The sequence below is a fragment of the Pistacia vera genome, unplaced genomic scaffold, assembly GCF_008641045.1.
Source record: "Pistacia vera cultivar Batoury unplaced genomic scaffold, PisVer_v2 Contig1111, whole genome shotgun sequence".
NCBI lineage: Eukaryota > Viridiplantae > Streptophyta > Magnoliopsida > Sapindales > Anacardiaceae > Pistacia > Pistacia vera.
This window is the reverse complement of record NW_022195151.1, coordinates 268933-336695: the sequence shown is the minus strand read 5'-3', so window position 1 is coordinate 336695 and position 67763 is coordinate 268933. Positions and strand designations below refer to the sequence as shown.

The window sequence follows — 67763 nt, the reverse complement described above, 5'->3', positions numbered from 1 at the left end:
TGATGACATCAAAGGATTCCAGCATCAAAGGTAGGCAGATCGTGCCAACGGATGAGGACTTCTGTGGAACCATGAAGAAGGGTGTGTACATCCAGGACTTCCGCAGGTTGAACCTGAAGTTCCAGGTCGTTCATAAGAAAGGAGGGCAGAGGTTGAATGGGTACTGAGCTATGCAGGCTGTGCTTCAGTTGGGAAACATGAAAACTGGGATGAATACGGGCTGTAGGGGGAAGTTCCAGCTTATAGGCAACCTGACCGATTTTCTCTAGTACTCGGAAAGGTCCATAAAACTTGGAGCTAAGTTTTTCATTCAACTGTGTGGCGAGGGACTTAAATTTGTAGGGCTGGAGCTTAAGGTAAACATGATCACCTGGAGAAAATTGGATATCCCGTCGATGGCAGTCTGCCTGTTCTTTCATGTGGACTTGTGCCACTTCCAGGTGTGTTTGAGTTCCTGGAGGATGGCATTGCGCTCAAGAATCTGTTGGTTCACGTCGTCCACCTGAGAGGGATAATCGGTGAACTTAAGAAGAGTCGGAGGGTCACAACCGTATAAGGCTTTGAAGTTGACCGATGATATGTCGTGTTATACCAAAACTCAGCCTAAGACAACCAATTTGGCCATTGACGGGGCTGTGAACTACAGAAACAACGGAGGTATGCCTCTAAGTACCTATTCACCACTTCGGATTGGCCATCCGTTTGGGGATGGTGAGCGGAGCTAAATTTCAAAGCTGTCCCCGAAACTTTGAAGATTTCTTGCCAGAATTGGCTCATGAAAAGTCTATCCCTGTCAGAAATGATGGACTTGGGAAAGCCGTGAAGTTTCACAGTCTTCTTCATGAAAACTAAGGCCACCTGACCATATTTAGTAAATCTATCAACTACCACCAGGGTGCTATCGAACCCCTTAGCCCTAGGAAGGCCACGAATGAAGTCCATTGTCAATTCATCGAATGCTTGAGACGGAATAGGAAGTGTTTGAAGTAGCCCTGCAGGTTTCAGAGCTGAATGCTTGTTAACTTGACATATGGAGCAATGTTCAACAAAATTCTGGACATCCTTCTTAATGCGTACCCAATAAACCACATTTGCAACCCTTTTGTATGTTCAAAAGAATCCAGAATGACCCCCTGTTGGACTTGAATGAAATTCAGTTATTAATTTATGAATAAACCGTGAGCCCTTAGGCAAAACCAACCTGTCTTTGTACAATAAACAACCATGGCGGAGTTGTAGTTGGGTCAGTTGTTGGGATCCATAATCAGGTCCTGAATCAAGTGCTTAAGCTTGGGGTCCTGTTGGGCTTCATTTGCCAAGTCCTCATACTTCGCAAACTGGATCACCAATAGAGAGTTCAATTTTGGTTCCTCATCTCTTCTAGATTACGCATTAGCCACCCTATTAGTGGTTCCTGGCCAATAATGGTTGTCAAACGAAAACCCCATTAACTTGGACAACCATTTCTGCTGCTCCGGAGTCTTAATCCACTGATCCTTGAGAAATTGGAGACTTCTCTGATCTGTTCTAATGATAAACTTCCTACCCAACAAGTAAGGACTCCATTTGTGCACGGCAAAGACGATGGCCATTAACTTTCTTTCATAGACTGATTTTTGTTTAGCTTGAGGTGAAAAAGCCTTACTTAAGTAAGCTATGGGTCTTGCTTGTTGAACTAATACGGCCCTCATGCCTTGGCCCGAGGCATCTGTGTGTACCTCAAAAGGAGTGTTGAAATTAGGGGCTACCAAAATCGGAACAGAAGTCATAGCCTCCTTCAATGATTCAAAGGCCTGTTGTGCCTCCATACCCCAACTAAAAGAGTTTTTCTTAAGCAACATCATGAGTGGTTGGGCTATGCTTCCATACCCCTTAACAAACCTGCGGTATTACCCCGTTAGCTCCAAAAATCCGTGTAGGCTTTTCAAATTAGTTGGCGTTGGCCACAAAACCATAGCTGCAACTTTTTGGGGGTCGGCTTTTACCCCGTTAGCCGAAATTAAGTGACCCAAATATTCAAGTTTTTGTTGCCCAAACAAACACTTTTTAAAATTCACTACCAATTCATTATCGTCCAATATCCGAAGAGCTTGCCGAAGATGTATTATGTAGGACTCCAAGTCAGGGCTGTAGATAATAATATCGTAAAAAAAAACCAACACAAACTTCCGCAAGACCGGCTTAAAGATGGTGTTCATTAGTGACTGAAACGTGGAGGGAGCATTGGTCAAGCCGAACGGCATGACAAGGAACTCGTAGTGCCCCTCATGTGTTCGAATAGTTGTTTTGGGAATATCGTCCTCTTTGATCCTGATTTGGTGGTACCCGGACCTAAGGTCCAACTTAGAGAATATGGTTGCCCTCGCCAACTCATCCAACAACTCCTCAATGGTAGGAATGGGAAATTTGTCGGGAATGGTTATTTCGTTGAGGGCCCTGTAGTCTACACAACCTCCAACTTTCGTCTTTTTTCTTGACTAACACCGGACTGGCGTATGGGCTAGTACTAGGCTGGATAATTCGGGCAGCTAACATCTCTTCCACCAACTTTTCAATTTCATTTTCTTGGAAATAAGGGTACTTATAGGGTCTAATGTTTGGGGGTGGGGCATCTTCTTTAAGGGTTATGGCGTGGTCGTGAGTACGGTGTGGAGGAAGTTTGGATGGCTGGTCGAAAAGGTGTATATACTGATCCAAAACTGCTTGAACTCTAGGATTGACATCCTCTCCCTTTGACACTAAACTTCCCTCAATTGAACAACATTCCACCAAAAACCCTCCCCCTGTGTTGTTAATGGATCGTAACATGGATTTTAGGGAAACCATTGACTTCATTAGAGATAGGTCTCCTTGTAAACTAACTCTGACCCTATCCACCTCAAATTTCATTGTCAACTTCTTCCAGTTGGCACACACATCTCCTAAAGAACTCAGCCATGTAACACCGAACACAACATTAGCACCTCTTAACTCAAAAGGAAAAAAATTATGCATAATTCGGATCCCTTGTACCTCCAGAGGAACCCTTTGACACACCCCTTCCCCCGTCACCGTGACTCCATTGCCCACCATCACCCCCAAACAACTTTCCCTTTTCAACCGAAATGCCAAGCCTGCACACCAACTCCTGTGAAATAAAATTATGGGATGCCCCACTGTCGACCAACACCACCACATTTGTGTTCCCAATTTGCCTCTTAACCTTCAAGGTTTTGTTCGAAGTTATACCCACAATGGAATTCATAGACAGGGCTAAAGCATTACCTTCTGGGTTGGAAATTTCTTCACTTTCCAGAGTGGATTCATCCTTCTCAGAGTCATCGTCTTCCCATGCCAACAGAATCTGTAATGATTTACTCTTACAGCGGTGATTGGGGCTAAACTTTTCATCACAACGAAACAAAGTCCCCTTTCCCTCTTATATTGGATATCGGCCTCTGAAAGTCGTAGGAAATTTCCGTCAGTTCCGCCTCTGAAGCTCGAAGCTCCAATCTCCGGTGCTCTCTCTTTCCTTTTTGGTGCGCGAGATGACGCAACGTGAATGGGATCTAGAGGTTTTGTTGAATTGGGCCACCAAGCGGGTCGGGTTGGGTCAGGTTTGGGCTGTTGGACACTCTTGTATAATGTTCTTTTATTCCTTGGGTTTTAAAAAATTTAGGCCGACATTTTTCAAGGACCCAGTTCTTTTCCTCCACCTGATGGGCCTGTTCAATCACATCTTGAAGAGAGTTGGGCCTCAGCAATCTTAGCTTAGCTCTAATCTCCTCTTTAAGCCTATTGATAAAGACTCCTATCAACAATTCTTCCCCCAAATCCTTCAACGGTGCCGTATGAGACTCAAACTCTTCCCTGTATTCAGTCACCGTGGAAGTTTGCTTCAGTGCCACCAGAGCTTCGTGTGCAGAACCTTGGAACGAAGGACGAAAGCTAGCAATTAAAGTTGCCTTAAACTCTTCCCATGACTTGAAAGGTTCTCACACTTCAACCCATTGGTACCAGTTCAATGCCCTTCCCTCCATACACACAGTGGCGACTTCAACCATCTCCAATGATCCATATCTATTAATGGAAAAGTAGCGATCTGCTCGGAATGTCCACCCAAATGGATCCTCTCCATTGAAGATTGGAAGCTCAAGTTTCTTGCCTTTCTTCTCCTTTTTCCCACTATCTCCGCTGTCCTCCGAGAATCATGATTCCCTCATCCTCATTGACTCTCGCATCTCGGTCAGGTATTCTTTAAGGCTACCCACATCAATCTTCACTGAGCTCATGTCCTCCTTCACTGATTTCATTTCTTTTTCCATTTTTCCATTCTGTTCTCCATCTTCGATTTGACCATTCCTCAGCCAAGCTCTGATACCAAACTAATGGAACTCCCCTGAAAAAAAAATCAAACAACAACCGCAACACACACACAATAGCAAATATTTGCACAATCTGAAAAGAACTGAAATAGTATTAATTAGGATTGAACTATCCCTTGACAGAGCAATTCATTCAACAACAGGTTCCTAGTAGTTCGAGGAGCTGGGGGCCTCCCAATCTGTCCTATGAAGATATTCCTTGATAAAAATGACCTGCCTCACACTCTTCTCTCTATATACTAATTATTCTATTTTGTAACCACTGATATCAGCCACGTGTACTTTCCTATAACAAACTCTCCACACTCATAACAAACTCACCACACTCTCCACATTCATTGTCACGTCACCCTCATTGCACCTTAATGCTTATTCCTACTCTTGCCTTTCAATTTATAAACCTTGTGTATGGGTGGTCTAACACTCTCCAATTGTTTTTTTCCCCTTTCCTAGGAAACTAAGATACTCTATTAAAATAAAAAAGTATACAACAATGGATAGTTGTCCACACAAAAAAGGACAAGTTGTCCCTAGAACCCAAACGTTCATAAACTATACAAAATGAAAAACGCATCTCGTATTCCAAAATCATCAATGCTGAAAATCAAAATCCCTAAAATTTGCAAAAAAATCTTGCCAAGCTAGGTAGTTGAAGCTTACCAATTATGTTGAATAAAGTCAAATGAAACATCTTGGAACTCTAAAGGAATAGANTTCGTTAAAAGCATTTCCGTTACCCATGGGTTGGAAACGGAACAACTGCCCGTTGATCTTCTATATGCAGGAATGAATAACGGGCTCCCTCCTCCAACATTCAGTGTGACCAACTATGGCTCTTCTTTGTTTTAATTAAAATATAAACGAAGTTACATATTCTGCTTTCCGTCGGGGTAAGAAAGGAGAAAATAAGGTGATGGATATATATATAGCAAAACTTCTTTATAGTTATAATGGTAGGACTAACTAATTTTATTAGAGAAGGTTATAACTTAATACATGTGTAATTACAAAAAAATTTTATTTCATAATTTTCGTTTTAGTAGTACAATATTAGAATTTTAATTTATGTTTTAATAATATTATGGTTTTAATTTAGCGTTTCAATTGTCTACTTTTAAAACAGATAGAAGATCGTGTTTTGAAACCAATAATGATAATTGTCTTTGATGGAATTGTAAATGCAGTTGTTGCATAGTTAATTGATATAAAGCCACAGACAATTGTCAATTGTTTTAAGTATTATAAAATTAAAACTTCCAATGTTGATGAATTGCAAATTACAATTGAAATGGATGAAGAGAATCAAAGAGTCATTGTAGAATTGAATGATCAGATTAGATAACTTCACTATATTAATCAAATGGATATTAATGTCTTTCTTAATCATCCAAATAAGCAACAAGTCATGTATGCTTTAACAAGAGAATAAATTATTGCTACAATTAAACAAGAAGAGAAAAAAAATAATTATGAGGATGATAGTACGAAAATACAAAAAGTTTCGTACTAAGAAGCTCTACACAGACTTGAGAAGTTAGAAATGTTTTGGTTTCAACAAGAATATGTCCATGCTAACGAAAAATGTACCCACAAGTTAAAAGACGTGGTAACAACTCTAAAGCATAATTTATTGTCCCAAACAACTTTAGATATATTTTATTTCATCTTAAACATTTAATGTGATATTTTTTTACAATATACATATAATTATTACTATGTGAATGCAACTTTCCTTGAGACGGAAATTAGAAAAATTATCACTTATTACAATGTAGAGTTTATTCTTATTTATAACTATCCTAAATTGAGAATAGAATTTTTTATGACTATGTGTAGTTTATTCTTATATCGAATATCACTATAAAGAGATTTTACTTATATATATACAGTAAAACCTCTCTATAGTCATAATGGTGGGATGAACTAATTTTATTACTATGAAGAAGCTTTAACTTAATGAAGATGTAGTTACAAAAATTATTGTTTTGATTTCTTATTTTATAATTTATGTTTTAGTATTACAATAATAGGATTTCAATTCATGTTTTAGTAGTACTAGGATTTCAATTCAACACTTCAATTTTCTACTTTTGAACCGGATAGAAGATCATGTCTTGGAACTAGCAAAAATAATTGTCATTGACGGAACTGTAAATGCAATTGATGCATGCTCAATTGATGTGAAGCCACAGACAATTGTCAATGGTTTTAAACACTACAAAATTAAGACCTCCGATGTTGACGAATTACAAGTTACAAATGAAGTGAATGAGGAGAATAAAAGAGTGATCGCAGAATTGAGTGATCAGATTCGACAACTTCATTGTATTAATCGAATGAATATTAATGTCTTCCCCGATCATTCAAATGAGTAACAAATCATATATATTTTAACTAAAGAATAAATCATTGCCGCAATTTAATAAGAAAAGCAATGAAATAATCTTGAGGATGATAGTATAAAAATACAAAAAGTTTCGTACTATGAAGCTCTAAACATGCTTGAGAAACTAAAAATATTTTGGCTTCAACAAGAAGGTATCCATGCTATCGAGTTATTACGTACTCACAGATTAAAAGATGTTGTAACAACTCTAAAGCATAAATCATTATCTCAAACAACTTTAGATAAATATTTTATTTCATCTTAAACCTTTAATGTAACATAAAATATATATTTTTGTAATATACAGATAATTATTACTATGTGGAGGCGACTTTCCTTAAGGTGAAAATTAAAAAAATTATAACTTATTACAATGAAGAGTTTATTCTTATTTATAACTATCACAAGTCGGGACTAGAATTTTTTATAACTATGTAGAGTTTATTCCTATATAAAGTATCACTATAGAGAGGTTTTACTCTATATATATATATATATATATAAGCATGAGTGTACTGTATAGCATCAATAACTCTATTACTTTTGAGCAAAAATTAATCCTAGTATTGCAAAAACAAATAAATAAAGAACGATACACTGCACGAACAAGAATACAATTGAAGACCGAAATACTTAAGATTGTATATGGTATGCGAAAAATCACCCTAGTGTTGCAAAAACAAAATTAAGAATGATTTCACTAAACGAACAATAATACAATTGAAGAGCAAAATACTGAAGATTGCATATGGTATACAAAAATTCATCCCAGTGTTGCAAAAACAAATAAATAAAGAATAATTTTACTAAACAATCAATAATACAATTATAGAGCAACATACTGAAGATTGCATATGGTATCGATTAACAATTTGCCCCCGATGCTATACTATGTAGCTCGACAATCACTAGAAATTGACTTTACATAAATGAGCAAGCTTGAAATACTAGAGAGTTGATTAAAACCTAGAGTTAGTCTGGATCCTCCCTGCCCCCACTCCTGGCATGACAGCAGTCCGCTTTCTTCTGAAGTAGACAACTGACCCGCTAATGAGCAACAAACACAATACTACACTCTGTCCAAAGCAGTTTAAAAAGATATGAATCAACATAGCCTTGCAATCACTGAATTCAATTCTAACAAATCCAAAGAGTTAACATATACAAGTTAAATGAATTTCAGGAATGCTAGCGTCTCACCTAAATAATTTGAACCACCTAATACAGAGATGGAGAATAGAGTATGGTGAAGCAAGATCTACAAAGAATGAAACTAACAAAAGCCAGATAATAAAGGCCACCATGCTCAAAGCAACAAAAAAATGGAGAACTTCCATCTCCCTAATAAAGACTCTTACAGGTTCAACATACGTTCATCACTCCCATTATTATCTTATTAGAGAAATTGGCACAAGTCCAGATGATTGCCTCATTAGCAACATAGTCAAGGCTTCCCACTAAGTATTTCCTAAAATTGCAGACAAAAGTTATTCATAGATAACGCCCATGACTCAAAAACACTGAAAGAATCATGCAGCACAAAATACAGAGCTTAAAGTTCACTGCACTACTGCAGTGAGCAGAAAACTAGGTGGTTAGGACCAGATCTTGCAACAGCACTGATCTATTAACACTGTTACAAGAAGCAAAACTAAAATCAATAAATTGGAATCTTCACCAATAGAAATGAAATATTACTCTCTTTCCAATAAAATAATTAAAATCCAACCTCCCCCCGCCTTAAGGAGATATAACGTAATCAAACCCTAATGAAAAAAATTGTGAATTGAAAGTCTCTACAACTAAATATTTTAAAACTCGCAAGCATTTATAATCTCAAAAGAGAGAAAACAAGGAAAAAACAAATATAAGACAGAAATGGAGGTAGAATGAATAGGTCTACTTTTATTCTATCCCAATTAGATGTAGTGGAAGAGAAAAATAACAAATATAAGCAATGAGTATAAGAGCAAAAATTCATTTTGCATAGGAAAAATTGACCACAAAAATTCAACATCATTAAAATTTGCTTGCAATGAGAAGATATAGAATGAAAAGTTGCCCAGAAAATCTCAGAGTTCCAGAATGAACACTATAGTCATGTGCAATCTTCGTCAAAGTAATCAAGCCCAAAAAGAGTACTCATTATCTCAATCAAAGAGAGGAAAGAAAAAGATACATACCTCAAAACCAATTACTGACAACTTCTCTTCATTTACTGCTGGTATACAGCTTCTGTAAGTAATAAATGCCTGTGACTTGTCCTCTGATGTGGATGAATCATCCAGTACACTTCTATGTTTTACTGAAGTGACATTTCCGCCTGCATCATGTAACATTACATGTTGTTTCATGCTGTCAGCAGAAGTTTCAAGAGTAGAGCGGCTCTCTTTAGTTTTTTGCTCATTTTCATTCTTGGCACCTTCTTCAATTTCTACACATTTCAAAGGAATACGATAGCCAGTCTCACTGCATCGATATTTGTCATCACTCTACAGGAAACAAATAAAGCTATAACCAAGTTGACATACAAAAAAAAAGTAATCACATGATGGAAGACATTGATAGATCACAGACTAAAATCACATGATCCCGCTTGGTTATGTAATATAAAGCTACTAAATAAAACAAGTTAAACAACAACTACGTTGCCAACATATACATTCAAGAAAATATCTCCAAAATTGAAACACAAAGGGTTTGCAATTTCCCAATATGTCATTTATTTACTGCAAGGAATCTGTGAATTGTAATATAACTAAATAAGCCTAAACTTCAAAAGAGACTAGCATCCACATAAAAACGAATACAATAGACCTTGAATTGCAGATTCCATAGCTCAATTAAATTAGGTAATCATAATCAGAGCATAGATGTAAATTAATGCGAAAAAAAATTAGTTCATTGAAAAAAAAAGAACCTAATAATTGATGTTTAAATAAAACTGAAGGAAAAAAAAAAAAAAAAAGAAACCTTTTCAGAGTAGAGACAGGGAACGCAGGGACCAGAAGGAGAGCAATCGAAAGTGCGATTGCTTCCACTAGGCGTTTCTTTGAAACCCAAAAGAAGTCTCTGCCCAACGCTTCTCTCTGTGCTTCCGCTTTCACTGCGAAATTAAACTCGATATTCATCACCTGACATTGCTATACTGTACAGATCCATAAAATTATAAATAAGAGAGATTCTTACGGTTGGTAAGCTGAGGCTGGAAGAGACGCTGAAGAGAGCCAAATTACGTGGAAAAGGAGAACAATTAGTTGCGAAGCCATTTGATTTCTCTGATCTCCGATTCCGATTTATTTTTCTTTCAATTTGTACAATTGATTTCAATATTATTTTATTCATACGAAATAATTAATTAATTATGCAAAGCAAACTCAACAGTTGGGTTAGTTTTAGGGGAATTTGAGGGAATACCCTTTTTTAACTTATTTGACTTCTATGATAATTTATTTTAACTAAACTAACCACAAAATTGCGGACCAATCCCCAATAGAGTATATTGAGTATTGACCATAACATGACAGTTTCCGTTTTTACCCTCATATAAAATACCAAAGTTTCTTCGAGCCATTTGAGTTGTTTTGATTCTTCAAACTTCAAAGTGTTCTGGGAGTGTGATTTGTGTTCAAAACTTATTATTATGCTTGAGCTTTTGCAGTTTATGTTTGCTTGAGTTATGTTGTTTATAGGGGGCTATTAAAAAATAACATAGTACAATTACAATGAACTATTATTCTGACAAATCCAGGGAAATTTTTAGAATTTTGAAAATGTTAAAAGTTTAAAGTTGGAAAGAGGATTAACATCTAGTCCGATCCCATCCATACGGAACAACTTTTGATCGGCGGGGATGATGAAATCGCTTCAACACCTTCAGTCAGATACCGTTGGCCGTTGGGACGTGTTTTAAGATTTAGAGGCGAAGACACTCGCCACAATTTCACGGAAACTCTGTACAGAGAACTTACAAAAAATGGTATACGTACATTTCGCGACGACGAGGAGCTGGAGAGAGGAGAGGAGATCGCTCCGAGCCTTGTGGATGCCATCCAGGATTCTGCAGCTGCTATAGCTGTAATTTCAAATGAGTATACTTCTTCAAGATGGTGTCTTGAGGAGCTTGCCAAAATAGTAGAGTACAAGAAGCTAATGCTTCCGGTGTTTTTCAGGATTGATCCTTCGGATGTCAGTGGGCAGAAAGGCCCATTTGAAGAGGATTTTGTGAAGTTGGAGCAGAGGTTTGGTGAAGATCAGGTTGGTCGATGGAGGAGAGCTATGGAAAAGGCCGATTAAATCTCTGGCTAGGATTCTAGAATTTGGTTTTTTTTTTTTTTTTTCTTTTAATTTCTCCATTGAATTCTCAATTTCTTTGTTTGTTTATTTAATTTCTCAAGTGTTTTTTTTTTTTTTCTTTTAATTTCTCCATTGAATTCTCAATTTCTTTGTTTGTTTATTTAATTTCTCAAGTGTTAGTTGTATAGGAAGACTAAAGGAGACTTTTGAGTTTCTAGTAAATTAGAAATACAGTTTTTATTTATTTTGGGTTTTGGTATAGAGCATTGCACCGATCAGGAAGTTACTTGCGCAGAATTCACTAATTTCTCATTTATGTTTACTAAATTAATCCACTTGATGAGAATTTTTAATCTAAAGTGGGATCCTGAGCATTTCTTTAATGCCTTCTAAATTATGTTTAATCCACTATCACCATCTTTTATTGCTTATCATATGCACATTTGCTCGCTTAATAAAAAGATTAATGTTAGACACCGTTCATCAGAAAATAGAAATGTTGTAAAGGTTCAAATGAATACCTTTAAAGTAATCCCAAAAGGGTGTCCTTGGGACTGAACAAATTACTTCCACATTGTTTGAACCATCTCCTTTAGTATCTCATTTGTCATTACAATTATGTCCTCTGTAATTTTCTTCTTCTGATTATGAATATTATTGTCATATCCTCTCTAATTTTCTTTTGATCATGATGAATATTATTGTCAAGGTTGAGCGACAGTTAATTCAATCTTTAGTCAAGAAGGTTTTGTCTAAATTGAGTAATGCTCCATTAGGTGTGGCTAAATATCCTGTTGGACTCGATTCTCGTCTACAAGAATTGATGAAGATTATAGATGTTAAAGCCAATGGTGTTTGGATTTTAGGATTATGGTATGGGTGGAATTGGAAAAACCACCATTGCCAAAGCTCTATATAATAAACTTGTCATCCACTTTAAACATTGCAGCTTTATTTCAAATGTCATGGGGACTGTCTATCGGTTGGTATGGATGCTATCGGTCATGGAGCAGTCCCAAGATTGGAGATGATGAGAAATGACGGATACCCACCAATAAGGGGGGTATCATCATTATTGGTGACCTAACGTAATTTTATCTAGAAGAAAATTTAATGCCCCTATAGGTCCTACCTGTGACGGATACCCCCCTATTAGTCACCAATAGGAAAACTAGATACCCCCTATGGGTCCTATTAGTGATCGATACCCCCTTATCGGTCACTGATATAAAAATTATAAATAATGTAAGTATTATAAGATATCTCCTTATCGATCACTTCTAAACCCTAAACCTTGGTTTTTTTTCCTACAATAGTTTTTATTTTTACAGTACCCCCTGCAATGGGTTTTTTTTTTTTTTTTCAAAGATCTCAATAAAACCAACATATCTTTTGTAAATCTTTTAACCACCCAAGAGTCAATAAAATCATACAATATCTCCTCTAGGAAATCGAAAAATGTAGTGATTTGGTAGGTATTATAGTTAATGGAGAATGGGTTAGACGGGTTTTGAAGAAGGTAGATAAATGCGGATAGGGGCAATTTCATCCGTCAAAACTAGGAAAATTGAATTTGACTATTTTTTAAGATATTTTCCACTTTGAGGTTAGTTTTCATTTCCCACCCTAAAATATGGCTAAATAATATATAATTTCTCTTGTTTTTAAGTAAGATATGAAAATAAAGGTATGATGGATATTTTAGTGTTTGTTAACGGTAGACGAACATATTCAGTCAATAAATGTGGTCTTTGAGTAATTTCCCAAATTTAAAGGGTGGTTTTTGTACCTTACAACCAAAGTTATCATCTAGCTTTCAGTTTTTGAAACTTCAGGGGTGGTTATTGTAATTAACCCATTTATTATCTATTACTCAATGGATGCTATTAAACGAAATTGATTAATTCTAATGTAACTTTGAAAGGTACTTCAAAGACTAATGCATGTTCACAAAGCTGAAAAGAACAAGAAAAAGAAAATCCTCTTGTTAAAATATTTACTGTGTATAACTGGTAGAAAGCAAAAAAGCATAGTTAGTATCTAATACATACCATTAATTAGTTTATAATTACATTTATTTTAAGGTTATTAAATAGAGTCCTTGATTTAAGGTGAGGCTGTTCAGCTACCTTACTCGGCCTCAGTTGAGATAAAAAGCCCAAATGATGAAAAGGGTATTATATATTGAGTAAATAACATATTCCCACCCAAGGTTTGACGACCCCCAGTTGATACCCCAAGTTCTATTTATTCCAGATTCTCACCCTTAAAGTAACGAAAAATAGTTAGATATAACGGTTTAAGGGTAAATTGATAATTTTGCAAAGGAGGCGCACATTAGCAAATCGTCGCCCCTAACAAAGCTCCACGCATGTTAGCCAACATCACCGCCGATTTTTTTTTTTTTTCCCTTTTCCAACGATTCTTCCACCCAAAATCACCCTTGTCACCACCATTCAAACCCTCATCGTTCCCTCTACAAAACCTTACCCTTCACAACCCCTCATCACTCGCTGATCGCCAGCCACGACAACCGCCACATGCGACTGGTTTTCGTCAGTCTCCACCGGTAAATGGCCACTAAACGGTTGCTAGGGACATAGGGGTTTTGTAGATTTGGAGACGCTGGTCACAGTGGTGATGTCCAATTGGGTTTTCCTCACCAGAATCGACCGGAATCCAGCGAAGAACAACGAAAACCTAAGCCTAACGGCGTCAGCGATTGGAGGGGCCAATGATTCAAGAACCAGAGGGGTTTTGTACGACGGACAATGGGGAAGGTGATGGAGGTGACCAGGGGGTTCAACGCCATCGGAAATAGCCCAAATCCAGTAAAAACCGAGAGAGTGCGTTGTCACTGAGGGTATAATTGAAGTAATTTGAAAATAAGATGGTTAATTTTATAATTTTAGTAATTTAGGGGTTAAAACATAATTTATTAATTTAGGGTTAAGGGCATTATGATAATTGCACCCTCACTACCCTAAAAATTGTTAACATTGTTATTTTAAGGGTGGGAATATGGAATAAATGAAACTTGGGGTACCAACTGGGATTTCGTCAAACCTTAGGTGGGAATATTTCATTTACTGTTATATATTTGGCTTCCCACTTTACCTTAATTATCTTCTAATTAATATATTAAATTACACTTATTAATTTATTAATGATATAAATAATGTAGATCAAATAAATTAATGTGTTAAAAATAATTAAATAACTTAGAATTAAAATAAATAAATCGAATCCAGGTGGATGATATGATAAATATGCGGTGCAATAATTGTCAATTTATTAAACTAAAGAATAATGATAATCATAAGTTGCATGTAATCGTAATAGATCCATTTAACAAGTGACAAAGGAAGGAGAGGGCGAGGGACTAGTGTAATCTGTAAAACACAAAACATGTGAAATGGATCTACATGTGAAACAGCACACGAGTTACAACACTTGAGATATGTAGGGTTGAAAAAAACGTTTTTCATGTATTTGAATAATATGAAATATGTTTTACTCCTGCATCTACACCCCTAAACTCAAACAACTTGTTATGTCTAAAAGAAAAATTAGGACTAACGTAAGCTTACATCGGCGAGTACCAATCAAAATTCAGGAAGGTTTTGCGCCACCTAGAATCTGCCACGTCGCCCCAAGATAAAAAGAATATAGTTGTAACCAACCAAGCCGACTCAAGTTTTGTCTGTGAATGAATTTGATTCACACACCTGTCCAAGCCTCATATAATTTAAAGATATTTTCTAAGTTATCAACTAATGGAACGCAAGGAAAGACTTGCACGGCACCTATCACTTACAGACTTGTAATCATTACCTTAAACTCAGCAACTATAAATAGAGGCCTCCCCTTCATAAAATCGAGATCAGACTCTCTAAATTCAACAAAACAAATAGCAAAGAGAACCTACGGAAAAGAAATTGGCTTAATATTCTCTCTGAATACGAAGCTATTGTAATTTTGTTCGCTGTTTGCGACCTCCTGTAACTTAGCTAATCACCAAGAACATTCATATAAAAGAAAACAATGGATATAAGAATAGTTTTAAGCATTCAAACCACTATAAAAATTCTCATCGTCTCTTTTATTTTAAGTCTTTGCATGCAATTGTGAAAACAACAACTCATAACCAAATCCCCTAATTAATCACGTGTAATTTCTAAGACCTTCTTAGCACTTTACACGTGCGAGGTCGTTGGTGTTAAAATCCAGCATCAACACAACTAACGAGTAAAATGTCTAAAAATAACGGGAAGGAGTGTGACCCATGATAGTTTCTATACTTAGTGGGGGTAAAATGTCAATTTTTTGAGTTTCAGGGGTGCAATTTTGTAAAATATTACAAAATTAAATGAGTTAGCAAAGCTATAATATTAAATAATAAATGGTTAAGAGTGTAAGATTTTCTAGTCTTGTACATTCTAAAATCTAAACCCTGTACTGTATGTGTATTCCATGAAAGTGGTATTCTGAAATGGATAGAAAGAGATTTTGGTTGGTTAGAATTTAGAAAGATTCTTAGAGGAATTCATTTGAACTGCGTCCACACAATTTGCTTGTGGTTGGTGTTAGCTTTGTTTATAAAGCAAAAAATAAATTCGATAAGAAGAGCCCGGTGAATCCTCTTCCATCAAATGAGGAGAAAAAGCTACAAATTAAATAATCCATAAGTCTGGAATTATTCGACCGATTAAAAATATACAAGTATTGGTGTTGTGATTGCAAATCTTTCATTTCCTTTTCAGTGTGGATATCAGAATGTTACATTATTCGCCATTCGCTGCATCCTCACGCAATACATACTTTAATTAGATGCAGAAACTGAATCAACTTCAGCTTCATATACACTGCTTTCCAGACCACGTCCAAGTTAGGTCCAGGTCCCCAGACCAAATATATATTCAGAGCAAACCACATATTCCCACCCAAGGTTTAGCGAAATGGCAAGTTCCCTCCCCTGGTTTCATAAATTCCAAATTCTCACCCTCAAATTAACAAAAAATTTGTTAATGTAACGGTTAAATGGTAAAATGGTCATTCCAAATCTCGGATCTCATTCACCCTCACGCAGTCCAGCCTAATTTTGGTATCGTTGGACCGCCCCAACACCACCATCATCTTCCCATTAACCTCCTCTTCAAACTCCCATCCACCCCCTCTCGCCAACACTCACCAATCGCTGACCACCACCCTTCATCGGTTTGCATGCTTCAAGCAAAATTCTAATTGCTCTCGACGCTGGAAATCTACCCTATCACCATCAATAGCTTCACTGACATCCCACCTCAAAAACCCCCATCCTTCTCGAACCTAGTTGCTCGCCAAACGCCACCTATCGAAGCCTCCTCTCCCTAGGGTTTTTTCATTTTAATTGTTGATTTGGATTTGATTTGTTGATTTGCTGGAAGTTTGTTTGTTGGAAGACGATTGGGGAAGGTTTTTTGTAGTGTTGTTGCTTGTTTTGTTGATTTTCTCGTCGTCGGCACTCCCCAACGCTCTCACCTTCCACCTCTTCCAATGTGCACACGTTGTTTGACAAAAGCCCACACCCAGTGCTAGCCCCTCAAGCGCGCAAGCTCGCGCGACCCTACACGCGTGCTTGTCTGTGCACCCACTTGCAGTTGCCACCCTCCAGCAACCACTTCCACCCCCTCCCAAACCCTTGAGTTTGTGGTTGTTTCAGCGTAAATCGGCTCAAATTCTGGCCAATTTTGGAAAAACTGGCTAGGAGATGATTGAGAAGATGAAAGAGAGGGCATGGCAAGGCATGAAGACGGGAGGAAGAGGGGGAGATGAAAAAGAAGAAAATGGGAGGTTAGTTTGGTAATAGCACCCTGTGCATCTGTGTCAAAACCCAACAGTCACTAATGATGTTAATTTAAGGATGTGAATCTTGCATATATCAAACCAAGGGTGGGAACTTATCATTTCGCTAAACCTTGGGTGGGAACATGTCGTTTACTCACATATTAATTTGGGTATTTTATCAAGGACCTACATGTTATCTTCGGGAATTTTGAAACCCCTTGTATTTCATAAATTCATACCTACCTCCCCTTAACTAAAATAACTAACATTCTAACTAACTCATTAGCTATAATTATTGAATTTGAATTGCTTTTCAATGAAAAAAAAAAATGGAATGCACTATTATATAACTAACATTCTAACTAACTCATTAGCTACAATTTTAAATGGTTGTATTATTACATATTACACATCAAATGAGGGGAAAAAAAAATACAAATCACAACACTATATGTGCAAAGTGCTTACATGGCCCTAAGTTTACTTGAGCTCAAACTTATTTATTCAAATTCCGAAGGGCATTGAAATGCAAAATTGGTGACAAAGACTAAAATTATACTTGAAAATAGATTGAGATAAGAGAGTGTGATGGTATTCAGGGACTCATGATTAACTTTAGTGATGGATTTAGGGAGCCATGATAACTTTAGAGGGGATAAATTCAAAATATATATAATATGAAATAGGGAAAAATAAAATGAGTGGAGTCAAATCTAGAAACATTAATACAAATACAGTTTGATTGAAAAATAAAAAAAAAACCAAATTAAAAGGAAAAAAAATTGAGTCCACTAGCCCACGAGGAGTAGGATGGTGGTGAGAATAAATCATTACTTGTCATTTTTATTTTGAAGTCCAATGAATTCATTTACTTTAAGTAACACGACACCGATTATAAGATAGGACACATAATCTTCTTCAAATACATCTATCAGTTCGAGTAGTGATGCCATGCGTGGCAGAGACAATGTCAAAATGTCAAAAATGACCCTGCTTCTTGCCTTTTTCTAACTCTTTTTCAAAAAGAAAAACAAAAATAGCTAGCAAACGACCCCTTTTTCCCATCATTAGTTAGCGTTTGGTCAATGGGAGAGACGTGATTAATTTTCTAATGTGAGGGAAGGTCTTTAATATCTAGAACCTCCCCTATCTCAGATCAGGAGAGGTCTATCTATATTCAATACATTTACCATGCATCTTGAATGTATCATTGAATGCATTCACACACTATCAGGAGCTCCAAATACCACACCCCAATTGAATTCAAAATCAAGAGTCTTGAGTGAGGCAGGTAAGGGGGGGCAGTGGGTCAGAAGCACGTGGTTATGCATTCAAAGGACAAAAGCATTGCTCCTTAAGCAGGCACATAAAAGCCATTCATGAAAGATCTGCATTTCATTTCGTTCAATTCCACATGACCGGTTTGCCCAAAGAAACCACCATTTCATGCTCCCAACCACCCCTCTGAATATCAATCTGCTATTTATTAGCATCACGGGAATCCGTATGCCTTCAGCTACTCATACAATTCTTTAGAGCCCAGTTCAGATATAGAAAAAGTTTGCAACCTGAAACAGATTAACTGCCATAGCAAATGGCTTTACGCTTTACAAGTAATCATGTCAACTCTTTTGTCTGTAATAAATTTAAAAAGAAGTGAAATGTCCCAATATCTTTATAAAAGCATACCAGGGCGCGCAAATGCATCTAGGTTGACTATTTTGCTTCTTTTTCCACTCATCAAATATTTAATGAAGTATCATTCAATTTGATTATTTAAATGATGGAGATAAACTAAAAATAGTGCCTTTGTTCCATAATGTTCTTTGACGATAGTTTTTTCAAGCTCCATTTGCACAGCTTAAAGCAAATTAAAATCAACCATGGCATTGTTTACAACATTATGTTAATGAAATAAATGATGACAAGGTTGATTAACGCATATAAACACCACTTGCGTTGAGATGTCCTCAGAAAAGTTGAAAGAAAGTAATTTATCACCTTCCCCAACAAAAATGAAGGCATACTTCCTCCGATTGACTTCAAATAGACTACCCTTTTAACTATTTGATACAACAATCCGAACCAAACCAACCGCAACTCACTCTCATTTGAATTACATCAAGAAACAGATATTCATGCTGATTAAAAAATATCCAAAACTCTGCGGTATTGAACAACAATACCCGAAAAAAACACAGTGCATTATCAACCAAAAATTCACTCAACTCAGTAGGATTTCAAGACAGGCATTAGCCATTAGGGAAACTTGGATTCAATCATGAGGCATCAAGGAACAATGCTTGAATTATAGATCAACAGTAGTCACTAAAGCTTGCGAAACAAACATCGAAGAAGTAAATTCACGACAATAAAATCACATAATTGATTCCCTTCAGTGAAATTGATATCATAATCATCAAGAAAATCAATGGAGAGCTCTCTATAAGAAACAGCACACTGAAAATAAAAGAGGAGAAGCAGCATTTTCCATAATGATAAATTGATAACAGGAATCTCCTGAAATACAGAGCATAATACTCATTTAATATACAGAATTATCAAAAAATAAGCACTAAAACAAGGTCCTCTTCAAGTGGAAAACCATACCAATTGCTGAGAAAGCATTCCATAACATAGCATACAAATTAGAAATGCCCTAGTATGCTGCCAGGCTCAAAGTGATTACAATTTTTTGTGCTTCTCGTCCTTTACCCACCAAAGCTACTCCTTAAAGTCAGCATCTTGTTTACCAAAGATCAATGGGAATTCTTCATACTGTTCAGAGAAACATGCCTTTCAGCCATGCTCTTCAATGACTCGTAGATTGATACATAGAGAAGGCCTATCCTTAGGCCTAGGAACCACACAAGTACATGCAACCTTCAGAAACTGTGTAATCTCATCATCACTACCTTTCCCACATAAAGCCTTATCAATGGCATCTTTACTTCGACCGCGATCACTAAATGATTAACCCAGTCAACCAATTTCCCTTAAATCCTTCATCTGCCTACCACTTCAATAGGCTTGACCAGAACCAACTCTAACAGCACAACTCCAAAACCATAAACATCCCTTTCAGTGAAGCAACCATAGTGCTAGAGTACTCAGAGCAACATAACCAAACTCTCCCAAATCACCATTCACAAAAGAAATCATTAGAATCACGAGAACCACGAGCCTTGCCAGACCAAATCCGTGATCCTAGCATCAAAATCATCATCAATAAGAATCACATTTGAACTAAAATATTGGTGCTATAGGGTGGTTGGCACCCATGATGAAGCCAAGCCAATCCTCTCGCCACACCCACGCCAATCCGAAGCCTAGTAGACCAATCCAAAACACCATGCTGACTCTCAACAAAACCATTTCCATGTAACAGCGAATACAACGTCCCATTAGGCATGTGCTTGTACACCAAAAGCCTTTCTTCCTCCACAAAACAAAATCCCAACAACGGCACCAAATTGGGATGTCTAAGCTCCCCTAACCTATTCATCTCCGACGAAAACTGCTTCTCACTAGCTTACAAGCACTCAGCCTCTTAATTGCCAAGGCAGAGCCATCTGGCAACACGGCCTTATAGGAAACCCCAGTTCTTGTAGAAATAATAATATTTCAGCATTAAAACTATTAGTAGCAGCCAACAAATCAGCCAGTTTAACTTAACAATAGGTTTCTGAAACAAAGAAACCTGAGCAAGCTTATGTGACCGCAGTACTGAATCCAACTACTCTCATCTTTGCATCATCAGACACATACCCTCTCTTCTTCCTACTAACTCTAACGAAAAACCACCACCAAATCACAAACCTAAAATCACAGAACCAGAGCACCAATAACACCAGCAACAAGAATAATACCAAGACCTTACCACTCAACCCTCCACATTTTCCCAAAGGCTTACACAAAGTCCGCTGTTCCATCAAAACTCTTCGTTAAATTTCGCCAGATCAGACGGTATTGATCCGGACAGAGCATTCCCCGCAACAGAAAATTCTTTTAAACGATCCAACCGGCTCACTTCGTACGGGATCGAACCCGACAATTTATTGTAACTTAAAACAAGTTTGTTAAGAAACTTGCACTCAACGATCTGCGAGGGGATGGGACCGGAGAGTTTATTGTTTGAGAGATCAAGTGAGACTATGTAAGGAAGCCATGTGCAGAGTTCCGGCGGGATCGGACCGGAGAGATCGTTATTTGAGAGATCTAGAGTTTGCAAGCTGTGACAGAGGTTCAGCGACTCGGGTAGTTGTCCCGAGAGTTGCATTGAACTCAAAGCCAACTGATGATTCGGTTCTCCTTCTCGTTCCAACAAGACACGCCGTTTAGCTTGCAGATTGAGGTAACAGTGGTGTTGGGGAAGGACCAGGAGAGCTTTCCTTCGGGATCTTTGAGAGAGTTCTTGATGCCTTCAAGACACTTCACGTCATCTTCAATGGAAAAAATAACAGAAAAGGAGGTTAAGACCAAGAGTAAAGCTAAGATTAAGTGGATCTTCATGGTGTGTGTGAGCGGTTTTGCAGATAGGATTAGATTTGGGTGGTTTAAGGTTATGAAAACAGAAGAAAAAATGGTAGATGAGAAGATTGGGCGGCCATTGACTGCGTTTAGGGACAGGAAGAGATAGTAGCTTTTTTGACTGCCTGAACCAGTAGATATTCTATGTTCGCTTGTCTTCATTTGTTTAAGACAATACGATGTCGTTGTAGCTTCTGGAGAACAAATTACGTAATTATAGTAGCTTTTTTGACTGCCTGAACCAGTAGATATTCTATGTTCGCTTGTCTTCATTTGTTTAATACAATACGATGTCGTTGTAGCTTCTGGAGAACAAATTACGTAATTAGTAATTCTGTTAGTCTAAAGACCAGTACCGAATTCATTGTAAAGAAATTTAATTAATTAGAATTATGAGTTATTCAACCATCATTTATGGAATCTTTGTTGTTTATTATGAAAACTCATTTACCCAATTTATTTTCTTTAATTTTGTTGTCAAATTTTATCCTCCGGGTCAAACACCATCGCTTTCTAAGTTTCAATCGCGGGGTAGTCAATCATTCTCCTTTCATTTGGGATTGGGCTACGATGGTCTAACCAAATGTGAGGCCCAGGTTCAGATGGTCCCAAGGGCTTAATAAATTTGTGATTCACACGATTAGTTTAAATAAGGGAATTTTAATTGTTAAATACATTCTCTTTTATATATTTAATATCGAAAATAATCCTCGGAATATAATTAGGTATTTTATTTACACCCCTCGCTCCCAGTTTCAAATTTGAAACTTATTTTTTATTCAACAAATTCATCTATAATTAGAATACGGTTTATTGAGTGGTTATTCATGAATTGCATGGACACAAGAAATATTCATTTATCACAATTCACAGCAGCTCTCGTTTATCGTTTGGATAAGAAAACGTCCAAATTAGGAAACTCCACTCCAGTGGCAAAGTGTCCAATATTATGTTTTTCCCTCAATTTAAAGGCACATGCATCCAACAAAATAACCAAGATGGCTGGTCGTGTAAATTAAATTGATGGAACAAATTTGTTGGTGGGGCAATGCGTAGAATTTCTCAACAGTGACCATCAGTACTATTGACCTTCAACACTGCATAATTGCATTTCACCACTGGTGTATTCCTTTTGTGGCTTCTGCGTTTTCCTGTAAACTGTAGTACTGTACAGAGATTTAGCAATTAAGAGTGTGCTTAGCTTAATTAAATTATGGCGATAAAGCATGGCCGACACGACAACAGTGGAAGATAGTGGCTGAATTGTGAATGTCGCATCACAGAAATAGATGATTATCAGATGAAGCAAGATTGGGACCATGACACTGTGGAAGATTCTGATAAGAAAAATGGGCTCATAAAGACTTGACTTTACATGGGACCAAACCAAAACTTGTTCCTAAGCAGTGGAGAGCAAGAGAGAAGTCTAGAAAAAAAGGGAAAAGGGCATTACACGAATACAAGAATCCTGCAAAGTCTCCTTTGAATAACTTGCCTATTATGTAGTAAAGCAACACGCAAGTTCAAACTCCATGATACGCAATTTATTTGGCCAAAAGAGACAGCTCAAGACATCAACGAGTAAGAATCATTTTAGTGAGTGTTCTTTGCTTTGTTTTTTGCCGGATATTCAAACATGAATATGGCAGAAAGTTGACATTGAACTCCATTTCTCTTCTCTTCTCATCATATATATAATAGTGTTCTATTTCAAGATGTGTTGTATTTCCACACTCAAAATTTGGAATATAAAAGTCAAAAAGTTTATGCAATTTTTTTGAGTGAGTACTAGTCCAAGCATATATCCAATGCACAGAGGCAATCAGCTTTTGCCTATCGATCGGATTATTAACGTTAACCAAATTAATTTAATGTGTGAAGGAGAGCTCTCAGGAAGCAATTAAAGCTTCAAGAGGCAGGCTGCATGTGGTGTTGATGAGGCATATGTTTGCACATTCCATTGGCAATGGTACTGATTGTGGTTCTCATCATATGTTGCACAAAACAAAGTTGTTGGACCACAAGTGATAAAATGAAATTCTACAAAGTGATCAGTTAGATGATGATGGTAGATTTCTCTTATCATTTCATTAATTTATTTTTTGTTCCTCGTTCTTTCTAGTGGAAAAAGACCTCAACTTGAGGCATTATTATGGACCCATGGAATGGAATAGCTAGCTTCTGCATTGTTTTGTTCTAGTTAAGCCTTTAGTCTATAACAACTTTTATGAAACCCCGCGGAATAATTTGCCCCCTTTTCATCACTACTTTCCAAAAGCAATGTTACGTACTTCAACAATACTCCACTCATTAGTTTAATTCATGGTTTTTTTTTTTTTTTTTCTATATATATTATATTTATCATCTACACTCTTCCTGCTATAATTTGTTATGACTAAAATGGCTAGAAGAAACAAGAAGAAATCTCTGTGTGAGGAATCCATGAAGTTGGTTGTAAGCATTGTTAAATTATCATCTCTCTCTCTCGCAACTTGGAGTTTAAGAACACCAGTCATATTGCCGGCAGCAGCTGAGAGAAGCCAAGTTCCTGCAGCTGCGAGTGGTAAAATTGCTGCAATAATGGATGTTAGACCCATGGCTCAACTTCCCGCCGGAACCCGAAGCCAAAATTCACAAGAGCAGGATATAAATAGAAAAGCTACCGATTTTATTAGAAGGATTCGTGAGAAGAACAAGAATGTTCCGACCAAAGAATCAAAAGACTTTCCATATGTAATGCCTCCACCCCCTCCTCTAACTATATAACCTGCCTTTGTTTTTATGCACTATTTTGTTTCAAGGAGAGACAAGTTGGAGAATGAAGAACATTGAATCCAACAATATTAGACATTAAAATGCAGTAATCTCTCTGTTGTATTTTTTACTTAAACTATCTGTTGTATTAGCAAGGAAATTTCTAAAAATCAGGTAAAAATTTACTCTTTTATATGTAATTTTGGAAAAAGTTTAACAAGCAAGTTAGAATTTATTAATAGAACTCCTATGTTTTTTGTGACTTGCCATGTCACAATATCAACTCCTTATCCTGGGACCTGGGCTGGTTTTCTTCAGTTGGGCTCACCTTGATTTTTGAGCTTTTTATATTGTTAACTCCCCAGTCAATCTTTTATTCTGAAGGCTCTGAACCCATTTCTTTGTCCCAGTTCATTATCATTAATGGATGTTAACGCACAAGTGGATACACCTATACCATAAGGGGGAGGGATTAGCTAAAGAGAATCTCGGCAGATATACCCAATACGATTAAAGATTAACTTACAACTTAATTTTATAAACTCTCTCTCATAACTTTTACGTGATAACTCCTAATTTTATATTCATAAATTTTAAATTGAGAAATTCATCGGTAAAAAACTGGAAGGTTCATCAATAAAAAACTAAGAACTGTCACTTTTGTGAAAGAGAGTTTATGAGATTGAGTTGTAAACATAATATTGGGGGTGTTTGTCTAAGCTTATAAGCTGGTCAAACTAGCTTATAAGCTCTAAAATTAAGTTGACCTGTTTGTTTATAACTTTTTTGAGCTTATAAGTTGAGCTTATAAGCAAAAAAAAAAAATAAGTTGGGGGGGAGGTACTTTTTTTTTTGGCTTATAAGCACTCTGCTTATAAGTTAGTTTGACCAAGTATATTACCATATTATCCTTGTTTAATTTTAAAATTCCATAGTACACCCTTATTTAATGTAATACCCTTTTTAGTTATTTTATAATAAAATGTACTTATAAGCCACATTTTACCAAACACGTCAACTACTTATCAGTCACTTATAAGTATTTTAACCAAACACGTAATTGCTTAAAATTTCAAATGCTTATAAGCTAAAATTAGCTTATAAGCACCTATTGCTTATAAGCTAATTTTCATAAGCTCAGACAAACACCCCCATTGTCCCACCCAATAATCGGTTACTTTTATACATTTTGCTTCCAAGTGAAACGGCATAGCAATATATTACAAAGAGTTGTTTTTTATCTTCAAGGTAATACATTAAGAAGAAAATATGAAAGTGATAACAATGAAAACAAGGCAAAAAAGGATTATTCGCGTAAAATAAATTATTTTCAAGCATGATCCCAATTCAAGTTTGTAGTCATGTGTCATATATAGAGATTAACCTACTTTTATAATAAAACTCACCAACTTTACAATCCTTACAGTAACTAAAGTGTATCATTATTACAATGAATATGAAAATAATGGGAGATTGTACAGAATATAATTTTTTAATAAAGTAATAGAAATTGTGGGAGATGATGAAAACGTTGTATATTAAATATTACAAAACAATAACATGAAAATAAAAATAAAAATATGTATACAAATATCTTTGAATCGTCACGTTTGTTTCTCCATAGTCGATACTGTTCGAAACTTCTAGGCCAACCTGAATAAAGGTCGTGGTCAATATAGTTCTAATTACTTTCTCAAATATTTGATTTAGTCATACTCTCTTATTGACATATTTTCTCTTTTTTAAACTCCTACACCGTAGAGATTTTTTTTAATATAACCGTGGTATCCCCTGTCCACTTGCAAGTCAAACAAGCCTATTCACCGGGGAGCACTGCAGGAACCTACCACCAGAACCCCCATGTACTACGCGGGTGCATGAATGGGGACTGGAACCCAAGATATCCAGTACAACCCGGAAATCTCCAATGCACCTGACCTGAGAGATTTTAATTTTGCATTTCAAGTACATACCTAAAAAGTTTTCGCCGTCTACTTATATTTTATAAGAAGTGAATGACATTTCAGTCATGATGTAGTGTTATATGGCAACCATATCTTTTTAGTATCTTCAATGTGTCCTAAGATAACTTCATATATATAAATAAGCTCTATATCATCCTTTTTTTTTCACTTATTTATAGTAAAAACATAATTGCATAATTAAGGTAGGGCATCAGATGTTGTTTCAGTAGACAGTCAACTATTTGATGGTCTAAGACAAGTATGGCATATATTTCAGATAGGTGAGTTAGTTTGATTGTTCTCCAGAAGCTTCCACCACGATGCCTAGCATTCAAAAGATTTGGATTTGATTTTCATAGATAGCTTTAAAGTATTATCTCTTCACCATTTAAGCTTCATAAGTTAGCCTTCACATAACCATCATTAGGGCCAATGGTAAAAGATTAAAGGGAATCTAACATGGTTTTTTAAGTTTTTAATTTTGAATTCTCATGGTTGCTAATAGAGGTGACAATTATAATTCTTATCTGATCGATAGTTTCAAAATCTCGAACGATTAATTGAGGTGTGTACAAACTAACCGAACACCCTCCATCATAAAAAAAAAAAAATATAAATAAATAAATAAAACGGATAGGCTTCAAAGTAAACACACAAAAACTTGCAGACCGCATTATTCAATTGGAGAATGGAGATATCCGCCACTAAAAAGTAGAGTGGTTTTACAAGTTATTCAGGTTTATTTTAAAGAGATTTGAAATTGAAACCCTATAAAAAGTCAAATAGAGGATACCCAAGGCTCCGTTTGGTTCAAAATTTGGGGGTTTTGGGAAAAGGTTTTTTAAAAAAGTTAAAAAAAAGTTGAATCGGGCGGGTATTACGATGTAGGATTTATAAATTAATAAAATACCCTATATTTTTTTTTTTTTACAAAATACCCCCTATAATAAAACATTAAAAGTTAACAAAAATACCCCTAACCCACCCTCAAACACCCCCAGTCGGCCACCACCACCGGAGGTGGCCGGAGTCGCCTTATGGGCGCATGACCGGCTGGATCTTGCCGGTCATGCGCCATATGGCCTTTTTCGGCTAGATCCGCCGGCAAAGGCCAGATCTGGCCGTCAACCGCCAGATCTGGCCATATTTGCTCTTAACGACGGCCAACAAATGATCGTCGTTGATGGTCAACGACGACCGTTTGTTGGCCGTTGTGACCGACTATTAAGGCCAAAGATCTGGCCGTCAACGGCCAGATCTTTGGCCTTAGATCTGGCCTTTTCCAGCCAGATCCACCGTGGATCTGGCCAGAAAAGGCTAGATCGGCGCACTACTGGCCAGATTCAGCCGGTAGTGCGCCATCCTACCAGATTCCGGCCATTTTCCAGAGGTGGTGGCCGAAATCTGGTAAATGTGGATTATTGGGGTGTTTTTGTAATTTTAAAAAAATATTTAAGGATATTTAATTAAATTAACAAATTTAGAGGGTTTAAAAAAATTGAATAATATTGAAAATCGTATTCCCAAAAATGAGAGTTTTTGGGGATTTTACTGTTTAACTTTTTTGGGAATACTAAGAGTAGTATTCCCAATCTTGAACCAAACGATTCCCAATCTTGAACCAAACGAAGCCCAAGATTTTAAAAACAAATGGATTATGATGCCACTGATGGTGATATCCAAGGGAGAATTTTCCCACCCAAGGTTTGGTGAAACGGCACTTTTCTACCCGTCAAGTTTCAAAATGACACTTTTTCACCATTTGTTAGGTTTCGTTAATATTTTATGTTAATATTTGATTAAAAATATGAAATTACCTTTAAATAGTTTATTTCTTAATTGATTTATTATAAATTAAAATTTAGTTAAGTTAAAGTTTTTACTTAATTATTTATTAATTGAAGTTTAAAAATATATTTTTTCCTTTGTTTATTTAATTAATTAAGAATATTGATATTCTATGTTAATTAGTAAAAATAAAAAATATTATATTATGAAAACATTATAAATTTAGTAGATTATTGAATAATAGTGATGGGATATTGATGACATTATAAATAAATAAATAAATATTAAGGTCCTTTAATTTTAAACAATTGCGTATCATTACTCCTAACCTTTTAGATGGGGTTAACTAATTTTTTTTTTTTTTGACTTTTTAAATTTGATTTTTTGGCTAATTAAAAAATAATAAAAATTTTATAAAGTCAAATATTTAAGGATATTTTTGTCTTTTCTGTAAAATATTAACGGAAAACATAACAAAACCTAACGAAGAGTGGGAAAATGTCATTTTGAAACTTGAATGGTAGGAAAGTGTCGTTTCGTCAAATCTTGGGTGGGAAATGTTGTTTCACCAAACCTTGGGTGGGAAAATGTGTTCTCCCGATATCGAAATCGAATATCGAATCAATCAATTTGGTACCGTAGTTTGTACGGATATGACTAATTTATAAAATTATTTATTTTTATCACATTAATTTGTATTTTGTAGTCTTAAGTTCCTAACTCCTACCAGTGACCAGACCCAACAAGGTGCACGATCAGGAGAACCGAAGGGTTGCCCTGCTTGCCTGTACCAAAGCCCCAAAATGTAATATTATGCATATGATAAAGTTTTATATATCTCCTAATTTAATTAATTTTTTAAAAAAGTTTGAATTACTTTTGTTTTCCTATAGTCAATTAGAAAATTGAAACTTCATGCATTAAATCACAAGCACAAATTAAAGATATTGGATTTATCTCACTTTAATTTTGTTGTGCTAAAAATACACACTAATGTCGGCACCACCGATCAGAGTTCAACAAACACTTAAAGATAAGGTGGTATTAGTTATCAACAACTCAAACAACCTCTAAAAGATATTTTATATCAATCCTATCTCATTTTAAGATAAGGATTAAGAAGTGGTTCCCACGTGTCAAGACAACTTGCAAAAGCGCTCAATACATTAACCTCAAATGTGTATAAATTGACATCTCTCTTCGTAAAAAAAGGGTTGGCTGGGCATATGAGAGATAGACAAACATTTGAGCGTTATTATTTTTCTCTCTGTAAACAAAGCATCTCTCCATTTTTGTACGTCTTACAGGCAATATCAGAAAAATAGCCAGAGAATAATTAAATAACAGTGGATGTAAGATTTGCTTTAAACATCCAAACCGCTATAAAAATCTCTCTTGTCCATCTTTTATTTATGTTTCTGCAAACATATATAATCTTAGCACCATAAACACTTCTCATCAATTGTTCAGATGTAATTTCTAAGAACAACCTAGCACTTTGCACGTGCAAGTCGTTGATGTCAAAATCAAGCATCAACAGTTTGGCACTAGAATTAGGGCATGATTCACATCAGCTCTCCAAGTTTTTCCAGCAAGCCTTAAAATCTTCATGCTATCAGATGTGAAAATATGAGCAGGATAAAATATGAATCTGACGATGTGATAAACATAAGCGCTATTGCCCTTCGAGTTAACTTTCCGATGGTCCAAGAATCATCCAAATCCGAGGTCTATAGCTCAAGTTATCGTCAAAACTCAAAATACTAAAGCTTGTTCCATATCAGAGCTCTCAGATCTTGTGGTCAGGTCGTAGATCACACGCTCATATCATCCATATCGCACGTTCAAAATCATTGAGATCACAGGTTCAAATCATTCAAAGCTTCAAATCGCATGGACAGATCGCAGATCGCACACATCAGAGCTCTCAAATCATGTGGCCAGATCTCAGATCGCACGCATCAGAGCTCTCAGATCGCATGCTTAGATCATCCAGATCGTGCATTTAAGATCATTGAGATCACGCGTTCAGATCACTTAGATCGTGAGGCCAGATCATAGATCGCACATATCAAAGCTCTTAGATCGCGTGGTCAGATCGCAAATTGCATGCTTAGATCATCCAGATCGCGTGTTCAAGATCGTTGAGATCACGCGTTCAAATCATTCAGAGCTCTCAAATCATGTGGTCAGATCGCAGATCGCAAGCATCCGAGCTCTCAGATTGAGTGGCCAGATTGTAGATCACACACATCAGAGCTCTCAGATCGCGTGGTCAAACTGTAGATAGCATGCTCAGATCATCCAGATCGCGCATTCAAGATCGTTGAGATCATGCATTCAAATCATTCAAAGCTCTCAGATCGTGTGGTCAAATCGCATATTGCATGCATCAGACCTTTCAAATCGCGTGGCCAGATCGTAGATCACACCCTCAGATCATCCAGATCACGCGTTCAAGATTGTTGAAATCACGCATTCAGATCATTCAGATCACGCTTTCGAGCAGCCAGATCGTGCTTCCGAGCACCTAGATCTCGCTTCCGAGTGCCTAGATCGTTGATCTTGAGTTCTCAAATCAAGTTTCACGCTTTCTGATCGAACTCCTTCTGCTCTTAGATCAAGCTTCGTGCTTTCTGATCGAACTCCTTCTGTTCTCAGATGAAGCTTCGTGCTTTCTGATCTAACTCTTTGCGCTATGTGCTTTCTGATCAAACTTCTTGTGCTCTCAGATCGCAAAGAGCTCTTAAGCTTTCAGATCACAAAAGTTATCGAGTTCTCAGATCAAAGCCCTTTATGCTATCTAATCAAACTCTTTATGCTCTCTGATCGAGCTCATAAGCTCGCTCATTTGCTTGAGATCGCACGTTGCGGATCGATCAGATCGCATGTTGCGGATCGTTCAAATCGCACGCCTCAAGCCCTTAAGCCGAGACCCTAGCAGATCGCAATCAGCTCTTAGCTCTGAGATTGTGAACAACCTCAGGTCGTGCTCTCAGCTCTCAGATCGCGACCAACTACTAGCGTTAGAAAAACGTGTAGAAAACTCAAAACAGCCCCGAAACATGTCAAAATGGTGGATTTTGGCCCCAAAAATGGCCCCGACTAGGTTTCCACATTGCCACGACGTAGAGCTCAGAACGAGCTTTTCGTGGATATCTTACGGGCTCCAAAACTCCTCCCGAATCAAAATTTATGGTTGTTTTAAGTTGGCTTGTCCATTTAAGGTCTCTAAGCCTTAAGTTTGAGCTTCTAGCGTCAGCTCTCTTCAGGAATTCATCTATTGGACATTTTATGTCAGTTCTCAGATCGCGCTCAGATCGCAGTCCTAGCTCTCAGCACTCGATCATGTCAGGCATAGTTCGAGCTCTTCAGTTCGAGACTGCAGTCTATAGTGCGATAGCCATTTAGATCTAAGACATGAGTTTTTGAAGTGCAATTACGCGCTCCAAAAATTGGGGGGTTCTGTTGTGCCAAAAATACACACTGATGTCAAGGCCACCAATCAGAGTTCAACAAGCACTTAAAGATAAAGTGGTATTAGCTGTCAAAAACCCAAACCGCCTCTAGAGTTATTTTATATCAATCCTATCCCATTTTAAGATAAGGATTAAGAAGTGGTTCCCACGTGTCAAGACAACTTGCAAAAACATTCATTACATTGACCTCAAGGGTGTATAAATGGGCACTTCTCTTCGTGAAAAAGGAGTTGGCTTGGCATATAAGAGCTAGACAAACATTTGAGCTTTATTATTTTCTCTCTGTAAACAAAACATTTCTCCATTTTTGTACATCTTACAAACAATATCAGAAAAAAAGTCAAAGAATAATAAAATAACAGTGAATGTAGAATTCGCTTTAAGCATCCGAACCACTATAAAAATCTCTCTTGTCCATCTTTTATTTACGTTTCTGCAAACATATATTCTCTCAGCACCATAAACGCTTCTCATGAATCATTCACATGTAATTTCTAATAACAGTTTAACACTTTGTACGTGCGAGTCGTTGGTATCAAAATCAAGCATCAACAAATTTCAACCTACTACAAATTTTATTGTTGTATTTATTTCTTTATCTGTAAATTATTTTGAATTAATAACATATATTTATGTGTTTATTTATCTTTTATATTTGTTTGTAATAAGCATCATTGACATTGGCATTAGGCATTCATCTTACAAGGAAAAGGGCTTTCATAACTTAATAGAAAACACAAACACTTATTTTATAACATGTGGTAGGGACAGGCACAGGCCTTGCCCATCCGATGAACTGAGACAATGTCATTCTCAAATTCCCATGATGGAGCTACAACTACTAAACTAAACAAAATCATAAAAAAAAAAAGTATCACACTTTGATTTGGCTTCCTCATTTTTTTAAACAAAGATTCACCCCACCATACTGGCTTTTTTAAATCTAGCACAATCACAAGATCTCCAAGAACCAAGGGCCATTCATCTAATTTCTTCACATGCTTTCAATTATAACAAAATTTCAACACCACCCAAATATAATATTCCAAGTTGAGACGAATAATAATCTTGTAATTAAAATTAACACAAAAATAGGCATCACATAAATAGAATAAGGAATTAGAGATATTTTTCTAAGTTGTTGAAGTTTTCATAGACCAACAAAACCAAATACAGCGACGCAGAGTACCTGGTTCTCTATCATTTCACAACAAAAGAAACTAGACAAACCAAGCAAGAATCCCCCACAACGAAAATGACAGCCCATCTCTGTCTCTCTCTAACCTGTACAAACAAGGAATCACCTAATCACCTAATTAATAATTTAATTACCTAGTCTTTTAATTTCCCCTTTACATCACCTAAAAGTAATTTAATTAATCATATATTCTTCAAGCAACACTGATAATGCTATCACCACTTGACATGGCCTGAAAAGCGGACGAGTGTGATGTCTTTGTTGTCGTCGGAGCCGACTTCTCATCGGAAGAAGATGATGATGGTGCTGAGAGTTTCAGTGACAGAGGCAAAGGCTCTATTTGGGTTTGCGTAGCTTTCTGGTTCAAGTTCAGATTAGCCATTTTTGAAGATGGAGGCACCGGAAGTATCGGTATTGGACGGGTGGGCTTTGTTAATGTTCTCTGTTGGCTGCTGCTTGGACCTAAAGTTAGATTCTCCATGGAGTTTTCTCCGCTTACCGGCAACACTACTGGATATGTTGACACAGGAAATCCTCCCAGTTGTTGTGCAGGCTGTGGAACTGTTACCGTTTCTTGATGAGCTTGATCTTCTTCCATTGATGTACACATGAACTGCAGATTAATAATAATAATAATAATAATAATAATGATAAAGATTTAATAACAAAAAACAACAACAACGAAAGCTAAAAGATTTACTATAAATTAAAAAGTTGATTATTTAAGACTAAATTTACCGAGTCAGTTGTGATGTCAAAAAGACTAGATCTACGGCGCCTCCTATTCTGATTAAAACGGCGGAGGAAATACTTCTGCGCATGGCTAGCAACTTGAGTAGGTGTACGTGTCTTCACAAAGTTCCTGGAAATTCCTCTCCAATCTCCTTTTCCAACTTTCTGTAGACCTAACAAGAATAGTCGGTGCTCTTCCTCCGTCCAAGGAACACCTATAAAATCCCACATAAAAATCAATACCAGAAACAATATATAAAAATATTTTAATTTAATTTATAGTTTATCAGATCTTAAGGTGTTGAAAAGTACCTCTCTTGCGCTCACGGCTCCTGCCGGAGGCGTGAACGACGTCGTCGGAGACATAACCAGCATCCGCGTTTGAATCTTGAGGCTGATCAAATTGAGAAAGATTGTTCATGCTAACACTTTTCCTGAAGGAGGCGCCCTCAGCGACCCGTACACCAAACAACATGATTCCATTCTGATTATTCTCCCCGCTGCCAGCACCACTGCTTCCACCACCACCAACCGCCTCCGAGCAGGTGCGTGAGTTGTGGCCGTTGTTACCGCACTGTGAACAACTCCGAGACATCTTTGCTATATAGATATTCAAACCAGTGTTATTGATGCTTTCAGGAAAGAGAAATATGAGAGAAAAAAGCACGATCTAATCTCTCTCAGTCCATGCAATAAGAGAAAGTAATAGAAACAAATGGCTTCTAGTGAGAATGCGAAACGATATATAAGTAATAGATAACCAGAGCCCTTTTATTTTTCGTTGATATATAGTATTTAGGGTTTTGTTTCAGCTTAAGTAAGCTCTACTTAACTTAGATAAAAAAAATGTTCCAATACTTTGCAGCAGCATTGACCTTTCCGGATCATAAATCAGAACCGTTCAATTTGTTGTACTTCACATTCACAACGATACGACCAAGGAAAAGTATACTCTCCTAATATCCCATCCCGCGGCATAATCGTGTGTACAAAGTAAAGATAAATAAATATTGGACAATGTCCAATAATCATGCAGTCCTTCTTGTTAATTAATCAAATATTCAATCCAAATAGAAAGGTATATTCGATGTTTGAAGCAATGTGATTGGCTGGCCAAGATCAAACTCAAGTGCAATGACTAATTGACAAAATAATAAAGAAATAAGAAATGGTTATGTGTAAAATAAGTAAAAAAAGTTGAAAGGAAATGTGGTAGAAAATGTGTGGGGGGAAAGGGGATGAGTGGAAAGTAACGTAGAGAATTGGGGAAAATAGTTGAATAATAAAAAGAAATGAAAATGAAAATAAAAAAAATAGATGGTGGAGAGAAGAAGTGTTTTCTCTACCGTCAAGTTGGCATATTCGGGTGATTTCGTCGTCTATACTTCATGTCGTCTGGACTGTGGGTTTATATTAAATTAAAATTTGCGTATTGGATTGTGGTGGCCTGGTGGTGGGTGTGAAGGATAAGAGAAAATGGAGCCCACTAATCAACCACATCATCTTCTTTCTCTATCTTCACCAATCCCTTCCCTGAACCTCGACCTTTCTATGTGGTTGTGGTGGTGGTGGTGTTGGTGATGGATGCCTTTTCTTTTTTTCTTTTTTTTTTTTCCTTCTTTTAAATTTATTAATTTACTTCCAATTTTTTATAGTTCCATCTTGGTGGTGGGCTTCTTTTTCTTACTTTTTCTATGAGTTAGACCCGTAACGCAACACCGCTCTTTGATATTTGATTCCTCAAAGTCCACCCTTCTTTCGCCATTTAACAAATAACTATTTTTAAGTTTTCTCTTTAATATAAAAAGCAATTGATTTTTAGTCCAACTATTTTCTTCTTTAAGCCCCGTCTTCTATTTTAAGTGAAGATATAACTATAATAAAATATTTTTTGTATTTTTCTTTCATACTTTTTACCTAAGAGCATTGTGTTTACACGAAATATGAGACAAATCAATCAATATGTTATCATATAATTATGGATTAATTTGTTTATATAATAACAACCTCAAACCTCTTATAATCAAATAATCATTTTAAATCACACCTTAAAAAAAAAAACAATTTCATACCAGTTAAACAAAAAAAAATTCCAAATATCACAATTTTTTTTTTTTGTGCTTTATAGTTATTTCTAATTGATTTAAATTTTTATGATTACAAATATAAAACTTTAAGTTATTTCTAGTTGATTTAAATTTAGTTTTAATTTTTTATAATTACAAATATAAAACTTTAAAGTAAAATTGTCGAAAAAAAAAAAAAGAAATATTACATGTTATTCTATTAAAAATTGAGTGGGACTAAAAAAAGGACATAGTGGGGGCTAAATAAAAATTGTTTTCTCAAAGTAATTTCAAAAGCCCATCATTAGTAAACTGAGAATTAATTAAAAATAAGCATTTAAGAAACTTTTTTAAGCCGAAGAATTCAAAGAAAGCTTTGATATGTATATAAATGTTTTCTTTAATAAAAATGCTTTAATTGATAAAAGTAATCACTTAAAATAATAAACTAGAAAGAGTGTTTGTCATTCTGTGTGCCATTGGACTGTTTTGTTAAAGCGAAACAAGGTGGTGATTTTAAGAAAAATAATAATTTAAAAAAAAAAAAAAAAAGGAGGGGAAGCACGTGTTCCTTCTTGCACAAATGCTTTTCAAACTTTATTTGTGTCCAACTAACATTGAATATTCTAAGGGAGGGTGAGTTGGGTCCCACTTGTTTTGTTTTGTCATTGTGAGGGGCTTATGCGTTGTCTTGTCACGTAGACTACTCTCTTTATTTCTGCACGATGCATACATCGTAAGACCACTTTGATTCACACGTGTTTTGTGGCGGCTATTATTCCATCGTTATTACGCTATCTACTTTTTTTTTTTCTCCATTTTAACCATTCACTTCACCACTTTTTATTTATTCTTTTTCCTCTTCTTCGTGCCCAACAGTCAACCATTTTCACCCTTCTCTTCTCAAATTATATAACTTATCTTCTTCATTATAACAAATCTTCAATACGGAATCAAAGAGCGGTTCATAAGTGATCATATTATTTCATTACATGTGGAAGTGAACCGAGTCAATATTACGTAGATCAGATAAGACTTAGAGACACGATGATAATAAAACCACAAAATTTGGAAATGATATCTTTTCAGACTTTAATGTTGAATATGTCAATGTCTTTTCTACGTAATAAATTTTAAACGTGAATATTAACAATAATTGAATATATCATTTTCTTGTCAACCTATCTAAAGACTATTATACATAGAGTAATGATGACATTCCTCTTCCACAAATTTCAAGATACTATTTTTTTCATCCAAAGTTATATTTTGCATTATCTAAAGCTGATTCTACGGTAAAAATTATATCCATCACTACTTTGAACCTTCAGTTTTCTTTCTATAAAACCCCCTCTTACTTAACACTTTATTTCTAGTCTCGTAAAGCTATGGTTTCTTATTCTTAGATGATATCTGACTCATTCGATTACTAATGTTCAATCGGTCATCATCATTTGATACATCAGCCTTCACTCTATAAAAACCATCTTACCATAAATATTGATAACTCATTGAACGTTAATTAAGAAAATTAATATTTTAAGTATTAACGGAATATAAATGTTGGGTGAGAAAGTGTCATTAAGACAAACCTGGGTAGGAAAAAGGCGTTACGCTTATAAATTATATAAATATGATATTATTAATCGATCCTATCAATTACTTCATTAATCAAATTTTGCTTAATTTGTGGACTATTGGTCATTGAAAATAAAAGGTCACCTTTGAATACGTATATCACATGATAATATTCTTCTTCTTTTTTAATGCATCGTGTTCAATGCTTCTCGGCTACGGTTCCCCCTCAGTAGTCAGTACATAATTATTGATATCTATAGTGATTTTACATGTGAAATATTTTCAAACTTTTAAATTTAGATAAAGACTTTTTATAATTTGTATTCAAAAAAAAAAAAAAAAGAATAACTACAGAAATCACATGAATGTACGTAATATTACATCAAAATAACACTAAGTTTAAGATTAACTTCTAAAAATAAATTTTTCTCATGAATGTACAGATTGTTATGAAATTATACTAACTTGTTTCTTCTTTGAAGAAAATAATAAATATATGTTAGAGAAGACTATTGCGACTTTAAAAAAAAAAAAAAATAGATAAGTAGAGAGAGGAAGAGTACATCTTAACTTGTTATATAATACATATCTTAAAAACTAAAATTATTTTAAATATTGTTAATAACCTATCATTGATATATATAACAGTTTTTTTTTTTTTTTAATCATTGGAAGTGTTAATCCAGTTTACCTTACCTAACTAATCTTCTAGGGTTTTGGATCTATTAACTAGGTAAGAGCCCAAAACCCCTTTTATCAGTGTCTGAGACTGGGAGAACTCAAATCAAAGTTATAAAATCTCATTTATTTTTTTTACATTAGATCATCAATAATGGTGATAATAACTTTTTGTGATATATTCCAAGATAACATGTTGAGAATATCGAAATATTGTTGATTCATTAATAATGCATGTTTATAACAGGATTTGAAACTCTATTAATTTGGGATTAAGATATTACGATTAAATGGATATAGGGGGTTTATTAGGGAGTCAAAGAGAATTTTATAAAAAGGACAAATAGAAGACTGAATGGGAGAATCGGATAGCCGTTCAATTAGACTAGCGTGAAAGTCAATTTGTAACGAGAGTGTCTGGGAATGGCAAACATGATTGGAGAAAGATAGAATCCCATCACATTTAAAACTAAAAAGGTCTCCAAGTGGACGGGAGTTATGAACTTAGCATTCAATTGGTTAAACACCGGATTCCTTGTCTTTTACTTCCATGGAGTGGTGGGCTTGAGAAAGAAGGCCAACAGCCCATTCCACTTAATTAAGTTTTGATAACCCCCATTGAAGCCCACCCTGTGTTGTACCTCAATGAAATGATGTGACTCTTCAATCTGGTGCAGTACTCCGTTACAAGAAGAGAGAAACTTTAATGATGAAGCCTTATCTGAACTTGAATTGCATTGGCTCGAATTTAACACAATCCCAAAGCTTACATGATACTATTCACTAGTTTATTACAGAATGAGAAAGAATGCTGTACAGTTTTCAAAACAACATAAAACTTCGTGCAAGCAGGTCTGTGTTCTTGTTCGATAGAGGGGTGGTTCTGTTGTAAAGGCTTTATATTTATCGACGATAAGAGTGAGCTATTCATATTGTTTTTGAATTTTATTTCCAGAATTGATTCATAAAACAATATATATATACTCTTAATCAATTAACTAATTACATGGGTACTTTAGATGTATTATAATCTAAAATATATAAATAAATTGCATGTATCACTACCAAGGTAATACATTGTAATCGTCATGCTTGGCTAACTATCCCAAGTCTTTTATTGGTGTGAGCCAAAAACACGAGATTTGAGTGATCTGATATTTTTCTATGCCAGATTGCCAATTTACTACATATGGATTAATACTGCATGCCTTGATCAAGGTATTAATTTAATTAATATGCATTATACTTTTCATTTCTTTTTAAACTACATATAATCTGATTATCCACACCAATAATATTACAAGAATTTTTTGTAGAAACTAATTTGATTTAGGATAAAGGACATTTACCCACCCCTGGATTCATAAATTGCAAATTCTCACCCATTTTAAACTCTTTTAAGGTAAATTTTGTTTTGACTAGGTTTGATAGTTAAATACCTTTTTATTTTATAATATGAGTAATAAATAAATATTTTCTAACCCTCAAATTATAGAATTAGCAAAATAATCATTTTTCTTCAAATTATTTCAATAACACTATTTTCTTCAACCTTCCTCTCCTCCGCGCGCTAATATGGCCGTCGGGATCTTCTCCCACTCTTCTCTCTCCCTCTCTTTCTCCTTATCTCTTCTCCACCTATTTCTCTCTTCTCTTTTTTCTCTCTCTTTTCTTCTTCTCTTCTCCGCAAGACCATATCTCGCAACATATGGCCATCAATGCCTCTTTTCTCTTCTCTTTTCTCTTTCTCTTTCTTCTTTCCTCTTCTCCTAGTAGCCAAATCTGGCCGTCGATGGTGTTGGTGTGCGGTGGTATGGTGGTGGAGGAGTTTGGAGTTGGAGTTTTGGAGGTAGAGAAGAGGGCTGGGTTGTACAAATTTTGAGATGTGGATGGGATTTTGTTTGAACTTGTATTGATTTGGGGAGTGAGAGAGATTAGAGTTTACTATTTTTTTTAAAAAACAAACCTAAATATCGTTTAACTGTTAAATTTAACATTTCAAATTTTAAACTGGGTAGAATTTGCAATTTATGGGATTTAGATTCTCAAACTTAGTGGGGTAAAGGTATTTTACTTAGAGGTGAAACAGCCTGCCCGACCGCACCTCTGTGGTTGCACAACGTGGCAGGTCGGTCCTGACCCCCCGCCACCATTGCAGGCCGGTTAGGCCGCCATGTTGGGGAATTGGTGGCCCAACCGGACCCACCAACCCTAACCTGTCGGGTTAGGCCCGCGGTTGGGCCAAGTTCACCCTTTTTTTATATTTTTATTTTGTTTTGTTTAAGTTTAAATGTTTAATTAACTTTTCAATGAATAATTAACAATTTATAATGAATAAATGTAATTGTTTTTAGTTAAGTGTTAACTTCTTTTCAAATATCAATAATTAAATTAAATTAATTTTTTTTTGTTAACATTCCAAATATAAATTCAATTTTTAATACATTAAAATTGTAATATAAGAAAATTAAATTTATTCATTTATTAAAAAATAAAATAAGAAATTACAATAATTATTGTCTCGTTAAAAACCTCACAAAAAAAAACCCAATGAGACAAAAACTTGGTAAGGAAAAAAAAGTGTATAATTGACAATTATTTACAGTTACAATTTACAAACAACACTAATTTTGGGATTCACTAAGACCTCCCTCATCCGTATCATCTATATTACAAATTGAAATTATTCTTTAAAGTATCGTCGACAACCTCGTATTGACCTTGATGGCGCGACCGTTCCCAATCTCGAAAACATGTGAAGACTTCAATCATTTTTGTGAAAGTTTATCCTCCTTTCATTTAAAATTCTTCCATTGCACTAAATGTTTGTTCGGATGAGACGGTTGAGACAGGAACAGCGAAAACATCCAAGACAAGTCTTGATAATACCGGAAAAATACATTTTCTGGCTCCCAATAGTCTAAGAGATCAATGTTGGCTCTCTGTTGGATCTACTGGTAACATTTCAGGGGTTGTCAAATATTGTTGAAGCTCATTACTCTGGACTGCATGGAACAGTACTTAGTTGTTGTTGGTGGAGCTTCTGAAAGAGGTTGTGCTTCGGATTCGGTCCTCTTTAGCCTATTCAGTGCACCCCGAGAGTAGAAGTCTTCATTTGTTTCTTCTGATGCGCTTTCCTGGATGTTTCGCCTCTTTGCGGGTTCCCATACCTGTTTTCATATTGGAAATATACTTCGAAGATCTATTTTTACCTCTCTTATTTGATTGGTATATCTTCATTTTGTAAATTTTCACATAATTGTCAAACCATTTTTCTAAACCTGCTATTTAATTCTAGGATCAAATATAGCACCTCACAATAAAGAAAATGAAGGTTCCCAATATTTAAAAAAAAAAAAAAAATTCATTACCTTTATTGGTGCATTTAAATTTCATTGTCTTTGTTTTTAAATAACTCGAATTTTTTAATTGTATGTATTACCATGGACTAGTAGGATATGCCACCAGAAGTTGTACAGTGGATTGACAAAATTTTAAGAAAATAATAAAATACTTTAGCTATTTGCCATCATTTTCTAACCAAAATGAGGACCTCTATTATTTACTACAAAATAACTAATTATATTAGCATAGGTAAACAGTAATCAAGCATTAATAGTTAAATTCCACCTAACAGCATGTCTAGCAAAGTTCTAGGAGACATTTTGATTTTATACAACGTCGTTGAAATTCAGCATTTCTTGTATTACTATAAGTAATCCAAGCTAAACAATCTCAATTCATTATATTTTCTTAATTGTTTTCATACCGCTTTTCACAATTAAATAAAACATGACATGCTAAAAAAACTCAAATTGTTATATAAAGGATAATTACTTTGAAATAATCTATACTTTTACTATTAAAATTTGCATTATCTAAAGTTAAACTTATCACTTTATTAACAATATCATAATCTTCTAAAACTTCAACATTTTATTAAATTTGTTCACCACTATGATCAACATCCATTAATCTAAATCCTAATAAAAATTTATTTAATTTATATTCATTATCAAATATGACTAGTCACACAAATATAATCTTGTTTGTTCTACTACTCCAAATATCGACAGTTAGAGCCACACTAACATGACAAGTATGTTTTTATTTTTTAATTATAATTTCATTTTTCTAAACATTTTATTAAATCATTTTCTTTTGCAGTTTTAGAATACAAATGAATTTTGAACAATCTTTCAAAATATTTATCTTCAGCCATATTAATGGTTGATCAGTTGCAGCAATATATAAAGCTAATTATTCCCTATATACATCAGAATTATAATGCCAAGTAGTACCCATATTAGTTATTTGAGTTTGTTGCTTTCTCTATTCCATGTTGATTAATATGTTTATTAGCATGCATTTTTAAAGTACTAGTACCATTACCTAAATCAACTTTATAAATATTCCATAGTATTTGCATCTCGCTTTCTTGACTTGAACGTCATTTTCTACCCTCGTAAAACTTGTCAAAATGCGCCCAAACGTCTGATGTGTGTCGTCTTCGGTTTCGACGGCAGTTGATGATCCCGCTAGACTTGAGATGAAGTTGACGGTAGACGATTACGAGGACGACTTCTAGAACCACCGAGAGCTGTTGGAATCGGGGGCATATTTTGAGATGTATTGGATTCTGGAATGGGAAAGCGGACTATTTGAATCTTCTCCTGCTTTTATGTTAGTAAAATCAACACGGACTAGACTATGATAGTGTTTCCTTCATCATTGTAATTGATGGGAGAGAAATATCTATCCATTGTAGTTGAAAAAAAAAATTGTTGTAGAAGAAATAATTAAAGAAAGAGAATTGGAATTTGGAAATTGGAGATATGAATTAAAATTGTAAAAACTAATAAAATAAAATACGAGCAAATTGATAACAAAGATTTAGAGAATAAATGAATATTGAGAGATTAGAGATTAAGAATATGAGAGAATTTGAGTTGTGAGAAAAATGTGAGAGTTTAGGGCCAATTTATAGAAAAAAATGGGAAGGAAATGACGAAAATACCCCTCTAACGGCTATAAACGGCTATATTTCAAGAGTAAAGGGGTAATTTGAAAAAAACATTAAATTTTTTTTTAATTTATTTTCGGCCACCGACGGGTTGACCGTTATTGTATAACAGCCACCTGTCGGGTTGGCGGTCCCTCTTAGAAGGGACAAAACAGCAACCGCCAAGTCGGCGGGTTGCCATTTTGCAACCCGCCTACCCGGGTTGCTGCCGGGTTGGGTTCAACCCGACCGCCATATTGGCGGTCCAAGTTCAACCCTTTTCATTGCAGGCCGGGTTAGGGTTGACCAGCCTAACCCGGCCTATTTGTTCCACCTCTAATTTACTATTTGATTTATGATGATATATCTTGAATTTTAAAATAATTGAAGATAAATGTTAGGAAAACCAAATATATATATATATATAATATATTATATATATATATAATATATATATTCTATTATATATATTATTTATTTATTTGATAACTTATAAATCTATGGAGTAAAAAATGAAAAAAAAAAGAAAAAAAAAAGGCACAACTGTGACATCTTGATTTGAAATCCACCCATTTATCTAAACATACATAAAAAACGGGCCATATGAGGTTATGACAAACCGATCCAACGACCACAGCCGAAACTGATGAGCGATATCACTATATGACACATTGACGCTCCAAGCTAAAATCACATATGTGTTTGTTTTGTTATTTTGGATATGATTTGGAGAATAATATTGGGTAGTTGAATAAGGTGAAGATTACGAGGTAAAATTTAAAAATTAACAAAAAAATCTCATAGGTTTGCTAATTTAACTAAACACCCCAATATATAAAAATTTTGTAAAATGATAAAAACACCCCCACCCACCCACAGTACCAGATTCTGGCTACCACCGTCAGAATCTGGCTGGAAAATGGCATTATGACGTAGACCGGTTGGATTTGGCCCGTTGTGCGTCGATATGGCATTTTCTAGCCAGATTCACCATGGATCTGATCGGAAAATGCCAAATTTGGCCGTTAGTGACGGCCAAAGATATGGCCGTCGTTGTCGATCAATGATGGCTAAGATTTGGCCGTCGTTGAGCGTCAATGACAGCCAGATCTGGCCTTTTCTGGTCAGATCTACTGTGGATATGATTGGAAAATGTCAGATCGGTGAATTACCGGCTAGTTCTGATCGTTTTTACGCTGTTATGACAAATTTCAGCAATCATCGTCGATGGTTGTACTTATACGGATCTGTTACATATGGGTAGGTGGGGGTATTTTTGTTAATTTTTAAGTTTTTTTTCTAGGGGTGTTTAATTAAATTATTAAATTTAAGGGATTTAAAAGTAATTTAAAAAATAGAATTGTATTTCTCAAATAATAAAAACAAACAAGTATTTTGGGAATAAGATTGGGAATATGGATAGGAATAACAAAACAAACGCACCGGATCTTTCCCTCCAAATATCCATGTATTTATCTCTAACTTTGGAAAAAGCCAAAAAGAAATTCATTTCAATGGAAGCGGGAACTATCTTCTACCCCACCATTCCATGGAACCTCAAACGCTCCTTCTCTCGCAATACCTGTAATTTCCCGCGCTTCATCAGGGCTTCAGCAAATTTACAATCACAGGTTCACTAATCACTCGAAATTCATTTTCTCTTCTTTAATTCTGCTGAAAATTTTATTATCAGCGCACAATTTTTTTATTTTATTTATTTTAACAAAAGAGAGGTTACAAAGGGCCAAAGCCGAGTAAAGACTGGGTAGCCGATTGGGTAACGAACAACGACGACACCGTTCGGAGCCTGCCGATTTATGTTGGAGGAGTATCTCTGTTGGCTGTGCTCTTTAACCGCACCGTTTCGGATATAGCTCCCGTGGCTGATGCCAGTAGGTAACGTCCGTTTAGCTTCCGTTTCTCAACTATAGCTATGGTTATGATGTTATCTGTATCTAACACTGTTTGCGAAATGCCGTAACTGTATCACGCATCCTAAACCACCTCATACTCTTAGTCAATTTCACCTAATTCTTTTAAGCAAAGACACGTGTATTTTATGATCCGAAAATGTTTATAGTTAGGAGTTAGGACTACTCTTGTATAAATTAGACACTGAAAACGTTTAATTTTTAATTTTTTAATATTATCAACACTTGGGATATGCAGGCTATATTCTGATGGAAATTATAGATTTGAGCTATTTCATGCTCCATTTTAGTATTCAATTAAAATGGAGGAGCTGCTGTTATGGAAACTTTGGAAGATACATATATCTAGAGTTCTTTCGTTCTCTCTTTTTTTTTTTAGTAGGTATTGCTGATTGCTATGACTCTGGTGATCAGAGAATGTTATGATTGAATTTTATGAAATGTTTATTTTCTTTGCAGTTCGCAATCCAGAGCGGATTTATTGACCATTGCTTTGGCTGTGACCAATATATTAACTGGTCTTGTATGGTTGTCGATCCGGCCAAAGTCCATCACTGCAGTGAGTGCTCCACATATGCTTTCAAGTTTTCTCTTTAAGATGCACAAGCACATAGAGTCAGATAGAGAGACAATATTAGATGAGTTTTTTAGTAGCTTGGCGGTGGTATTGGTGGTGGAGGAGTTGGAGTTGGATTTGGGGTAGAGAAGAGGGCTGGGTGTACAAATTTTGAGGGATGGGATTTTGTTTGAACTTGTATGATTGGGGAGTGAGAGAGATTAGAGTTTACTATTTTTTTTTTTAAAAAAAACCTAAATACCGTTTAACTGTTAAATTTAACATTTCAAATTTTAAACTGGTGATAGAATTCAATTTATGGGATTAGATCTTCAAACTTAGTGGGTAAAGGTATTTTACTTAGAGGTGAAACAGCCTGCCCGACCGCACCTCTGTGGTTGCACAACGTGGCAGGTCGGTCCTGACCCGCCCGCCACCATTGCAGGCGCCGGGTTAGGCCGCCATGTTGGGGAATTGGTTGGCCCAACCGGACCACCAACCCTAACCTGTCGGGTTAGGCCGCGGTTGGGCCAAGTTACCCTTTTTTTTATATTTTTATTTTGTTTTGTTTAAGTTTAAATGTTTAATTAACTTTTCAATGAATCAATAACATTTATAATGAATAATGTAATTGTTTTTAGTTAAGTGTTAACTTCTTTTCAAATATCAATAATTAAATTAAATTATTTTTTTTTGTTAACATTCCAAATATAATTCAATTTTTAATACATTAAAATTGTAATATAAGAAAATTAAATTTATTCATTTATTAAAAAATAAAATAAGAAATTACAAAATTATTGTCTCGTTAAAAACCTCACAAAAAAAAACCCAATGAGACAAAAACTTGGTAAGGAAAAAAAAGTGTAATAATTGACAATTAATTTACAGTTACAATTTACAAACAACCTAATTTTGGGATTCACTAAGACCTCCCTCATCCGTATCATCTATATTACAAATTGAAATTATTTTTAAAGTATCGTCGACAACCTCGTATTGACCTTGATGGCGCGACCGTTCCAATCTCGAAAACATGTGAAGACTTCAATCATTTTGTTGTGAAAGTTTATCCTCCTTTCATTTAAAATTTCTCCATTGCACTAAATGTTTGTTCGGATGAGACGGTTGAGACAGGAACAGCGAAAACATCCAAGACAAGTCTGATAATACCGGAAAAATACATTTTCTGGTCTCCCAATAGTCTAAGAGATCAATGTTGGCTCTCTGTTGGATCTACTGGTAACATTTCAGGGGTTGTCAAATATTGTTGAAGCTCATTACTCTGAGACTGCATGGAACCAGTACTTAGTTGTTGTTGGTGGAGCTTCTGAAAGAGGTTGTGCTTCGGATTCGGTCCTCTTTAGCCTATTCAGTGCACCACCCGAGAGTAGAAGTCTTCATTTGTTTCTTCTGATGCGCTTTCCTGGATGTTTCGCCTCTTTGCGGGTTCCCATACCTGTTTTCATATGGAATATACTTCGAAAGATCTATTTTTACCTCTCTTATTGATTGGTATATCCTTCATTTGTAAATTTTCACATAAATTGTCAAAACCATTTTTTAAACCTGCTATTTAATTCAGGATCAAATATAGCACTACAATAAAGAAAATGAAGGTTCCCAATATTTAAAAAAAAAAAAAAAAATTCATTACCTTTATTGGTGCATTTAAATTTCATTGTCTTTGTTTTTAAATAACTCGAATTTTTTAATTGTATGTATTACCATGGACTAGTAGGATAATGCACCACCAGAAGTTGTACAGTGGTATTGACAAATTTTAAGAAATAATAAAATACTTTAGCTATTTGCCAATCATTTTCTACCAAAATGAGGACCTCTATTATTTACTACAAAATAACTATTATATTAGCATAGGTAAACAGTAATCAAGCATTAATATTAAATTCCACCTAACAGCATGTCTATGCAAAGTTCTAGGAGACATTTTGATTTTATACAACGTCTTAAATTCAGCATTTCTTGTATTACTATAAGTAATCCAAGCTAAACAATCTCAATTCATTATATTTTCTTAATTGTTTTCATACCGCTTTTCACAATTAAATAAAACATGACATGCTAAAAAAACTCAAATTGTTATATAAAGGATAATTACTTTGAAATAATCTATACTTTTACTATTAAAATTTGCATTATCTAAGTTAAACTTATCACTTTATTAACAATATCATAATCTTCTAAAACTTCACATTTTATTAAAATTTGTTCACCACTATGATCAACATCCATTAATCTAAATCCTAATAAAAATTTATTTAATTTATATTCATTATCAAATATGACTAGTCACACAAATATAATCTTGTTTGTTCTACTACTCCAAATATCGACAGTTAGAGCCCACTAACATGACAAGTATGTTTTTATTTTTTAATTTAATTTCATTTTTCTAAACATTTTATTAAATCATATTTCTCTTTGCATTTTAAATACAAATGATTTTGAACAATCTTTCAAAATATTTATCTTCAGCCATATTAATGGTTGATCATTGCAGCAATATATAAAGCTAATTATTCCCTATATACATCAGAATTATAATGCCAAGTAGTACCCATATTAGTTATTTGAGTTTGTTGCTGTTCTCTATTCCATGTTGATTAATATGTTTATTAGCATGCATTTTTAAAGTACTAGTACCATTACCTAAATCAACTTTATAAATATTTCCATAGTATTTGCATCTCGCTTTCTTGACTTGAACGTCATTTTCTACCTCGTAAACTTGTCAAAATGCGCCCAAACGTCTGATGTGTGTCGTCTTCGGTTTCGACGGCAGTTGTGATCCCGCTACACTTGAGATGAAGTTGACAGAGTGACATTACGAGGACGACTTCTAGAACCACCGAGAGCTGTTGGAATCGGGGGCATATTTTGAGATGTATTGGATTCTGGAATGGGAAAGCGGACTATTTGAATCTCTCCTGCTTTTATGTTAGTAAAATCAACCGGACTAGACTATGATAGTGTTTCCTTCATCATTGTATTGATGGGAGAGAAATATCTACCATTGTAGTTGAAAAAAAAAAATTGTTGTAGAAGAAATAATTAAAGAAAGAGAATTGGAATTTGGAAATTGGAGATATGAATTAAAATTGTAAAAACTAATAAAATAAAATACGAGCAAATTGATAACAAAGATTTAAGAGAATAAATGAATATTGAGAGATTAGAGATTAAGAATATGAGAGAATTTGAGTTGTGAGAAAATGTGAGAGTTTAGGGCCAATTTATAGAAAAAAATGGGAAGGAAATGACGAAAATACCCCTCTAACGGCTATAAACGGCTATATTTCAAGAGTAAAGGGGTAATTTGAAAAAAACATTAAATTTTTTTTTAATTTATTTTCGGCCAACCGACGGGTTGACCGTTATTGTATAACAGCCAACCTGTCGGGTTGGCGGTCCCTCTTAGAAGGGACAAAACAGCAACCCGCCAAGTCGGCGGGTTGCCATTTTGCAACCCGCCTACCCGGGTTGCTGCCGGGTTGGGTTCAACCCGACCGCCATATTGGCGGTCAAGTTCAACCCTTTTCATTGCAGGCCGGGTTAGGGTTGACCAGCCTAACCCGGCCTATTTGTTTCCACCTCTAATTTTACTTTGATTTATGATGAATATATCTTGAATTTTAAAATAATTGAAGATAAATGTTAGGAAAACCAAATATATATATATATATAATATATTATATATATAGATATAATATATATATTCTATTATATATATTATTTATTATTTGTAACTTATAAATCTTGGAGTATTATATAATACATATCTTGAAAAACTAAAATTATTTTAAATATTGTTAATAACCCTATCATTGATTAATAATAACAGTTTTTTTTTTTTTTAATCATTGGAAGTGTTAAATCCAGTTTACCTTACCTTAACTAATCTTCTAGGGTTTTGGATCTATTAACTAGGTAAGAGCCCAAATAACCACTTTTATCAGTGTCTGAGACTGGGAGAACTCAAACTCAAAAGTTTATAAAATCTCATTTTATTTTTTTACCATTAGATCATCAAATAATGGTTGATAATAACATTTTTGTGATATTATTCCAAGATAACATGTTGAGAATATCGAAATATTGTTGATTCATTAAATTAATGCATGTTTATAACAGGATTTGAAACTCTATTAATTTTGGGATTAAGATATTACGAATAAATGGATATAGAGGGGTTTATTAGGGAGTCAAAGATAATTTTATAAAAAGGACAAATAGAAGACTGAATGGGAGAATCGGATAGCCGTTCAATTAGATTAGCGTGAAAGTCACAATTTGTAACGAGAGTGTCTGGGGAATGGCAAACATGATTGGAGAAAGATAGAATCCCATCACATTTAAAACTTAAAAGGTCTCCAAGTGGACGGGAGTTATGAACTTAGCATTCAATTGGTTAAACACCGGATTCCTTGTCTTTTACTTCCATGGAGTGGTGGGCTTGGAGAAAGAAAGGCCAACAGCCCATTCCACTTAATTAAGTTTTGATAACCCCCATTGAAGCCCACCCATTGTGCTGTACCGTCAATGAAATGATGTGGACTCTTCAATCTGGTGCAGGTACTCCGTTACAAGAAGAGAGAAACTTTAATGGATGAAGCCTTATCTGAACTTGAATTGCATTGGCTCGAATTTAACACAATCCCAAAGCTTACATGATGACTATTCACTAGTTTGATTACAGAATGAAGAAAGAATGCTGTACAGTTTTCAAAACAACATAAAACTTCGTGCAAGCAGGTCTTTGTGCTTTGTTCGATAGGTGAGGTGGTGCTGTGTTTGTAAAGGCATTTATATTTATCGACGATAAGAGTGAGACTATTCATATTTGTTTTTGAATTTATTTTCCAGAAGTTGATTCATAAAACTGTATATATATATATATACTCTTAATCAATTAATCCTAATTACATAGGTACTTTTAGATGTATTATAATCTAAAAATAAATAAATTGCATGTATCACTACAAAGGTAATAACATTGTAATCGTCATGCTTGGCTAACTATCCCAAGTCATTTTATTGGTGTGAGCCAAAAAACACGAGATTTGAGTGATCTGATATTTTCTATGCCAGATTGCCAATTTACATAACATATGGATTAAATACCTGCATGCCTTGATCAAGGTATTAATTTAATTAATATGCATTATACTTTTCATTTCTTTTTAAACTACATAATAATCTGATTATCCACAACCAATAATATTACAAGAATTTTTTTGTAGAAACTAATTTGATTTAGGATAAAGGACATTTACCCACCCCGTGGATTCATAAATTGCAAATTCTCACCCCCATTTTAAACTCTTTTAAGGTAAATTTTGTTTTGACTAGGTTTGATTAGTTAAATACCTTTTTATAATAATGAGTAAATAAATAAATTATTTTCTAACCCTCAAATTAATAGAATTAGCAAAATAATCATTTTTCTTTCAAATTTATTTCAATAACACTATTTTCTTTAACCTTCCTCTTCTCTGCGGCGGCTAGATATGGCCGTCGGGATCTTCTCCACCTCTTTCTCTCTCCCTCTCTTTCTCCTTATCTCTTCTCCACCTATTTCTCTCTTCTCTTTTTTCTCTCTCTTTCTTCTTTCCTCTTCTCCGCAACGACCATATCTCAGCAACCGGATATGGCCATCACGCCTCTTTCTCTCTTCTCTTTTCTCTTTCTCTTTCTTCTTTCCTCTTCTCCGTAGCAGCCAAATCTGGCCGCCGATGGTTTTGGTGTTTGTAACGCCCCACTTGAGGTACGTAGCTAATGTTTATTGTTTTGCTCTTATTTGAGTTGGTATATTGTTCATATTGTTTGGTTGCCCCTTGGTTGAATGGATGTATTGGTTTGGTTGAGTGGTTGCCCTGAAATTGTAAAAACTTGACGAAATCTTGGTGTTATAGACTTCGTCGGGGCGAAGAATAATCTTCGCTGCGGCGACGAGGTTCTGCAACCAAAGAGGTAGGTTCTGTAATTTTTTGCCGCGGCGAAGAGCCGAATAAAATGTGTATTGAGGTTTCTAGAGAATTCTTCTATAGGGGCAAAATGACTATTCTACCCCTAATTAGCAAGAAAAGTGGGGAGTAAAATGTAAGGAAATTTAGTAGAGAATGTGTTGGATTTGGGGGTGTGTTTGTAATGAATCAAATGATAAAGATGGAATTTTCAAGGAAGAGCAAGGGCAAAATGGGAAAGAGTGGTTACAATATGAGCTAAAAAGGGAATAAGCTTCATAAACCCTTCATTCATTTTCTTCCACCGCCATACTCTTTCACCATTTCCTCTCAATTCTTCCTTCCATTTTTCAAGGATCTTTGAAGGTTTTTAGTTGGATTTTGGTAGAACCTTAATTTAAGGCATCCTAAGGTAAGGATTTTTGCTTTAGATGTGAAGTTTTGCCTATATTTGTATATTAAACTCTTGTGGTTTTATTGTGTAAAGTTGTAAAGAAGAGACAAGCATTTAAAGGAAAGGAAAATACTAGTGTGATCTCTCCGTTACAAGGTAAGTAAATCCAACCCAAGTTGAAATTTGAGAAATCTTTTGAGTAGAGATTTATATATGTATGTGTATGTTATGCTATTGAGAAATTGGGTTGAGATGAGTCTTTATTTTAGGTTGTTGATTACACTTCATTGATGAGAAGTGTTAATATGTGATGAATATGTAGTAATGAGATGATGTAGTTGAGATGAAATTGCAGGAGATTGATAAATCTATTTGGAAGTGTGATTTTATGACAGGGATTATAATTTTGCGAGGGAGTTTTCTCCCATTTTGGATGGTTCAAGAGAGGGATAGAACCATAGATAAAGTAGAGTTTATGTATGCACATTACTTGTTTGATGAAATGCCTAAGAGAATCATGAGTAATAAACCTTAATTCTTACAACATTGCATGTTGGCATTGCATGAGTACATTAGTGGAGAAGATTAATTGTGCATTGAGAAATGGCTTGAGAAAGATTAGAAAACTATGTGTATGAACTACTCTAAGAGTAGAGAGGATGAGAAAATATGAAAAACGGGTTGGTGCTTTGTGATCTCCACCCAATAGTTATGAAAAGTGGGTTGGTGCTTTGTGATCTCCACCCGAAAGTCACGAAGAGTGGGTTGGTGCTGTGTGAACTCCACCCGGCCGTGCCTCCGATAAGATGAGGCCGTGACATATAGCAGAAGTTAAGTAAAGAGAGCTGTGTGAAAGATGAGAATTGTAAGGAAAGAATTAGAGAGAGAGTTGCGGGGACAGTCGAGTAGAGGATTTACTTACTGAGCATTATTTTGTGCTCACCCCGTTGTTTTCTTTGTGGTTGCAGGATCTAGGTGAGAACGCGGTCGGATGGGCGTCGGCATGCGAAGAGAAATGGTTACACTGTCCATCATGTTTTTGATAATTTTTGTACATAATCCAAACGTTGTATAAAAAACGTATTTGTTTAATAAAAGAAAATTTTGGGCCCAACTCTTTTTACCATTTTATATGTATTTTCGTTATATATATTTTATGAATACTTGATTAGAAAGCAGCCATTATAGTGTTGGTGGTGGTGGTGGAGGAGTTGGAGCCTTGGAGGTAGAGAGGAAGGGCTGCGTTGTAAGAAATTTTGAGGGTTGTTTTGAAATTGTACTGATTTGGGGGAGTGAGAGAGATTAGAGTTTACTATTTTTTTTTTTTTTTTTTAATAAAAAACCTAAATACCGTTTAACTGTTAAATTTAACATTTCAGATTTTAAACTGGGTGAAATTTCCATTATGGGAACCGTAGATTCGTCAAACCTTAGGTGGTAAAGGTATTTTTACTTTTGATTTATGATGAATAATCTTGAATTTTAAAATAATTGAAGATAAATGTTAGGAAAACCAAATATATATATATATATATATATATATTATTTGTTTATTTATTTGATAACTTAAATCTATGAGTAGGAGAAAAATGAAAAAAAAAAAAAAAGGCACAACTGTGACATCTCGATTTGAAATCCACCCATTTATCTAAACATACATACAAACGGCCATAAGAGGATATGACAAACCGTCCAACGGCCACAACCGAAACTGATGAGCGATATCACCATATGACACATTGACACCCAAACTAAAACACATATTATTGATTCCCTCCAAATATCCATGTATTTATCTCTAACTTTGGAAAAAGCCAAAAAGAAATTCATTTCAATGGAAGCGGGAACTATCTTCTACCCACCATTCCATGGAACCTCAAACCCTCCTCTCTCGCAATACCTGTAATTTCCCGCGCTTCATCGGGCTTCAGCAAATTTACAATCACAGGTTCACTAATCACTCGAAATTCATTTTCTCTTCTTTAATTCTGCTGAAAATTTTTTATCAGCGCACAATTTTTTTTATTTATTTATTTTAACAAAAGAGAGGTAAAAGGGCCAAAGCCGAGTAAAGACTGGGTAGCCGATTGGGTAACGAACAACGACGACACCGTTCGGAGCCTGCCGATTTATGTTGGAGGAGTATCTCTGTTGGCTGTGCTCTTTAACCGCACCGTTTCGGATATAGCTCCCGTGGCTGATGCCAGTAGGTAACGTCCGTTTAGCTTCCGTTTCTCAACTATAGCTATGGTTATGATGTTATCTGTATCTAACACTATTTGCGAAATGCCGTAACTGTATCACGCATCCTAAACCACCTCATACTCTTAGTCAATTTCACCTAATTCTTTTAAGCAAAGACACGTGTATTTTATGATCCGAAAATGTTTATAGTTAGGAGTTAGGACTACTCTAGTATAAATTGGATACTGAAAACGTTTAATTTTTAAATTTTTAATATTATCAACACTTGGGATATGCAGGCTATATTCTGATGGAAACTATAGATTTGAGATAATTCATGCTCCATTTTAGTCTTCAATTAAAATGGAGGAGCTGCTGTTATGGAAACTTTGGAAGATACATATATCCAGAGTTCTTTCGTTCTCTCTTTTTTTTTTTAGTAGGTATTGCTGATTGCTATATGACTCTTGTGATCAGAGAATGTTATGATTGAATTTTATGAAATGTTTATTTTCTTTGCAGTTCGCAATCCAGAGCGGATTTATTGACCATTGCTTTGGCTGTGACCAATATATTAACTGGTCTTGTATGGTTGTCGATCCGGCCAAAGTCCATCACTGCAGTGAGTGCGCCACATATGCTTTCAAGTTCTCTCTTTAAGATGCACAAGCACATAGAGTCAGATAGAGAGACAACATTAGATGAGTTTTTTAGTAGCTTGACTTTTAATTTTTTCTTCCTAGAGTAAAAGAAAACGCAATGATTGAGTTTGTTTCAGGTAAATCCTGAAGGTGTGGAATGTCGGATGATATCTTCTCATCTTCCTGACTGTGTAGTATCTGAGTTGTTATGGTACTACAGATTCTCTTTTACTTTTGTACTAGACTATCTCGGTTACTAGTTTTTCAGAGGATGCTTGACAAGCTGAATGCACTATTGTAAAGACAATATCATGGTTATCTCATCAGTGTTTGGACTCAAAATCATGTGTGTCGGTCTTTTGTTGTGAACTTATGGAGGTTTTTTTTTTCTTTTGCATCATTGAAAGGAATCACAAAAAAGATGCTAAAATCGGAATGACTTGAAATTATGGCATTGTTAAGAAATAATGCAAGTTCTAAAGTTTTCATTACGTTTTTATTGTTTTAGTATTTTCAGTCAACCAGGTTCTCTTTATTTTGGACTCACTAAAAACATACTGCTTGCTTGCTTGCGTTCCAAAAGATTAAAATAATAATAATAAGAAGCAGAGTAAAATGTTTGCTTCATTTGTTCCAGCCTCCAGGTTAGCTGTTTATTGTTGCTTTTTTCCCTTAATCTCAGGGCATGGGAATCTCTCTCAGCTGTGACATGCTGTAGGTCACTAGTTGTTGTTTATGACTCCATTTGTATCCTTCAAATTGGTGTGGCAGCTCAATCTTCCAATGATGGTGATGTGGTGACTGTGGATGTTGGTAAATTGATGCAAGGATCTGTCTATCAAGGTGTTATGAGATCTGAAGCACGTGAGTAACTTCTGGGGCTCTCTAATATTTGCTTGTTTCATCTAGTTTACCATGTTATAATCTTAAGACGATGCATGTCAAAGAAATTGTTTATCAAGATGAACATCTTTTATATCTTCTTTGCAGAGAGTTACTTAGCCAACCTATTTCTCTATCCGGGTAGGTCTGAGTTACCATTTCTGCCTTCAAATACACAGGTGATGATGCTTACTTTTACCTGAATGAGTTGACTTTCTTTTCATCTTTCTTGGAGAATTGAGATTCAATAAATTCAGTAAATGTTGCTAATAAAATGATCAGTTTGCTAATCCTTTGATCTATAATTTTCCCTCCCATATTCTATTAACAAGTTGATGCTCGCTAGAAACTTAAAAAATGCTTTTCCTTTGCTTCTGTGAGGTCAAATTAGTGTTGTATCTCTCATTCTTAAATACTTGAACAATATTCTATGTGAATCCATGTCTATAGTAATTAATTGTGATACTCTTGCCACAATGAAACAAAAATGGATTGCTGAAGAAATTTCACTTTGTTAGGCAGTGATCCTGCAGCCACTTGGAGACAAAGGACTTGCAATAATTGGTGGAGACACCATTAGGGGTTTCACAACTTCTGACCAGGTTTCTTTCTTAACTCTTAAATTTCAGATGTGTCACTTTTCCAGTGAACATTTCTTCTTATTTTGTATTTAATTTTCAGTTATGATTTTATATTATCATGATGTGTGGAACCATTATCTTTAGTATACATCGTATTAAGTTATTACTTTCTCATGTTTTTAGAACTGAAAAGATCTTGTTTTTTTCATTTGCTTGGATTAGATTCATAAGGTTTGAATTGATGCTTTTTCTTCTTTTCTCGCATCAACATCTTTCAGTTTTTGTCTTAGCATTATTGATCTCTTGGTAGCTGGAGTTCTGGCCTTTTCACCTAAACACCAAATGCTTCATGTTTTGCTCCTTCATGTATATTTTGGTTTTAATTGCTCTATTTTCTCTTTTGAGAGAGAATGCATTGATGATTCACTGCCATAATTCTTGAATAATATCAATCCTCGTACTCTATAGATTTTAAGTGAATTAACATTGTCCGGATGTCCTGCCTTTTTTTACTGTCTTTGATAGATGGGTTTTCTCTCAAACTAACTTATATTTTTGGTGGCAAAATCATTAACTGTGAACTGTCTATTGTTATGTTGAATACTATGTTGATTAATCAATTGAGCATGCTATCATTTTCTTTGTTGTGGGTTTTAGGGTCAAGTGACAATAACTCAAACCTTTTCTTCTCCTTATATTTTGTCTTTGAACTTTCTTCCACCTTCAGTCTTGGATTGCATTTATTGGAGAGAAGCTGGATGCCACACTAGCAAAATATTCAAATACAGTTCCTTTGGTGGTGGAAGATGGCATTTCAAAGTGATTAGAACAAATTTAATCACATAATGGTGCTAAAATTTGTTGTAGCCTTTTATAAGGTACATTTTTTCGCACTTTTAATGCCTCCAACAATATGAAATTAGTGCAGATTCCAATTTACGTTCTCCTTTCCTTCAGTCTATGGGGTTCAAAGTCATGATTTGAAAGTATCATCACTACTGATTACCTGACTATTATGCTTTGTGGTGTAGCATGTGATTGATAGGCGGGCAAAAATATTTGGGTCAACTGATCTTCAATTTTTTCCCCTTTCCATTGAAAATTTGATAACTTCCAAGTTTTCCCCCCTTGGCTTAGGAAGACTACATGCTGGAAGTTTAGGAATCATATAACTTTCGTAGTACTGAGGGAGGGCAAATACTGATATGAATTAAAGAAAATGAATGGAAAAATTCAGTGGCAAATAACAATTCTTCATTGCCAGATGTCAGGTTTTAGGAGGGCATGATATCGAAATCCGTTATTTGAATTAAGAATTAAATGTTCTTAATCAGTATAAAAACTTGCTAAATGTTTGGCACCCTGGCTACTTGTCCTTCATTATGGCAGGTCGTCTAATTATATCTTTGCAAAAGAGTTTGCTATCTGGCAAATAAAGACTAGTAAACTTAACTATTAGACTTGAACAGAACAGAACTGTTACCCAAAGTAATGTCGCCCTCCCTGCCAACTGCTTTATGCTGATTCGACTGTATGAGTTGAATGCTTTAAAACCCTAGCTTATGGAGAAAAAAAGAGAAAATGACAACTGGAGATTAATTGTAAGCATTGTTGTCCCATATTTCTTTCAATCTTTGTAGGCTTGATGCATTATTCATGATATATATTGTCGTATCTTCCCATTCTAAATGCTTTCAGTGTGGAGTTTACGAGACATGAATCAATAAATCTGTCAATAAACATAAAAATAAAGGGCAAAATAAAATACAAAAAATCATCTCTTGCTGTCATGAATTTACAAAGTGTAAGACCCTATATTCTCTCATCCCTATAGAAACCAAAATATTAAGATACAAAATGGAAAAAAAAAAAAAAAATGAAAAGAATGAATATAGCTTCTCGTGTGATTGCTCTGTTTACATGGGCACCAAACTGCAAGCGCCCGTATTAGTGTTTCTTACTCCCAGGGCAGGGATCCAGTGGCAGGATCAGCAAAGTTAGCCAAAACAAAGTCCCTGAGGCCAGTGTCCCAAACCTCACAGAACTGTAGCCGCCAATTGGGAGGTTCAATGGCTTCGGTCCCTAGCCCCGGTGCCCTGTCCTTTGACCCTGTGTTTTGGTTCTCTTGCCAATCAACAACATAGGTAGCAACCCTTCTAAAAAACTTGGCTCTAAACGCTTCCCATACTTGATACTTGTAGTGGTTTATCACAGCAATGCTTTCAGGCATATTCATGTACCGATAACCTGCCCTCAGGCGAAAATGATGCACCACATTGAGAAGGGTAGTGTTGAGCAAATCTGGGCGTACAATAGACTTATGCCGCTCGGGGCTTTGAAGCCGGCAAGTGTAACCTACGGTCACACCTTCAACCGGATGCGAGCTCAAGCCAGAGGGCCCAAAGCTATGACAAGAAGTTCTAATCTCTGCAACAGTCTTTGAAGATGAAAAATTAGCAACCAAAGATTTTAGGGAATTTTGTCCTGGAAGGCCCCTTCGATGGTCACGAGGAAAGTAGAAAAACTCATCAACGTCAAAGAATCCCACCCATTTGCACTCATTCCTTGCTCTCAAAGCGCAATGTGAAAAACCTGCTTCCTGGGTTTTAACCCATGGCCAGTTGTGCCTACTGACATTATAGTTTTGCAGGTTGAGTTCTTTAACCACATCTTGAATGCCATCATCACTGTTGTTATCATAGATGAACCACCGTTCGACTCCAAGCCAAGAATGGTACATAATCCACTCTCTTATAGAAGATGCCTGATTCCACAGCATGGTACACACACAAAGCTCATACTTCCTCTTATTCTTCCTCTGCTGGTAGGAATTGGAATTGTAAATTCTTGCCACAGACGGCACAGGCGCATAGTCTTTATAAATTCTCTGGTTTCGCCTCTGGCCGTAGGGTCGGGAAGTTCGAATTCTGGCCATAGGCCTTCGATCTCCTAGTCCCAGAGCTCTCCCATTAGCATTAACATGAACAACTGTAACTCGAATTCCCTGAGCCTTAGTTGGATTTGTTCTTATACTCCGCGGCAACAAACACCTAACAACTTCTTGTGCAGCAGCAACTGCATCAGTCATGAGCACAAATCCTTCATCTTTCCCCAAATTTCCTAAGCCAAACTGGCACCGAAAATGGGTATGATCAGACTCCTTATGCGGACGAAGATTCAATCCTTTAACAAACACAACCACTGTCTTCCCATCCAATACAGCTGCATAAGCCATTTTTTCCCAAGAATGAACCGTCTCATTACCTCTGAAAGACCAACGACGCTCAGCCACAACTCCACGCCGCTTCAAGTCAACAATAGCTGAATAATTCTCAGGCGGAAGTGGGCACCTCGCCACCCATCTGAACTCATCGTATTCATCAATAGACAACACAGGCTGAATTTTCACACTCACTGATTTTTCAGAAGAATTCAACAGTTTATAGTAAATACAATCCAAACTCTCAGTAGGAACAATTTTCTTGGAAACCATTAACAAAAGGTGGTCAGGAAACAACACCCTCTCTTCTACTCTTAAAGGAAACAACTTAAATCTACGGTTGAAAGAATCCTGGATTGAATTGCTAGACAAAATCGAAAGAGTAGGCACACTCAAAACCGGCTTAAACGACACCGTTCGAATAGGTAACCGATCTGAAGACAAGAACAACAAAAACACAAGGAAAGAACAACACAAGATTAGAGACCTTACAGACAAGTACTGTGCGCGTGAGTATGGTTTGTAGACACGCTTTCGCTTACGCCTCTGCTCAGAATCCATGTTTAAAGTGTGTAAAAACTTAAGGTTGGAACTGAAACGAGGAGGAAGAAGAAGTTAAAGGATGGGCTTGGTCCGCTTGGATAGAGTGAGGCGAGATGAGATCTGTTGTAAGAATTTGAGTTGAGCAGTGAGTACACAAAAAATGGGAGAATGAAGAGATCTGGTGCCGACAGCGTTTTATGAAGTATATCAGCTTTTGTGAGGGAATATTTTTTCCTTTTTTCTTTTTATTTTTATTATTTGGGGGTGGGTTGTCTGAACTCTGAAACTGGAGAGGAAAGGAGAGGTGCAACAGCATAAAACGCGTTTGTGGCTGCCGTTAATAGGCTGACCAGTCACCATAAAGCAAAGAGCTGGTGAATTATTTATTCTACTATTATTATTCTATTAAATAAAAGTTATAGTAATATTAAAGGGAGGTGTATTCTTGTAAAAAGTCATGTGGTGAGGTGGAGTTTTGATTCTATTTTTTGCTTTGAATTGTTGCGTGAGGTATAAAATAATTTAGAGGTAATTGCATGTCGCTTGTGGCTGGCTTTGCTTTTCTAGAGACATTTTCATGTATAATATAATATACTCACTTGTAAAGAGACGTTTTACCTCATTTCATTGTTATAAAATCTTTAGATGGGGAAATGAAATCGATTTTCATTTTGGCCTCTTTATTCCCTTTTTTTTTTTTTTAAATAATATTTATTAAGTACCCATATTGATTAACAAATTGATGTGAAATGAATTTTAAATTATACTATTGTGACAATATCATCTAATTTTTTTTAATGGGTTTTTTCTTATTTTAAGTTTATTTAACTTTGACCAAAAGAAAATAAAAAGTATTAGATTTCTTATTTTCCTTTTATTGGTTTGTTTAATGTAATTTGATCAGGTCTCTACCTATGACTTATGAGCAGTTAAAAAACATGTAATCTCATTAGGATGCCCACTTGGACTGTGGTATTTTAATTTATAGTCAAAAAAAAGAGGCAGCGACAAAGTGGCATGGAAGGTCAGGTTTGGTTTCTTTCTCTCTTGTTTGATTGCTTTTATGTTTAATCAAAGTGGCTGGCCGATAAGGTGATAACATTTTTCTTTTATTTTTATTACGTTATGATTAGAAAGACTTTGTCCTTTTTCTTCTTGCTTCGATTGATGTAAACTTAGGCTATTATCTCTGATTCTTCCTAAATTTCTCTTATTTCTTATCTCCAACTGTCCCATGATTCCATTCCATTTGTGAAATTGTGATTGATTCTATCTTCCACCAACAAAGATATTACACTTTCATCTTTGAGGTTTTGGGTAAATTAGTTTGTCCTAATACGTTAAGATACAAACACTTCACTCGTTTCAAAGGATTGACGTTAGTGTTATTGGTCCACTTTCTTAACACAATAAAAGTAAAATTTGACTTATCTTTATTGTGTAAAATTTCCAGAAATAAAACTAAAATTAATAAACATATAATATAAACGTTCATCTAATGGGACTGAAATGTTTGTATCCCATATAATTAGGACAGTGTGAACATATTCCAAACCTCAAGGAGAAAAGTGCAACATTCATAAATCAGAAAAAATAAATTACAAGGTCCAATAACAATGAAGTTTTGATATATTATATTTGACGTTGATAATTGAATTGATGGAATAGTTGTTGGGTCAATGAGTGTTAACGAATTATGTGGGGAAAATAATAAATTGCGTGCATGAAATGATGATTAGTTGCATTAATTAGAAGGAAATGACATTGACTATGATACCAACCAATTTCGTGTAAAACACGTATTAAGTTTAGGCTGTCTTTGTGATGAACCATGTGCTCCCCACAAGAACACCACCTAATTCTAAGCCTTCTTTTATCTTATGTGTCTTCCAATAATATGCCTCTTTTCCAGTTGCCTTCTTCATGGGAAACAACTCAATACGTATAACAGAATTGCCACCTCTTCTTTAATCAAATTATTTTAATATTATTTACGAATTAAAGATAACTTGTGTGGGCAAACGATTTTAACCAATTTGATTGTTTTGGTTCCATGTTGGCCCAAATGAATAATAAGATGAGGTTTGCCTGTAAGTTAAAAACAGAAATTAGGAGGATTTATCGTGAAGAGAACGTTTTATATTCTCCAATGAAATTCCTTCTAAATGCTTTTTTTTTTTTAATTCCAATGCTCTTACTTGTGTTTACAGCAAAGCTTTCTGATGATGAATATCGTATCAAAAGCAAGACATCAAATAATAAATATACTTTTCGCAATGTTCCATTTCCGTTCACAAGAAACAAGAAAGATTTATATCATAAAATCCCTTGTAACTTAAACTAATATTTCCCAAACCTTCTAAACATTTTAATTACTTTCAATGATACAGTGACACATCCATTTAATTTAGAGTTAATGACTTTTTCCCACCCAAATAATGGTTTAACACTTTTCTACTAACAGATTTTTAAAATACCACTTTTCTATCCAAAAAAATATACTTTTCGATTTAACAGCTGACGAAGAGCAAAATCGGTTCATGCTATTGGGGCTTTTGAAGAGAGGAGGCTGGTGAGTCTTTTGATGGTGAAGGTTATATTTTGGTGATTGTGATTAGTTAAAATTTAACTTAAAAAAGTTGATTGCATAAACCCTAATCGCTCAATTGTCACCAATTAACGAGGTTGGCAAAAGTAAGGTTTGAGGGGTTTTAGTGAGTGATTATCGTAAAAGAGAATGTTGGTTGTATCGGGTCGCAACGATTCCAAAATCCACTGGCGATTAGCGGGGTTGGTAGGAAAATGTCATTTAAAATATTTTGTTGGGTGGAAAATAGTATTTTAAAAGTCTGTGGGTAGAAAGGTGTTATTAAGTCATTATTTAGGTGGAAAAAGGTGTTTACCCTTTAATTTATAACAACGTTATAATGATATAACTTAGGAAACTTCCACCTTGTAGTAAATATTAATTCACTCAATTTTGCGTGTTTTATTAAAGAATCAAATGCAACTATCGTTTCGTTTGAGTCTCCGGAACCATAACAATTTCTTCAATCCTTTCAGTCTGGCCCAATACAATTGGGCTGTATCACAAGAGAAATATGGCCCAACCTCCCTGGATTACTCATATCAGTTTCACCACAATTACAAGTGAATTTATGAGTACCCCACGGCCATTTCAAAGCGCTTTCTCTTGTAACTTTTGTGAATCAAAGAACAACAGTAACAATTATTCATTGTCGTTAGTAAATATTTCATTTTAAATTGGATAATTTGTTTAAAACAATAGGCCTTTTTTTTTTTTTTTTATGTCTTTTCATTAAATTGTACGCCATGTCATGAATCTCAGTTACAAACGAGCTTACTTGGGGTTCGTTCTATGAAACCATTCCAGCATATCTGTTATTCCTTAACGAGGAAGATATTTAGCAGCAGATTGACTTGCTGTCGTAACGCTGAGAGGTTTTGGTTATTGGTTAATATTTACTTCCTCTCTAGTAATGAGTATCGACAAAGACAAGCAAGAAATGGAATAAATCTTAAAAAGAGAAGGAAGTAAACCATAGAAATCCATCATTCGTTATTAATATTTACGTGTAAAAAATGGTTTCAAAGGATGAACCCCAATTTGGATGAGCCACGTCATGACCTTAAACATGGTTGTAATGTATACCTTCCGCAAAGCTTCTACTTTATATTTTTTGCTGAATAAATGAATAGGGTGAGAGGATCCGTGCTGAATCTTGTAGTTTCTCAACATGGATGTCATTTAACCCATAAAAGCAGCTCAAACCTCAGATGCTCAAGCTGGACTAATTTTATATCCTGGTGAACATGGCGTAAGTAACTACCAAGTAGCAAGGTGGAACACAACAACACAAACATTCTAATAGTATTGGTGGCAAGACTGCAAGACAACACTAACATTATCATACAATCTTCACCTCCAACAGGACCTTTACCCAATCGGCGTTATGATAAGGATGGCCAAGAATACGGAACGAGGCTTGTTATTGCATATTGCATCACACCACGCAGTTGTCGCAGAAAATGCACATTACAAACAGTAAACATTACAGAGACAAAAGCAACGAATGACAAGCCAATTTTTTTGTGTGAAACTTTATTTATATACAAGACAAACTTTTCTTTCAACAATTGCATAACTTAACAAGATTTGTATGCAAGAATAATAACATTCGGTAGACTTGCTCTGGTATTGCACTTCAAAGAAATTGCTGCCTCTAAAAGAAGGATCTTAAATTATAAATCCTACGCGTATATAATTAACCAAAAGGCTGAGTCAAATGAGACACTTCACACGCATGCAACTCAAAGGCTGATTTCACAAGGTTAGCTTCATATTTTTGTATCATTTTCTAGATTTAATGCTCCATTTTCGTGCCATTCTTCAACCTTTACCCAACTCCCAAGGTGCTTGTCTCTGCTAAACTGAGTATTTAAGCATAACTTCCATTCCACTTAAGTAGATAATCTGATGCATAAAGAAGAAAGCAATTAATAACATTGATCATCAAAAACAGATTCCATAGGCACACTGAGCAATCCATAAAACTAAGCTTAGTAATAAGCATCACGATATGTTTGGAGTAAATAAGCAATCCAAATTATCTAGACTTCCTTGAAATACAAATATAGACCACTCGTAAGTCGGGTATTATCACAATCAATATATAAATGACGATGGCAGGGAATATTGGTTGGGTTAAACTTATGTCAAACTGGCTCCCTAGGCACTAATAGAATTGTAAATAAAATGCCTGGACCAATCACATTATAGTGTATATAACACAGTAGGTAGCCTATGTTAACATGCTAGAACTTACTCAATGCATTATGGGCAGAACTGTAGAAAGCAAATACGAGAAGGATCATTCACCAAACTACACAAGCATTATGAGGTGAGTGTAACAATAAGACATCCACTTACCTCCTATTTATATTCACTTGGGTTTTAGAAACAGAAGATGGAGAAGTCCCATCAAGGCCACCAACGCTGCAAACTTGTGACCTCTCAGACTCTTGGATGATGTTCTTCACAGTTCTATTTGAATGGAACCCAGAATTCTCCCTTAGGTCATGAACATCTGACAATGAGTTCAAGATGTATCCACCCCCATGTGGGTGCTGTAATTTTTGGTTATCTATGTTGTATGTTTCAGTATCAGCTGCGTTATGTATGGCACGGAAGCATTCCATATTCCCAGATGAAGACAACCTCGAGGTAGAAAACCGACCTTCTGTCCTCCTCCAAAACTTGGAACTCAAGAATTCTGCGCCAGGCAGTTTGCAGCAAGTGTTTTCTGCATATTCTTTGTTTGGGATCCTTCCACTTGATAATGCCAAATCATATGAGATTTCATCCAGAGCCATCTCCAGGCCATGTACACGTGTCTCTAGAGAATTCATCCCACTCTGGGAGCTCCCAATGAATCTCTGAATTCAAGTAAAATGGAAAAAAAACCCTAAAGTCAGAGGATGCATTAACTAGAAAGAAATGGCGTTCATAAAGAATTAAGGAGTATGGATGATGGAACATTTGAAACTAACAAAAAAACTTAACTAATCAACTTGTTCAAGGTACAACGGCATGAGAGAACATATGGATGGAGAAATATTAACAAATCGAAAAGGATTAAATTCTAAATGGAAAAATCTTAGGGGGAAATGCTGAAGCCGGAAGACAATATCAAATACAGCTGTCTAGCAAAATTACATATGTAAAGCTGCTTTTATCCATTCGAAATATATACGAGAGCCCAAAGAAAAATTATTTTCAGTATAATTATATCAGCCGAACCTTAGAGAGAAATATAATCTAATCATCTTATAATGCAGTTTTAGGATATCAAAGCTCCAGTAAGTCACCTGAAGAAGGTCCAATAGACTGGACTGCTGGTTTTCAATCTGAAGAAGTTGTTCACGGATCAAAGAGAGATCCTCAGCGTCTTTCGGGTCATCATAAACTTCTTCAGTACCATTGCTGGCCACAAAATCTGAGTTCCCATCATCAGGACACGGGACCACCCTAGACCCTGATCTGAAACCACCAAATTTATAAACTTTGTCATTTTGGATTTTGCTGAAGAGTGCACGTTTGGTTTCTGGCCGAGAATTTACATTATTTTCCTTCTCTCCTAATTCGGGATGATCAGAGTCACGCATTTTGACATCATCGGCACAAATCACCTTGGAAGTAGAGTGTGGTACTGCAATTTCAACTTTCCAATCAGAGGGTTTTTTATCATTCGATTTATGGAGCATTGATGTGCTTGTCTTCCTGTTACTACTTCTCAAAGTAACTTCATTTTTGGCAGTCGTCCCATAAGAACTATCTGATGAAGGAGAACTGCCAGTGGGAATCATTTTCTTTGGTGGTGGAGTTTTAAAACCAACATCTTGGAAACTTTTGGTGATAGAAGGAAAGCATCCGCCACTACCATTATCTGGCTCCAGATAAATAGATAAATAAATAAAACCCAGAAAATAGTAAATATAGCATTATGTAGTAGAGAAATTGATCTAAACCTCCAACTTTGTCACTAAAACCGGCAAACTAATTACTGCAAAACTGTCTTTCTATCCGATAACAGTAAAAAATAAATAACAATACATAATTAAAATTTTACCTGCTGAAGAAGACTTAGATTGAGACGGAGCCGAGACGTCGTCACAATCACCAGGAACCTCCTTCCACAGCTCTAATGTACGATTCATCGTCTCTCGAACAATCTTTATCTGTATTACCATATAAAATCCATATTCAGATCCAAATTATTAAACAAAACATCATCTTACCTTTTGGTTTCTCCTCTTTTCCAATCATTTTCTTTGCAACCAAACAGAGTCCACGACTTTACCTTATCAAATCTTCTACTTTCCAGAGCCGCCCAATACGCGTTTTTGTACTCTGAGGCTAAGTCCTTCTCAACGAAAGCCACCTTTCCCAACACCTCGGCAGCGGCCTTTCTGGATGCCCAATCATCACAACTCAAAAACTCCCGAACGAACGGCACCAGCCAATCTAACACTCCCTTGTTTCTCGCTCCACCAACTTCAACAACACTTCCTATCACTCCCAACACCGCAGCTTTCGCTTTAGACCCCTCGCTCTTCACCACCTTCCCCAGTCTCGGCAACAGCTTCCTCAACTGCTCCACTTCCGGATTCGAAGCCGCCTCTATCGCCGCCGACAAACACATCGCTCCGCCGACCTGCGAGTTCACGTCCTGCTCCACTAGTATCAATTCAATCAACGGTCTCGACACCACCGAAAACGACGGTTTCGTGATGTGTGATGACATGGCAGTCGTTGCAACAATGCATGCGGATCTCACGGACGAATCCGGGTCCCGTAACCGGCGGACGAGCGTTGCAATCATTTTGGGGAGATGCGGCGAGAGAGAGTTTCCGTGCGACTCGGAAAGCAGAGTCAGTAGGTTCACGCATTGTTTCCGAACCTGAGACTTGCAAGACGAATCAGTGTTTTGTAAGCAGCTGAGAAACGAGGAGAACGAATCTTGAGTTAAGGTTTTGGCGATGGACTCCAGCTCGATCGTCGCTAACTTCAGCGTGTCGCGGTCGGCAAGTTTGTTGAGGCACGTTATGACTCGTTGCTTGAGATCTTGAGTCGAAGGAGGAGATGGACTCTGAGTCGGAGAGGATCGTTTTTCCAAAGCCATTCTGATTTCGATTTTTGTGCGTGAACTTTTGCACAGTCTCTTTGGTTCAGTGTTTTGGCATTGAAGTGGACCGTTTTGGTGAAGAGTGAAGAGTGAAGAGTAGTGAGGTGGATGGAAGTTGCAAAATGAAATTGAAGGAAACTTTTAAATGTTGAGAGGGGAGGTACCGATTTGCAAATTTCAACCGATAAACCGGTTTTTTAGGAAATACAATAAAAAGCGCGGTGAAATTGAATTATTAGATTAGCAAGCAAATTTGATCCGCTGATATAAAATATTACTGTTAATTGGTTTTGTTTATTAGGGAAAATAATAAACTATTATTTACTGTTGTTGAAGTATTATTGGGAAGTTAAAATTACTAGGGATATGCATAGCTTTGTTGAGTAGGTTAATTATATATTTTCATTAATGGAAAATTAAAAATGTTGCCTAAGCAAAGGACGATAAACCCAGCTGGATGGTTTGACTACTTCACATACATCTGAATCACTGAACAT

General features: G+C 35.6%; 6 protein-coding genes and 1 pseudogene across 6 annotated transcripts; 2 read left to right on the top strand and 5 right to left on the bottom strand.

Moving 5' to 3' along the window:
- Window positions 1–7537: 7537 nt before the first annotated feature.
- Window positions 7538–10160, bottom strand: LOC116141225. The gene is made up of 4 exons (XM_031426745.1): window positions 9940–10160; window positions 9724–9856; window positions 8934–9242; window positions 7538–7826 (listed from the first exon to the last, which is right to left on the bottom strand). Exons 1-4 carry the CDS (start codon window positions 10017–10019, stop codon window positions 7710–7712), a joined length of 639 nt encoding a protein of 212 aa, XP_031282605.1. The 5' UTR covers window positions 10020–10160; the 3' UTR covers window positions 7538–7709.
- Window positions 10161–10270: 110 nt separating this feature from the next.
- Window positions 10271–11046, top strand: LOC116141085 (toll/interleukin-1 receptor-like protein). The gene is made up of 2 exons (XM_031426629.1): window positions 10271–10282; window positions 10564–11046. The coding sequence occupies exons 1-2, from the start codon at window positions 10271–10273 to the stop codon at window positions 11044–11046; spliced, it is 495 nt and encodes a 164-aa protein (XP_031282489.1).
- An 8433-nt stretch (window positions 11047–19479) lies between these two features.
- On the bottom strand, window positions 19480–21552 carry LOC116141250 (annotated as a pseudogene).
- Window positions 21553–32430: 10878 nt separating this feature from the next.
- LOC116141242 (transcription factor MYB1R1) lies at window positions 32431–34238 on the bottom strand. Its single transcript, XM_031426768.1, has 3 exons — window positions 33630–34238; window positions 33324–33532; window positions 32431–33198 (listed from the first exon to the last, which is right to left on the bottom strand). Exons 1-3 carry the CDS (start codon window positions 33910–33912, stop codon window positions 32779–32781), a joined length of 912 nt encoding a protein of 303 aa, XP_031282628.1. The 5' UTR covers window positions 33913–34238; the 3' UTR covers window positions 32431–32778.
- Window positions 34239–44104: 9866 nt separating this feature from the next.
- Window positions 44105–56822, top strand: LOC116141076 (protein COFACTOR ASSEMBLY OF COMPLEX C SUBUNIT B CCB4, chloroplastic). The gene is made up of 11 exons (XM_031426623.1): window positions 44105–44272; window positions 44371–44537; window positions 45032–45271; window positions 53324–53457; window positions 53566–53719; window positions 54216–54315; window positions 54472–54545; window positions 55017–55198; window positions 55325–55395; window positions 55735–55818; window positions 56525–56822. Exons 1-11 carry the CDS (start codon window positions 44108–44110, stop codon window positions 56618–56620), a joined length of 1467 nt encoding a protein of 488 aa, XP_031282483.1. The 5' UTR covers window positions 44105–44107; the 3' UTR covers window positions 56621–56822.
- Window positions 56823–57517: 695 nt separating this feature from the next.
- Window positions 57518–59899, bottom strand: LOC116141126 (glycosyltransferase family 92 protein RCOM_0530710). Its single transcript, XM_031426662.1, has one exon. The coding sequence runs from the start codon at window positions 59576–59578 to the stop codon at window positions 57755–57757; it is 1824 nt and encodes a 607-aa protein (XP_031282522.1). The 5' UTR covers window positions 59579–59899; the 3' UTR covers window positions 57518–57754.
- Window positions 59900–63512: 3613 nt separating this feature from the next.
- On the bottom strand, window positions 63513–67351 carry LOC116140961 (TORTIFOLIA1-like protein 4). The gene is made up of 5 exons (XM_031426532.1): window positions 66442–67351; window positions 66211–66319; window positions 65450–66027; window positions 64512–65017; window positions 63513–64055 (listed from the first exon to the last, which is right to left on the bottom strand). The coding sequence occupies exons 1-5, from the start codon at window positions 67261–67263 to the stop codon at window positions 64043–64045; spliced, it is 2028 nt and encodes a 675-aa protein (XP_031282392.1). The 5' UTR covers window positions 67264–67351; the 3' UTR covers window positions 63513–64042.
- Window positions 67352–67763: the final 412 nt, after the last annotated feature.

What these genes read in the sequence shown, in the direction of transcription:
- LOC116141242 (XM_031426768.1), bottom strand. Translation starts at nt 33,912, where the DNA reads ATGTCTCGGAGTTGTTCACAGTGCGGTAACAACGGCCACAACTCACGC. An exon ending in GAGCCGTGAGCGCAAGAGAG is followed by an intron (nt 33,533 to 33,629) that starts GTACTTTTCAAC and finishes GGGATTTTATAG; the next exon opens with GTGTTCCTTGGACGGAGGAA. An exon ending in TTGACATCACAACTGACTCG is followed by an intron (nt 33,199 to 33,323) that starts GTAAATTTAGTC and finishes ATTAATCTGCAG; the next exon opens with TTCATGTGTACATCAATGGA.
- LOC116140961 (XM_031426532.1), bottom strand. Translation starts at nt 67,263, where the DNA reads ATGGCTTTGGAAAAACGATCCTCTCCGACTCAGAGTCCATCTCCTCCT. An exon ending in AAAGTAGAAGATTTGATAAG is followed by an intron (nt 66,320 to 66,441) that starts GTAAAGTCGTGG and finishes ATGGTAATACAG; the next exon opens with ATAAAGATTGTTCGAGAGAC. An exon ending in ATCTAAGTCTTCTTCAGCAG is followed by an intron (nt 66,028 to 66,210) that starts GTAAAATTTTAA and finishes ATCTGGAGCCAG; the next exon opens with ATAATGGTAGTGGCGGATGC.
- LOC116141126 (XM_031426662.1), bottom strand. Translation starts at nt 59,578, where the DNA reads ATGGATTCTGAGCAGAGGCGTAAGCGAAAGCGTGTCTACAAACCATAC.
- LOC116141225 (XM_031426745.1), bottom strand. Translation starts at nt 10,019, where the DNA reads ATGGCTTCGCAACTAATTGTTCTCCTTTTCCACGTAATTTGGCTCTCT. An exon ending in CCAGCCTCAGCTTACCAACC is followed by an intron (nt 9,857 to 9,939) that starts GTAAGAATCTCT and finishes TTAATTTCGCAG; the next exon opens with TGAAAGCGGAAGCACAGAGA. An exon ending in CCTGTCTCTACTCTGAAAAG is followed by an intron (nt 9,243 to 9,723) that starts GTTTCTTTTTTT and finishes TGTTTCCTGTAG; the next exon opens with AGTGATGACAAATATCGATG.
- LOC116141076 (XM_031426623.1), top strand. Translation starts at nt 44,108, where the DNA reads ATGTATTTATCTCTAACTTTGGAAAAAGCCAAAAAGAAATTCATTTCA. An exon ending in CCCGTGGCTGATGCCAGTAG is followed by an intron (nt 44,538 to 45,031) that starts GTAACGTCCGTT and finishes TTTTCTTTGCAG; the next exon opens with TTCGCAATCCAGAGCGGATT. An exon ending in TGTTATGAGATCTGAAGCAC is followed by an intron (nt 55,199 to 55,324) that starts GTGAGTAACTTC and finishes TCTTCTTTGCAG; the next exon opens with AGAGTTACTTAGCCAACCTA.